This window comes from Pseudochaenichthys georgianus, chromosome 23 (assembly GCF_902827115.2).
Source record: "Pseudochaenichthys georgianus chromosome 23, fPseGeo1.2, whole genome shotgun sequence".
In the NCBI taxonomy this organism is placed as follows: domain Eukaryota; kingdom Metazoa; phylum Chordata; class Actinopteri; order Perciformes; family Channichthyidae; genus Pseudochaenichthys; species Pseudochaenichthys georgianus.
Genome location: NC_047525.1, coordinates 21,134,532 through 21,195,479, shown reverse-complemented (window position 1 = coordinate 21,195,479; position 60,948 = coordinate 21,134,532). Strand labels below are relative to the sequence as shown.

General features: G+C 41.5%; 1 long non-coding RNA gene across 1 annotated transcript; it reads left to right on the top strand.

Moving 5' to 3' along the window:
• The first annotated feature begins 3,755 nt into the window (after nt 1-3,755).
• LOC139433012 (uncharacterized) lies at nt 3,756-36,513 on the top strand. The gene is made up of 3 exons (XR_011642578.1): nt 3,756-3,830; nt 36,252-36,323; nt 36,428-36,513. It is a non-coding gene; the product is annotated as an uncharacterized lncRNA (long non-coding RNA).
• The last annotated feature ends 24,435 nt before the right edge of the window (nt 36,514-60,948 follow it).

The following is a 60,948-nucleotide window of genomic DNA, read 5'->3' as shown; positions in this document are numbered from 1 at the left end:
CCACCACCCCTTAGCGGCCCGCAAGTGCCAGAGGACCTCGGCAAAACAGAGCCTGCCCAGGTATATTTAAAAAAGTACCCAACTCGCCTGTACAGTGGGGTAAGGCGCTCATTTTGCGGTGAGGACCCCCCTAGAGGGTGTTAGGTCCACTCCCCACTTATGCAAAGGTTGGCATGCTAACACGCTACAGTGAGATGTGAGCACTATTAAACATCAGCATGTTGTTAAGTGCATCTTAGCATGCAGGCATTAGCATTTACCTCAAAGCTAGCATCACTGTAGACTTTTGACTGTACTTACTGTTAACCTGCTTTAATTCGATTATTATTTAATAAGGACACGCTGACAAATGGAAATATCCTATTCTGTCATAAATCACCAAAAATATCTCTAAAGGTTTTGTTTGTTTTTTGCACTGAAAGTAATGGGGAGTCGGAGTAATCCATGTTTCTCCTCTCCTCTCCTCTCGTCTTTTGCTAGAGGTCCAGTTTTTGTCAGCTCTTAAACAGGGTGTTCTTTTCTGTCCGACAGGCAGGCAGGCAGCTAAAAGCTCCTTGTGGGTACAGCGAGTCAGAACACATAGAACCTGTGGTAGAAACTGTGAGTGCTCATCTCAGGCTGACAGCAGGCAGTCCCTCCAGCATTACCATGGTTGGCCGTGACTGATTTCTCGGAGGCAGACAGAGCCACAGGAGGCTAAATGTTCTGCTTTGGCTCGTCCGTTTTGATTTGCTCTAGATCTCGCTGTTTGACATTTTTGTCTTTTGGGTGTGCTTTCTCTGCATTCACATGCTTGGCGGCGGTTGTTTACACTCGATAAACACCACTGAAGGACAGGTGGGAGGAAACTAGGAAATTATTTTGAGATGTGTGTTTTTAAATTGCCTTCCTCCTGGCTTTTCACTGTTGTTGAATACATTGTGTGTTTTCTCTTTTGTAAACATGGAGAATACAGCCTGGGAATGATGAAACCTGCATTTAAGTATTAAAGACTTTTAAATATAAATGACTTTTTCAGTCAAGGTCTCCGATGCCTACATTGCTTTCAAAGCCCATGAATTGTTTATCCGCAGATGGTGGACAGAATGATTCATGCAGTGACCGGCTGTACAAATCAGCCAGCATGTAGAAAGATTACTTATTATATTTATACAGCAGACGCCTCGGATAATAATTGGGTGTGTTGTATTGTCAGGCGATCTCTTATGTTGACAGCAGCAGTAAAGGGAATATACTGGACACAGCTTTTGTCATGGCTTCTGTGCACAAAACTAAAAAGAGTGCATGAAGACAAATGAAGCATTTCATTTACTTTATTGTCAGTTTGAGCTACAGGAGGATGTTTACAGTGACAGTCGGTCAATACAAGAATACACATCCAGGCTCAGAGTGAGAATTCCTCGCGCTCAGACCCTTCGGTGTATGAATGCTGCAGAACAGTTGCCAGGCGACGTTATCTCCCATTATCCGTCATCGGGAGCAACAAATCCAGGCTGAGCTATTTCTTCTGTTGTCTTCTCAGAAGCGGAGGGGACAGGTATTGCGATGGTGATGAGAGAGTACATTATTGATCAACACAAGACCAGACTTGTGCCCAATCCCACAGGCCTTCCAGTGAGCAGGGCGCCAGGCTAGGTTGTTTTCCAAGGTGGTTTATGGGGGCTGTGGAGGAGCATGTAGTACAGAGAGAAGCCGAGACACAACAGTCCCCGGGGGGGTGAGATGTGGCGTGTTGGGGTCAGAGGTCGCAGGCTGCGAGTACACCGTCCACAGCTAAGAATCCAGCATGGAAGAAAGAGGGTAGAATTTGTGCAAGCTGTATTGATTGTGGGGGGTATCACAGTCAACATAATTAGAGGATATTAGAAAGAGGATATTAGAGGATACAAAGAAACGGGTATTTGTGTCTGTTTTGGAAGATTTTTTATGTACGTTTGTTGGACCAGCTAACCAATCAGAGCAGACTGGCCTGTGGTTTCAGACAGAGGGTGAAAAGAGGTGCAGCAGCACAGGCAGTATGTGAAAAATAAACAGCTTTTTTAAACATTAAACATGTCACAGTAGAGACAAAAAATACAAACTTAAATATATGCATGCCCGTTTAATATCTTGAAGCTCTTAATAGTTTTCTTGTATTTAACATTAGGTAAAATGGTGCTAGATTTGTTCAGTTCAATAATGTAGGAACAATTTAAGGAAAGTTGGCTTGGTTAACCTTAAGCTTTTATTGTTGTGCAAAACACAGGTAGACATGTTCTAATAATATAGTTTATAATTTATATATAAAATATTCAGTTGCTCATTTAAAATCTAATAACGCGCCGCCGCAAACACACATTTATATTGTCTCTTTACTGTTTGCTAATAACTCCCATTAACTGCTGTTAAATACATATTTTGAGATAAATTGACAAAGTAGATTTTGTTCCTTTATGGTGATTGTGGAAAATAATTATCATAGCTTTTTTTTAAGTCAACATTTAATTTATGAAATAAGATCAGTCCTCCTTCATGTTGTAAATAGAGAGATATCTTCAATTAAATATAAGTTCATAAAGACACCGTATATGAGTTATTTCAGGAAAAAAAACCTTTGTAGGCTATTGAGTTAAAAAGAAAGTTCACAGCACATTTCTCAACAACACCGGAGAAAGTGTGCTATAGTTGCTATATTGTAGCATTAAAGCTAAATTCCCCACATTCAAACCCACCCCCTTAAGATAGAGCAATGCAGCACTCTCTTTCTACGAGTCGTACAAAGATGGCCTTCCTGTTAGGAAAGATATATGAGATGAAATATACAAAGCCAAGGTTCTTCATAAAAATCATCAATTTTTGTCAGAGCTGGCCAGGGGGAAATTTGCAGCCGCATCAATAGACTGCTTCCCCCCCCCCCACTTCTTTATCTCACTCCACCTCCATCTCCTTTTCTAGGCAGATATATTTCTGTCTTTCTTTTTGTCACCTCGGCTGTCGCTGTTATCTCCTACATCATTTTGTCTCTTTCTGAAGGCTGACCTCTCCGCTGCAAATGTTTTGGGCTATCATGTATCACTGAGAGTCCCACTTATCATGCGGTAAGGGATGACTTCCACGCTGCCATTCTTTTCTCCATTACGCCGCGATGGAAGTGTGTAGGTGTGATTTGAATTCTTCCCTCGCTCCATCCTCAAGATCATTTAGGCCCACTCTCTGAGAAGTGAGTCGACTATCCAAAACTGCACCGTGCATTCCTCAAACCGTATTATTGTTATTTCCTCACACCCCAGATGTGGGGTTTATAGTCAATATCTGCCATATGAAGAAAAATGTTGCTGCCAGAGTTCCCGTTAGCCGGTAATTACCACACTACGACCGGTAAAATATGCTGAAGACCGGCAAATCTAAATCTCTCTGGTCAAAGCGTCCGGTCAAAAAAAATATTTCCCCTTAGCGCAACACTGCATCAGTTGCGCAACTTGCGCCACTTATGTGACAGACAAAAGAGTATGTGACAGACAAGAATAGTCAATTATAATGTCTAACACTTAATGTGGAGAAAGAGATATCCTGTATTGGTTGATTGTGCGTTGATCTGTTGGTAATGCCTCTGGGTTCCGGTCGGCATGTAAACAAATGCATAATGCTGCGCAATACTTTGCGGCCTCACCCGGTTGCATAGCGACGCTCATTGTTTAGCTGTCTTTTAAGCAGGTAGTCCTATCATTAGCTAGAACTAGCTGGATCTGATCGATATGGACATAAACGCGAGTGAAGTCTAATCTGACGGGAGAGAGAGATCAGCTGCTGCTGACGAATCGACACGCAGCTCTGCATAACCACCTGCAGCGGTGAGCGGAACAACACACACACTTCAGGTTAGAATATCACACGTAGCTATTTTAATTACCTCTCAAACTACCGTAACTAGCTATAGATATGTTTAGTTTCACTGTCGGGTCACTCATTACTGATCCGCGAGCTGCTTGATATTGACGGGCTGTCAGGAGGGGGAGAGCGCTCCGTTTATTATTCCCGTGTTATTGTAAATTACTGAACACTTTTGAATAATGTAGTTAATCTATTATTAGCTTGTTTAATATCGAATCATATCAATTTGTTTTAAAGCTCAATAAATAACAAAGAAGACCTTTGACCGGCACTTTTCAAATTGTGTCCGGAAGAACTAAACTTTAACGGACATGTTGACCGGCGAAAAAATATTCTAACGGGAACTCTGGTTGCCGCAGCAGTATATCTGCCCCCACGTTTTCAAATAATGCACCACTGTTCTTGACAGTTTGTGAGTCACTTTCCTGTAAATGTTGAGTAGTCTGCACTGATGATACCGAGGGGTAAATATGATAAGAGAATGCGTAAACACATCAGTCATACTGGTGTTGCGGAGGTTGCTTGACACACTGCTGTGCTGTAGGTGGGATTGTCATGCCTGGGGATGATGGTGCGACTCCTCTCCATGAGAGCATGAAACAGGATTACCAGCACATCATCAAACATGCGACAACAACCTCGAATTCGGGGACTGCTTGTCAAAAAAATATTGTTGCTGACTTACTATTTATTTGTGATTTTATTTTCATTGCTCAAACAATAACAAAAATAGATTTATGTGAATTAACTTTCTACAGTAACCAGGATCGAATATATTATGATATTGCAACACACCTCAAGTGCAGCATTCTTCTCACACTATGTGATTTGTGCGATTCCAATAAAGCACTTTTGTTCAAATTTAAAGTCAACATTTAATGTATCAAATAAGATCAGTCCTCCTTCATGTTGAAAATAGAGGGATATCTTCAAATAAAAATAAGTTCATAAAGACACAGTATGAGTTATTTCAGGAAAAAAAACCTTTGTAGGATATTGAGTTAAAAAAAAAAGTTCACAGCACATTTCTCAACAACACCAGAGAAAGTGTGCTATAGTGCTGTGTAGCATTAAAGCTAAATTCCCCACATTCAAACCCACCCCCTTAAAATAAGAGCAGTGCAGCACTCTCTTGCTACAAGTCATAGGCCTACTTAGCCTTCATATTGCGACACACCTCAAGTGCAGCATTCTCTGATTTGTGCGATTCCAATAAAGCACGTCACTTTATCACCGGGATGTCATATGCCATCTTATCACCACAAGAGTATGTGGAAGCGATTCAGAGAGAGCTTGTCATTCGTGTGAAAGTGGTTCCTCGGCATGACTGAAGGATGCTGGGCAAGCGAAACGTTCCGTCCCCTGCTCAGAGGAATCCGATTGGACCTTGGCTTTTGCCCGCTCACAGATACGACTGGCTGCAGTTTCTCTCCCGACGCTCGGTTACCCGCCGCCTGTCAGCCAGCTCCCATCATGCCACACACCTCTGCTGCTGTGTAGCCGTGGGCAACACACACCTTGTCACCAGCAGAAGCATGATAATATGCCCATGAGTTAAGTGCACGGGTCGTCACATCCTGAACACACGCACCTCGTGTCATGAGTAAATACACTTTTTCTCCCTTTACGCTTGTCGGATCACATATCCAAACGGGGCCAACTGTGTCTCACCGTCTGAGCACTTCCTGACTAAATGGCACAAAATCCAATCACTGCTCAGGTTTTGGTGTGAAACGAGAGGCAGCAGACGCACACTAATATGATCTTTCACAGTCTGTTGAAGCAGCACAAGGATGGCTTACCGAGATTAGCCGAGGATCCTGTTTTGAGACAGTTCAAATGTGGATAAACACCACAAAGATGCATCTCCTGCATCCTCCATCGGTGTTGCTTTTTACCCAGACTGCTTTTAAATCAGCCCGTCTCCCCATCTTCACCTCTTGTGTTCTTTCTATGGAAGGCAGTCCAAAGTGGATTGCATGTTAATTTGAATATGGGATCACTGTCCCTCGCAGGAGATGGTGGACAGAAAGCAATTGGTGCCAAGGATAAAGGGCTAGATTTCTCTCCCAGGCGAGCTCTAAATGTGTCTCCTGCCAGCCACTGTGACAGGAAATGCAAATAATTTCCCCGCTTCACTTAGCCTGTGTCTCGACGCTGCTCTCTTGACTTTTAAGCTACAGTACTTTTTAATAACAATATACCTCTGAAAATAGTTGAAAAGCCTCTGATTGTGTTTATAGGTCACTGACTTCGCAAAACACGTTTTTGTTTATCATGCATCGGAGGGAAAAAAAAGTTCTGATTAAAGGTGTAATTAATTTGGGCACACACACAAACTGTACACACTCTCAATGAATGAAAAAGCTCCTTAGCCATGAAATGAATTGACATGCATCGAGGCTGTTTCTTGGTTACAGCCAAATGTATGAATATCTACATCCAATATGTTGCTCCATTGATTCTCCATTATTCCAATTCCCTCGACTATTTCAATGTGGCTTTCCAACGACATGTACACAATTTAGCTTTCTATGAAAACGCCGTCATTAAAAGCATGCTGAACAACAATTTCTAATTAAAATACCGGCACCAGCGAGAGGTAAGACTCATTAGTATTGCTGCCATGTGCTGTTTATTTCCTTGACTGATTTAAATGATTAATCTAGTGCACATTCCCTATGTATTCAAGTGTTTGGAGACAGTGACATTTATTTGAAAAAAATAACTGTTTATTCAATTACAAATAGAAATAGTTAATTAAAGGGTGATGACATGTATGGATGTATTGTTCAGTTTATCACATGTTTCATATTCCCTTTCTAAGACTCCAATATTTCAGTTTAGGAGCACATTTATTAAAATGTTTTAACTAATTCCCATCAGCCTCAACTACTTAATGTCTTCTGCTTGTAAGCAAATATTAGCTAACATACGTAAAGGGATCCTACTCTGCTTTTCTGGGTTTCCTGTAGTGTGTTATATAGGTTTTTGTGCCGGTAAATGATATGCTAATACTTAGTTTATATTTTTGTATTCGCTAATCATCTCAATATGTAAAGCAACTAAAGCTGTGAGATTATTGTGATGGATTTCAAAAGTAGAATATTTGTTTCCAAACTATGTCGTAGCAGGAGTATAAAGTAGCATGACATATGAAATACTCCTCTTAATTACAAGTACCTCACTTATGTACAGTACTTAGTACCACTATCTACTTTCCACTAATGCCTTTCAGGCTAGAATTACATTGATGATTAGCTCTGGCTTGGTGAACCCTGGATTATCGATGCCATTGACAGGTGAAGTTAAATTAGCGCGGCAGTATTTCAGCCGGTTGATGTTCTCCCGCAGCACTCAATAGTTAAAGTATCAGTCTTTTGTCAATATCAGCGCGCAGCGTACAGTGCCACAGACAGATCTATGCGACGATAATGAGACACAATTGATTAGCTTTGCTTCTCAAATGAGCCCTTCACAAGAAAATTGAAATAACACACAGTCGAACCGTACGGACATGATTAATGGTGTTTTGAGATTGGGATCTAGAGGTATTTTCATAATTATGCGAGTACCATTTCTGTGTTGTGTGAAGACAGCAGCCCTACACTTATATCAGTCTGATTGTCTTACAATCTTTACGTATCATAGGCTTTGATGAAGTGTTTGGATAGATAATGAAGAGGTTCTGCATCAGTGCAAATGACTTCGGAAAATATTAGGAATAATCATAGTAAATATATATATATCTTCACCATATACTTCAGGGTAAGCTTTACTGATCCTGGTTAAAAACATAAATATGCGGCTTTGTACTAATGCAACATAAACTTAAAATATATGTGAATAGTTATTTATTCACCTTATATCTTGGTTCAGATTTGATTGACAGAGGCCTGGCAACACTATTACTAAATCATAACTGTGCACATTAATATTTAGAAATATTTTTAAAGTGAGTATCAACAACCAGACACCAGCATGAGGTGTTCCAACACAAGTACAAACACAGGAAGTTCATTTGAAATAATAAACTGTTGTAATCTTGTTAGATTTGTATCGCTTATTATAATAAGAGCCTCACTATAAAATAGGCTTTCAGAACCTTTATTGCGGTCTCAGGGTTAACAATATGAAAATAAACGAAAAATGTTTTTAATGCAATTGGCTTGCGACTTGAGCAATATCATAAAAATAAAGAGCTTAAGATGAGAAGAGTCAAAAGCTGTATTCCTGCATTCCCTAATGGACCTTAAAGCCGTTTATAATCCAATGAATTGATGAAAGTGGGATTTGTAATCATGAGGGCCCGGCACATCTTGGATGGTTAAATAAAGTTAAACATCAACAATGACTCTAATGTGAGGTAATAATACAGAGGTAATGGGAAGTTACTCTAATACAAAAGAGTGAATAATAAAAGGTTTGAAGTGTGCAGGAAAGAGGTAACCAGTAAGTACAATATGAAAAATGTATTGGATATTTAGAGATAAAGACCACATAACACCACTAAATGAAAAAGGTAGTCTCTACATTTCATTACAGGTTGTAAATATACAATACCATAATATACCTTATGTACTGTCACTTTGCTACACAGCATTCAGTGTGACTACAAGTGACAATTCTGGGAAAATACTAACAATAGAATAATGATCAATTCAGCACTGACTTAGTAATGTCTGTCACACATGTGTCTGAGAGAGCATTTGGGGATTTTAGCCTTTGCAGACCAATAGGCGCTTTCACACCGGAGCACTTTTCCCGATTAGTATCCCATTGTATTTGCTGGCATTAGCATTATTAGCATTAGCATTAGGCCAGCGCACCAATGGAGAGAGACTAACTTATGGCAACACAAAAAAAAACATGGGAGCGGTGGAAATGAGGAGGTGTCGGCGTCAACTCCGGGGACTTCCGGCCGGGGACTTCGGGTGGCAGTATACACTGTGAAGTTGTTTGCGGCCTGCCGGTAAACCCAAAGCAGAAGAAGTGATGTCAGCGGCTTCATTTGCGTAAGGGATTTATTCCGGTATATACTGGTGTGCTGGGAACTAAGTACGGCAAAGTACTTGGTGTGAAAGCGGCTATTGACATGCACTAACACCTATATAACACAGTACAGAAAAGGAGAACAAAATGTCTGCAATGTAGCTATGGCTTCATATTTGTGTAGTTTCTTCTGCCACCCAGTTAGTGAATGTTGGATGCTCAAAACAAGGATATGTTATTTTTGGCAGCCTACAATAACATGACATCTTGCATGTCGATGTATGTCAAACTTGTAGCATCAACATAACAACATGCTATCGCATCAATAAACAACAACTTTTTTAAACCCCCGTATTGAAGTCTGTGGTACACACACACACACACACACACACACACACACACACACACACACACACACACACACACACACACACACACACACACACACACACACACACACACACACACACACACACACACACACACACACACACACACACACACACACACACACACACACACACACACACACACACACACACACACACACACACACACACTCGAACGCCGCCTGTCCTCTGCTTGTTGGACCGCAAAAAGGTCACTGCGTGATTTATGCACCTGTTTAGTGAGGTAGATGGGAACTGTTTGTGCTTTGGGGCACCTGACCCCATCCAAACGTGAAATATGAAAATGAAATTCTGTTCCATGGATCGATTTACAAGGTTGAGCGGATAATATACCGAACAATCAGGAACAGCTTGTTTGTGTACATGTGTGTGTAGTTCTGTGCTCACTGCCTGCTTGATGTGTTTTCATGATTTACACACACAATATTCAATATGTATAATTCTGTGCTCAACACTAGAAAAAGTCAAATAAATTGCTTGCATGCATACCCATGTCTTTGTGGCTGTGTGCACACTTTACTCCTTGTCTCCATCAGATGCAAGCATGTGTGCTGACATGACAGAGCGCCGTGTTGGAGACATGTCTTCTTTAACATGGCAGCTCACAGGGGAGAGACACAGAGGGGTTTTGACTCTCTAATGTTTCTGAATGGACATGGTTGATGTTATCCTAGCTGACAAGCCGCTCCATAGTGGCTGTCATTGAATACAACCTGCACACTATTTTTCTTAAAAAAATTAGAATTCTCTTTAAATGAATAATCAGGTTATTAGTGTAGTGGTGGCCTACATTTGGAAAAGGGAGAATTGAGTGGGATTCCCAAAGGATTTGTTGTTTTCTTCTATAGCTTCCAGCTGACTAGAACAAAATGGTAGACGAGTGGAGTACGCTTTAAAAACGTTAATAAAACATGGTGAATGTGCACCGTTTCCTCCCATGTGATCTGCGTGGTATTAAGACCCTTTAAGTTGGTTGGATACATCAAAAACGCTTAAAGTTATCCGGATGGAAATCTACATGCCCATGATTCTGTGTGCTACAAAATCACATAACATGTTTCCCATACATTAATTAAGTAGCTACAATTAATGTATGAATATATTGGATGTTAATGAAAGAGAATTGAATCAAACAAACAACTTGTGCGCTCCCTGAGCTTTTAATTGAGAGCAAGAGGCAGCGCGTTGGAGATACCGCATTCACGCCAGAGGTAAATGGAAAGTGCTTGTGTGCACAAGCTTGTTTAGCATGACAGCTGTGTTGGATACTTTACCGCATTAAATCAAACCCAATTACTGCCAGCTCATTGCCCCCATGCCCCAAGAGGTGTGTGCTGCAAATGCACAAGTACACAATCCCTCAGTGTTACTGTGCTGAGGGGAGGAATCCTATGATAGTTCATGTGTTGGACATGTTAATGTACTGTACACATATTGCTAGACAGATGCTGATATCTAAATGCCACATCTTGAATAGGATCCCAGAAAAATAAACATCAGTCGTCTTCAACCAGTACTGTAACGGCTCCTTTGTTACTGTTTCTCAGTGCTATTTCCAATGTTGACTTTGCTGTGGTGTGCTAAGGAATTGCTCCAGTGTGGCCCAGAGTGCTGACGTTGCTTTTATGTGCTGCTGCTGCTGCTGCTGCCATTGTGCTTTCTGCCACTTTAGGGGGTCAAGCAACACACTCCGATATCCGCTCCAGCACTTAGATTGCGCTGATGGAGGAGGCTTTTTGGGACAGCACTGCTGGGATTTGGTTTGAGTGGTAACCTCTGAAATGGAACGATGCATTTCTGTGTTTAAAAAATGAAAGTGGGGCTGCACTGAATGACAGGTGAACGGACAAGAACAGGACACAAAGGGAATAGGCAATATTTAAAGACTCAAAACTAAAAGAGGGAATGAAAAGAGGCTGCTACAGGCCATCAGACAGACACATGACTGTTCCACACACACTTCAGCTCAGCAGTGCCACCAGTTGTCTCCACTGAGACACACTTGAGGTGTCTGTCAGGTCAATTAGTAGTACTGTGCTTGCATTTTCCACCTGGCTTCTTTCATTAGTGTTTTTGTGTGCAGCTTTTAGCCTCCTCAATGTGTCTGCATGCTCAGTCATACATCAAGCCTTGTCCACACACTCTTGGTGTGAACCATGGCTTATGAAACTTCTGTTGGTTTGCCAAGCACCCGACCTAGAGGAGGTCACAGCTTTAATATTATGGGCTTTAAGCCATGCTAGCTGCTTATGGAGATGGCAATGTCGGCCTGTTTCCCACTTACACATACTGGAAAACGATATCATCGATTTAATATACACTTTTGGTACAGACGTTCATGTTCCTAATATATGTTTATGCTCTGACTTGAACTACCTGAAGGTTAACGTTTGACTTACTTAATCAGCCTTATTTGTGCTTTGCGTTCTAATAAGCAAACGCCAGCAAGCTAACAAACTAAACTGCAAGTTTGAACGTTGTTACATATCCTTACCTCAGCATGACAACATTGTCATTGTGAGTTATTTAGCAAGCTGATGGTAGCTTTTACTTTAAAGCACTCAAGTAGGGCAGCGTTACATGGTGGCATGCTGCACACGCCAGAATGAGTAGTTACTATTTCAAGTATTTCAAGTGTACTATGTATTCATTTATTGAGCTACTTAAATCAGGTTTTAAAATTGTTTGACTGATAGAGATCAGTTATTATTTGTTTATTGATTGTTATGAACCGTCTGAGGACCACAGATGGAAATTAGCTATTAGCTATAATCTGGCATATTGCATCTCTTCTCTTTGCTGAGATTAATGTTTTTGTATGCATGGTCCTTCTATAAATACTACCTTTGTAGCGTCTAATAGGGATCCACACAAATAAATACATGGCGTAAATGGTAATATTATTTGACCCCTAAATAGACCTTGGAGAAGAGTGGAGGAGGGTTTGCAGTTACAAATATACAGCGCTGGGTGTAAATGAAAGATACTTTAAGTGATGATGTGGTGATTACCAAGGGCACAGGTGGTCATTTGATTGGGTCCCCTACTATTTGCAAATGGCTGCTTTTTAATGTATACCAGCTATATTTAATGTTTAAATATAGCTGGTATAAAAGCGTCGTAATGTGATATGTGGCCGCAGCAAGGGTGTAAATAAGCAACAGAGAGAGTGACAGGATCAGTGCGTTCTGAGCAGATCAGCTGTTCAGAGACGATTAGAAGTTGTCTTGTTTTGATAAATGTGACACACACAAACACACACACTTCTGCAATGATTCCTGCATGTCTTATCAGATCAGATGTGCCCTATGATGCGTTCAATGCACACATTAATGGTGAGTTTGCTCCCCCTTTTGGGGACACATACCTATCAATACCACCGTTTCTTTTCTTTAAATGCACATACTGTAGCCTGTGTTGGTGCACTCATACAAAAGGCCACTAGGATTGGAATTACTTGTTTTGTGTGGAAGGATTATCATTTTATAATCAATTCTACCTCTTTGTTTGGGCCGTGTATGGACTACTTAGCTTTTTAGTCAATTCCTTCTCTTTGTTCTAATCTTTTTTAGGCCACTGTGTGCATTATTGTGGCCACTCTGAATCTGGACAGCTCATTATACATTCTGGCATAACACAACACTGGGAAAATAAGAACATGAGGACTAAAGTGGCATATTTAGAAACCTACATAAAGGGCACCCCATGAGGTAATGGCTATATTACATGATATATCGCAGAATGAAGTCAATCTACATATATCTTAAACATCATGCTTTGGGGCTGTTTGTCTGCAAAGGGACCAGGACGACTGATCCGTGTAAAGGAAAGAATGAATGGGGCCATGTATCGTGAGATTTTGAGTGACAACCTCCTTCCATCAGCAAGGGCATTGAAGATGAAACGTGGCTGGGTCTTTCAGCATGACAATGATCCCAAACACACCACCCGGGCAACGAAGGAGTGGCTTCGTAAGAAGCATTTCAAGGTCCTGGAGTGGCCTAGCCAGTCTCCAGATCTCAACCCCATAGAAAATCTTTGGAGGGAGTTGAAAGTCAGTGTTGCCCAGCGACAGCCCCAACACATCACTGCTCTAGAGGAGATCTGCATGGAGGAATGGGCCAAAATACCAGCAACAGTGAAAACCTTGTGAAGACTTACAGAAAACGTTTGACCTCTGTCATTGCCAACAAAGGGTATATAACAAAGTATTGAGATGAACTTTTGTTATTGACCAAATACTTATTTTCCACCATAATGTGCAATTTTTTTTCTCATTTTTTCTCTCATAGTTGAGGTGTACCTAGGATGAAAATTACAGGCCTCTCACATCTTTTTAAGTGGGAGAACTTGCACAATTGGTGGCTGACTAAATACTTTTTTGCCCCACTGTATGCATGATTCAAATTCAACCATTGTCTATCAAAGAGATGTCCTGTCATGTGAGAGGGGGAAGGAGCTGAACATTGAGATGTGGGGAATAAAAACACTTTCCAGTCAGCCTCTGAATAAGCCATTCCACCACAAGAAAACTTTTTATATATCACCAAACAGATGAATACATCTGTCGTCGTGCCTCAACAACAGATGTGTTGACATGTAACAACTCTTCTTCTCTCCAACTCGCAGCCTCTTACAGTTTGTACTTACAAAAATACGTAAAAAGCACAATCGCAGCGTGAGACGCTTAGTCATTTCAGTTCTTTAGAGATTCCTGCAAACGGCCCTGGAGAGGTCCGCTTTTAAACACGTCATTTTGATGTGTCGTCTTTTGAGCGCACACAGAGCAGCTGCCTTTTGGGGCCCGAGAGATAAGAGACAGAGGTTTGTTTGTGTGATAGCGAGGAAGGGCAACGATTCTCTTTCAGGGTTTTTTTTTTTCGGGCCACCTGCTGGGTTCTCCACACAAAGCAGATCAAAGTTACTCCACGCTTTGTTTCTCTGAGGTTTCTTATAATTAGCAATTTGCGCAGGGAACGTGTATTATCCGGTAATTGGCCTTAGCCAGTGACGGGACTCGTATAGAAAAAGACAGCTTCGTATATATTCAGCACCAACTGTCAAACAAAGCTCACCCTTTTCTCTGGCACAGTCTTGGTCACACATTGCACTCACTTGTGTGTGTGAGTTGAAACAGTCCAGGGACGATTGTGGAACTGATGTAACATTCAGCCCCAACACAATGGTTTACCAAGAGCTGTGCTGATGTGTCCTCTGGTTCCAGTGGACTGCTTTAAGGCCTTACCAGCCTTAACTGAGCAGATAAATCGCTGTCACAGTCCTCAAATGGTGTGATCGACTGTCACAGTCCCTTCACATCAGTTTGCATTATTAGATGTGGCTCACGCCTCCAGAAATGTATATATTTTTATTCCACGTACTGCAGTGGCTAACAAAACAAGGACAAGAATCAGTGAGGCAGGAAAGCAAGGGAGGCGGCTAGACAAGTAATGGTGTGGAATACAGAGGAGGGATGTGTGGAGCTTTGGCTGCGGGACTGCCTCTAGATCCATCTTCGCCTGCTTAAAGCCCCGGTGCCTGGATAATGGTCGCACGGCGGGTGCTTTCAGAGGTTACGGCGCAGGAGATGAGGGATCTAGGAGTAGAGAGGCCAAACTGAGAGGTGATTTCCCCAGCAGAGGCCTCTTCATTTCGGGAGGGGAGGAGGTGTCGGCTTTGCCACCGCTGCTGGAGCCTGGAGGGAAAGAAGCAAATTGCTCCCCGCAGGAGCAGGGCCCTGGCAACAAACTGGATCCGACATGACACACATTGTTATCTGCTCCACTGCCTTGCACTGCTTTGTATTTATCTCTGCACACATGGAACGTTTTGTCTGTTGAGCCATTTACATATATCAAATCTTTCTCACGTGACCACCATTCATACATGTATACGTCTCTATATGGTGGAGCGAAAGATTTCCGACTAGAATACACCACAAAAAGATTAATATTCTACAACAAAATCTCCACCTATTCTATTGAGGTCACCGAACTGACCTAGATGTATGGATTCCCAGGCACATGCTAAATTGTGTGTGTGTGTGTGTGTGTGTGTGTGTGTGTGTGTGTGTGTGTGTGTGTGTGTGTGTGTGTGTGTGTGTGTGTGTGTGTGTGTGTGTGTGTGTGTGTGTGTGTGTGTGTGTGTGTGTGTGTGTGTGTGTGTGTGTGTGTGTGTGTGTGTGTGTGTGTGTGTGTGTGTCCACATTAAAGCCAGAGGTATTAAACTGGAAGAAGACGAGGCTCTACATCAAAGCTGTCATGTTGCATTGGAACAAAGGCTGTAAAGCGCGGTCGATCAGTGGAACAAGTGCAAAGCTCCTGCCTCCTCGATAGCAGGAAGGTTGTTGCTGCACACAGCTTGAGCCTCGCAAGCTTCATCCTAATCATTGAGATATGATATATTCAGCTTTTCAGGAGGAAGATACAGTCCTTCTCCTTCCAACCATCCCTTCTAAACACTTCCATCAGTCCATTTACCTGAATCAAACTCTGCCATCTTCAATTTGTTAAAGTGTCCTTGGCACCTCCGAGTTCAGAGGAAGATAATTGAATCGGCCTCATTCTTCCTGCTGATTTCTCATAGTACCTAAAGGGACTTGGGGAGGAAATGCATCTTCCCAAAAAAGGATTTCTCAATTTATCGCAAAGGCTTTTCATGACATTGAAAGTGATATGCACGGCTGAGAGGGAAGAGGGAGAAAAAGAGAGTGGCACTCTAAGCTTTGATATTGCTGAGAGATCTGTGGTGTTGATGAATGTCACGCTGCTTCTCTGAAGAAGTGTCTCCTCACAATACAAGCATCTAGGCATATTGCATTATTCCATGAGAAAAATGTTACCCTGAGAGATTGTGACATATAACAAGTAATACATAGGTAGTTAAAGATGTCAGTTATGCTGCTGGGTGCAGGGTTTAAACAACTGACAATAAATCCTTAATGATGCCAATAAAAGCTTTTTTCGCTGAATTGACCCTCATAAAATCAAGGAGAAATCAAAGCTGTTGGCTTCTTTTATCAAAGAGGCAAAGGTTTTTTTCCGTAGTGCGTAGATGTGTGTGCATGTAAACGGTCTGCAAAGGCTAGAATCCCAAATGTTCCCTTATCATTGCCCCCCCCCCCCCTTGGATAGAGCTTTGACCCCCCCAACCACCCTCCCCAGACAATCCTAGCGCTTACACTGTTGCTCTCAGTTTCACAGTGAGATCTGTACAGCTCACACTTAACCCAACAGAGCGCTGAACTTTCAGACGTATTTAATTGATGTCAATATACCAGAGGGGCATTTAAGGATTAAATTAGTCCACTGAAATCTAGAATTAGAAGTCTACACTCACTATAAGGATCAGCGAACCAGTCCCTATGCCCCCCTTTAATGTGTGAAATTAATATTATATAAAGCTGTCATTATTAGAGCAATGCAACATTGAATTACTAATAGAAACAGTAATGGATTTAAAAAGAAACCATAATCAAAGAGAGATCCATGTTTTCTGTGTGAAATGCAATAGAAATCTTTCATATTAAAGTGACGGCTTCTTCTATCGCAGGAAATAAACTCCCAATAAGAAACGCGCTCGCTGTTCATTTCGAAAACCGTCGCAGCATTTTGACATGCTTCTTAAAAACTGTTGACACATTCTAAATTCAAATCATCTTTCTCTTTTCTTTTCTTGCGCAGTAATACTTCATTAGTTCTGATTGTTCGTCCTCGCCGGGAAGACAAAGCCTTATTTTCTTAGAAATAACAAAGGGCCTGCTTTGCCTCCGAAACCACGGAAGATAAAAGAGCAAAGCCTTTGATGAGTTAATGAATAAGTGTGGATAAAATCAACAGCGGTTGCACAGTACTCGCACAGCTAGAAAAAATTCAATAATGGAAAAATAAGAGACAATATGCAATCATGGGGGACAACAATCAAATGCAAAGTAGGGGTTAAGGGACTTTTTAAAGGCAAGATCGCATCAATTTAGTTTCAGGTTGTGAGTTCCTTGACATTTTATTTTACGAAGGGAAGAAACCACTTTTTTATCAATTTAAATGATAATATATTCTTGTTGTTTGGATATTTTTAGCCATGCTAACATCGCGGCTCCGGGGACGACGTGTCTGTCTGCCGCCACTTCTGTCATAACAATCTACATGCACACTTATTTATGCAGTATCTTCATACTGTATGCACATATGTCTCGGGTATGCATGCATAATGAGTCTGTGTTTTAATATCTGTGGTTGTACATGATACTATTTCCAAGATGTATTCCTTGCTCTACATTTCCCAGGCATGGTTTGACTGGAGGAGGGGAAGATGTTCCCTGTTGAGCGGGATATATATATATCTCCCAGATTGCCATGCTGCTGGGCTGTCAATCAACTACTGTCTTGGACGGCTTCCACACACCCAATCACAGCAGCCGCTATATCCTATTAAGATAGTGGAAGGCTTGATCTATGTCTTTGATAGGAAAGGCCAACGCTGGTGTGAGCCATGTTGACACGGATCTGAAAGGGTCAGGGCGATGTTGTTGTATGTCTTCTGCCAGGAGACTTTTAAGGCTTATATTGAAACAGTAAAAAGGACATATTGACTGCCAGCCGTGACACTATGCACACAGCGATTGCCTATATTTCACCCGACTGAGACATTATAGTCGCTCTGCGGTGGAGCTGGTCGCCACAGCCTTGCTTTGACAGTCTTGAGTGACATTGGCAATGTGTGCTTACACACAGGCCCCGGGCAAATGGACACAGGCAGAGAGACAGAGGGTAGGGAAAAAGAGAGGGAGAGAAAGCGGCCATGGGTATATTCAACACCATGGACAGCTACCACCAGACATCTCTCCAGGCAACGTGTGTTTGCTGTTATCAGGAGATGAATCACTTGTAGCCAGTGCTGGATAAGTTGGTTTTGAAATGCCACTGTAATGGGATTGCTTCTTGGTTCCTTACTTTGCCTTGTGTTACTCAGTCACCCTCGCAATTATGTCCTTTTTGGGCAACATTTGTATTGATTCAAATGTTGCCTTACCAACATTCAGCTGTAGTGCTTTTATTAAATAAACTTCTCACTCCGTGTCCCACAACAACTCACCTCCTTCTGCCTGCTTACGGCTTTTAGGCTAACGACACACCCTGTAATTGCTCTGGCAGCCTTCAAATCTTGTTACGAACTTGCCCTATAATGTGACAAAATGTACCCTTTAACAGCTTGGGTGGTGATGCCCCTCCAGGCTTACCAATGCTCTTCAAAAATGAGCTGTTTCCTTACTACTGGCAAATCACTACAGTGGGTCGAGCTCACATAAAGTTGAAATGGGACACTCCAGATATTGCTCATTTTGCTGTGCTCTTCAATTAAGTTAAATTCCCTTACATAAACTCAATACAGTAAGTGTATTTTAATATCAGTAAACTAATGCTTTTCACAGCATGTCATTTGTGTTGACATAATTTACCCTTAACTGACAATACAAATGTTGACTATGTAATGCTACCTGTTAAACCTTTACAAAAATATACTTTAAAAAAGGTCAAATGCAAGCAAAACTCAAAGGAACACCTTGTTGTTAATAGAAGAACGGCTGGTCCACCTTAAGAAAGCTTGAGCTGGAGTTGTTGCTAGCTTTAGCTTTAGCGCTAACCCACTTCACTTAGCAGGTGGCAGTAAACACACAGGAACATTTATTAGCCCACAAATCACTGTAAACATACTGCACGGCTACGTTTACAGCTAGAACCATACTACTTACTTCATACTCGTTGTCAGACAGACTTTCTTTACTCTCTTTTTTTCAATACTCTAAAATAACTGATGCTATTGAAGCATTCACCTATTTAGGAGCCGCCATTTTGATGTGAACAAACTGCAACCCTCATCACCACATCGCCCTTTCTAAATCTTCTTATACATACTTTGAACTGGGTTGGTGCAACATATGTGGGGGGGGGGGCTCAAGTGGGACCCACGGCTCATCTTTGCCTTAATCCAGCCCTGGATGAGGGGGATGAGGGTGAGTCATAGTTAGTAAAATGCCTGCAGTGTTACAGAGGCTCCTACTTTTGACGTGTGAGGCTGGTTCTCAAATGTTAGGATCTTTCCAGTACCGAATACGTCCATTGAGCAGCTGCCACTAATATCTGTTCCTGTCGTCCACCATTCTTTACTGCTGACCAAAAGCTATTCTACATGGTCTGTTAGTATGTTGCAGTCCTTGAGAAAGAGTGCTACGCTCTCCTCTGCTGCACTCCTTTTCTTGTGTTGCTTCCCCCCCCCCCCCCCTAACATTTGATCCATACGAGCACTCACTTTTTAATCAGAGCTTTCAAATTTGACCTTGACTTAAATCCATCAAGCTGACATTTCTGGTGAAAACGGGGGCGGTGGCAGATTCGAAAAAAATCCAATGATCTGCTCTTTGAATGTGCTCACAGAGGGCACCGGCATTAAAATTACAAGCTAGTTCCATTTGCACACTCCCAGGCATGGAGCCGCTGAAAGCTAGCAAGAGGTAATTATCATAAGAGCGAGTGGAACAGAGCTTCATGCTGAGGAGATTATAGTCTCCTCCATCCTCTCCGGTTTCTCTCCCCCTGTGTGTGCGTCACTTTTAACCCACAGCCCAAACAGCTTTGACAGGGTTTATGAAGTTTAGATGAAACACAGAGGATGGGGGGGGAAAGTGAGTTTGGAGTAATGAAGCAGCAATGTCAAAGGAATGATTTATGAACGGCTCTTTCCTTCACTTACGGCGATGCAGTCAGCTCAAATATCACATTTCACAAACGTTCAATTCTGACCACGCACATCAGTGTATCATTCCGAGAAATTGGATAGCATTGTTTGTTTTAATAAAGCCTCCCAATGATACGTCAGCAGTATTTCCACATGACAGCAGAACAATGCACATTCAGGACTATACTGGAGGAGGATTGTAACGCTTGGCAAGGACGCGTTTAGTAGGATTCACTCCTTTCTCTTTTTACATATCAAGCAGGGGAATAGGGCCGTGTGCAGGTTGTGATTCCTGACTCGCATGCCCAGGGTTACAACATCATGCACTCAAAAATACCAAAACAAGGCATACTAGATACAAGCTAAAATTGCATCTCATAAATATATATTTGTTTTGCATCAACGTTAAGTGTAGGTTGTTGTGAGAACCATTATACTGCGTTTTATTGGATTATGGGCCCTCTTTTCCTCCCACTGCGTATTTAAATGTTAGACAGTAATCTGACATTCCTATCCAGTGCTTCTATGAGTAATCAGGTTCAATGTCTTGCTCCGGGACAACAACAAAGACAGAATACATGATTGCTTTTGGACACACGGTTGTGTAATGTCCCAGTTAGCGGACAGACTTTCAGCAACATTGTATTTCATTGTAAAAGATCCCCTTTAGCAGCAGCTATTCTTTCTAAATTGTTAAGTTGTAGGATTTTGGCAACAACCAATCAATGCTCTAACGATATGTAACCTGAGTTTCAGCCATAAATCGCTTATTTCCTCAAATAATCTCGCCGATTTAATACAGGATACGATGGTTGGCAAATTCGATTTCCTTTTTCCTGAAAACAACAAGAAACATGTCTGGGGAAAAAAACAAACCTTTCAGAAAAATCTGGCAGGAAGTGCGAGTAAATATTTAATTTAATATTTTTAATATATTTTAATATTAATATTTAATTTTTGTAAATAAATAACTCGCAATTCCTCCAAGTTACGTGTAATATTTATCATATTTACACACACACACTCACGCACGCACGCACACACACACACACACACACACACACACACACACACACACGCACGCACGCACACCATGGCCATAGGGAAATATCTGGTTCATAATAATAATAATCCATGATATTTTTATAGAGCTTTTCCTGGTGCTCAAAGACACTTTACCGGCAAATAAAGGAAATAATGACATAATAAAATTTACAAAAAGGCTATAAAAAAGTGAAAGAGGGAGGGGAAGGAGCAGAGGGGATAAAATGTCTCCTTTGCCATTTATACCGACTTTGCCCTTATACGGTCATCGTGCTGCTCCGTGCTAACGGACTCCGTTAGTCTTCATCGCTAACTCCTTGCAAGGACATCACAATGCGCCACTTTGCCCAGAACCATGAGAGACGACTGGGGCTGTTGGACGCCTCGTGTTTCTCTCAGATTATGCGCTTCATCCCTGACAGGCCCTTGATGTTCCTTATGTCTACTAATCAAAATGCATTACCTCATTCGACTGAATATTGTTATGACGGAGCAACGGAGAACTACAAACACACGGCGCTGTAAGTCCCTGACTGACTGGACTATTACCATCTGTCTTTGTGAAGTGACTGGCCCTTGCTCATAGAGGCATTGGACGAGTGTGCTGTGGGAAGGACAGAGGCAGCTTCCGAATGAAGCCTTGATCATCACAAATGCATATCAACAGACATGTGTTGTGGAGGCGCTGCTTTGTATGCAGGAGGCAACTTCTCTGGTAATCAGGAAGAACAAACTTAACCAAGCTTTTAATTATTGTTTGTGTAGCTGTCTGATCCCATTCAAATCACTCGGCGGGATATGCACAACACAAAGGCATATAAGTGGCATATTAAAGGGGATTTTGCACTATATCCTCTCAAAATAGAACTGGAGGACTCCGGAAGAATATAGTTAACAAAGCAATTAAGACCTTATCATCATAAACTCTCTGTAAATGTTTGCCGTTGAGGCAGGATGAAAGTTTTCCCGAGCACAACCAAGGCCAGAATTGGTTCTTCCTTCCCTCAAAAACCACCGCTGAGGAGCCCTTTACAAGTCGCTTAACATCTTCCGAGTATCCCTGACTGCATTATTTTTGGACAACGTAATCATTAGATCTTAAACAAGTGCAATTCTACTTTCAAGATATGTCAGTTCCACTGTGTCACATACTGTGCCCCATTATCCTCTTGTTAACAGCAGAAAATACACACATAGGCCTGACATGTGAATTTAAAGCATCTCTGCCAATCACCACAGCCACTGGCCTTTACGTCGAATGGCAGCCCTCTGTGTAACAGCTGACTTTCACTGGGTGATGTGGCCTCAACCTAATATGATATGATGGCAGAAAGAAGTTGCTAATTTAAAACATCCAGCAGACACACATCATTCATTTGGAGTAGGACTGTGCGATTATGGCAGAAATCATAATCACGAATATTAAATACGATTATTCATTGACTTTGAAAACATCAATTTATTGAAGTTTAAAACAAATCATTTGAACAGTATCTTTTCAACTGTTGATTACCCTCGGCGTATAATTCAACTGAAAAACCAATACAAAAATAAATTAAATAAATGATACATTTATATTGACTTTTAAATAAATAATATCAAAAATAATGAATGCCCATAAACAAGATTAACAAATATTTTGGAGCGTACTTCAACAAGCTACTAAATATATAAATACTAATCAATTAGACCAACAATGAATTGGATCACATATGTCACAACCTAGCAAAGCTAAATAATTGTTTTTTTCGATTATGTTGTTTTCGGAATTGTGGCGGGCCAAAATAGTAATTGCGATTACAATACGATTAATTGCACAGCCCTAATTTAGAGTCATTTGGCCACCTGGTGAATGTCAGTCAACTTACACTTTACTTTTTGCTCGGTTTTGTTTTCCACCAACTCCTGACGGAAATATCCTGCGTTATTAATAATAATATCCTGTTAGTCGCTTATTGAGATGCTCAGTGCTCAGTAGGTACTTAGTAGTGACCCGAAACCATAACGCTTGACACCTAAACCACTGTAAATCACAGGTGTGTTAAAGCTCTGTATGCTCAACAGGTGCTGCAGATTCATGTGATCCTTTTTTCTACCAGCAATTACTTTTTACACTTCCATTTGGCCCAGTATTATTTATCCTCCTTTTAAAGAAAAAACATATTAAACACTGTTTTAGTTGCATCCAATATCTGTATTGCAAACCCCTGCTTTTTGCACTGCTCTGTCACACGTGAAAAAGACATTTGACCACTGTTTCATTTCTGAATTCTGCCTGTGGCTGTGAGGCCTTGGGAAACCTGATGTAAGCTGTACCGTGCATGAAATACAGCTGAAGTCGAACGATTATGGGCCAGAATTCCTTCCAGGCATATGAGTGGCAGATCAACGACTCTTGTTATCCCTGTTAAAGGAGACATCGCCCATTAAGTGAACAAGATATTCTGTGCTATTCCCCTCAAGTGGTGCAGTTGAATCCCTTTTCGCTGACTAAGAGGAAATATAATCTGGCATATTTCAAGTCGATGGACACTTTTGTCTCATATCATTGTCATTTCATATTAGATTATTTTTTTGGAAGTGCAGATCTTCTTCCATTTGAAAGTAACATGTTTGGATGGAAAAGGAAATCTGGGTTTGGCAGTGGGCTCACGTGCGTTCCCCTGAGGCTGTGGATTAATCCAGTATTCTACTTTATGTGCATCTTTTTTGGCTTCCGCTGTTCCTTTTTGAGGATGACATTTACAAGGAGAATTGATTAACAGACGAGTGTGTGATTTAAATTCTTTAGCAGTTCCAGTGTGTCAGAAAAAGCCCTGGTCGAACTGGACTATGGGGACGTTTTAGACACGAATGAGAATACATACACACACACATTGAGATGCACACACACATTCCTACAGACCAAGTCCTGCTGAGAGACCTGCACCACACTGAGCCAAAAAGGCTGGCCACCTTTTTTCAGAAAGACCCCCCCAGCAGACCCACTCTCCTGCCTGCTCGAGTACATGAACATTTGAAAAGATGAATTATACACACCTGCTCATTTGACATGCCAAATATACACGCCTTATGCGGCGGTACAAGAGCTTTCTTGGCGGTACACCTGTTCCCCAATGTGACGAGGCATTTGTGAATCATTCCGCCTGAATGTATTATTGATGCATTTCATCTTTCATGTCGCTCAATGTTTGACCTCTCACGGCAGGCTTCGCAGGCGGGGTGTATCGTAGAATGTACTCTTTGATTAGTCAGTGTTTTAATGGCGTTGGTAGTGATTCAAGAGGGGAAGGGTATTGATTCAAGGTTGAGCGAGGTGTAATTTTGTGCTATTATTGCACTTACAAGACTGTCAGTCACATGAACTCGCAGGTGCTCTCCAATGATCTAAGAGCAACGAATGGATTCGAGACAAGGCAAGAGAGAATCGCATAGGATACATGGAACGGCATAATGGAAGTGTTTCCATCCTTTTAAAGCACTTATTTAAAAGCACAGACGGTCCATTAAACATTGGATATTGGGCAAAACCTCGTCTGTCACACGCTGCACTCTAAAAACGAATTCAGGCGACCTTTCACCTCCACTTAATTAAATGCATGGTTGCAAGATAAAAATGTGAGTTAATTGATTTAGATACACATTATAAGTTGCAAACATTCATTTATAAGTTTGAACTCTGATTTCTGCGTTAATTGACTTAAAACTAAATTCAAGTTGTAGTAAGTAATGCAATTGGCTTGATAACTTAATCGTTCTACACCTTGAGTTAAGGATTTCAAGTCCACTCCCACTTAACATGCCTGGACAAGTTCCGACAGTTAAGACAAATAGAAATATACAAAGGACATTTTAAGGTGAGTGTCATCTTCTGTCATTCAGATACAGATAGCCTTGTAGTTGCACTGTATGGGCAAATTGCTGTTTGACCAAAATTAGAAGCCTTTGAACTGTGAATAGTTCTGTGAGAGGATACAAAGTAGTAGAGGCTACTGTGAGAGTACAAATACTTTGGTTACTATTGTGATATCGCTTTTTATTCAAAATGAATCTCGTGAAGCAGATCAAGGATGCTTCTTGAGGTAGGATCGTTATTTAGAGTTGTCATTGAAATGCAAGTTGTTGGCAGCCACCCATTCAGAATATATTCATTTAGGTCATTTATCTTTTTTTCCTTTTTCAAAAATAGCACAATACAATTGAAGTACGCAGAGAACTATAGCCATCCGCTGCCTTGTCGTGTGCCTTGGAGAAAAGGAAGAGGAGTTTAGCGACGTAATTAAAAATCTTGAAATAAAATAAAATCCATGGCACAGGACAAAAGCACTGCTCTCTGTCAGTTACATTTTGAAGCATATTGCACTTTTGGCCACACCCCAAACAATAATATCTTAGCAACGTTCAGCATGGATAGGTGTTGACAGCAATGGCATGGGAAAAGGATTGTGTACAATTTGAAAAGTGGCTTCTGCTCTTCACTTAACCAGTTCAAGTATTGTATGGAACCTGCAAAAAAGATGAGAAGATACACTAAAACTTGCACGGTTGTGATTGACAACATCTGTCCACATGCATTGAAACACTAGGCAAAGTACTCAAAAGCACCTCTGTGTGCCTTCAGGCCCACATTGCCATGACGACACACACATGCAGACTCAATAGGTGAAAACAATACCAGCGTTGCTTTAGCAGCTGGTAATAATGGCTCTGAATTAGCTAAGAGTGACAGTTTAAAAAGTATGGATTACCTAATTCATTATCTCTTATGCGCTAACCTATTATTTAATGTGCTTCAAAAGGACATGAATATCGCCTTCATCAGTGACCGGTCAACCCAGGATCTGACCATACGATGGCAACCACCGTGGTCGAGGGAAACAAATGAATGAGCAAGCATTCTGCGTTAAATGTGTGTATACTAGGGCTGTCAAACGATTAAAATGTTTAATCAGATTAATCACAGCTTAAACATTTATTAATCATGATTAATCACCATTCGAACTATGTACAAAATATGTATATGCCATTCATTTATGTATATTGTTGTGGGAATGGAAAGAGGGGGGAGTCTCCCTCCGCAGCCGGTTGGCGTAGTTTTGCCACAATCCCGTTGTACAGACCGACGTTAACAGCAGCCCTGTCTGTGCACACGGAGACCGACTCTGTCGTCCGGTGATCTAACCGCCTTCTGGAAAAGCTTCACAAGTACGTCGGTACCCAAATGCGCTTTGTGACACAAGTGACGGTACGCATTTCAGATTATGCACATAACCTACGTACCAGTTATGTGCACCCCTGTACTACAGCAACATTGTTCTCCGTCCGGACTTCCTGCAACAACACCACGCCGTTATCAAAGATGTTCTATTGAGAAGACGATCACTACGTGACAAAGGTTTTCAAAACCGTGGCTACTGAAATCAATCTGACTAACTGCTGTCTGTGCAATTTACTCCGCGCGAGTTGGCAGACTTTATTTTGCTTACTTTAACATCATTTTTCATGGTGGGGCTAAGCCATTTCTTGGTATGGGTGTAGCCTACCCCAGCCATACCCTGGCGCTGCCACTGGTGGCATGTATGGGGCGGGCCATTCTACACATGTGGTAAATGCGTTAAATAATTCAAAAAATTAATTACCGCCGTTAACGCAATAATTTTGACAGAACTAGTTTATACTGTTTTAAATAATGACTGTCGGCAGTGCAAACATCTGTGTTACATATTTTGTAAAATGGATGTGTGTGATCTGCAGACTGGTGGCCATTGAGTTTGTTTCTGTAGTTTTACAACAACTTTACAGATTTGTCATATTTGGCACTGGTTTTAAATATGCAAAGGCCTCTAACTTCGATGTGATGGCAGCATGTATTTGCTGTGTCCCCATGTCCCATGGTAATATGGCTAATGTGTTTATTTATTATTTGTGGGGCAATTTAAATTTGTGTTATTTATCTTTTTTTTCAAGATTGAAATGAAGCTCAGCGCAAGTTCTTTCAGGAAGACTGGGTGTATATACAGTAGATTCACTCCGCAGCTACATATAATCAGCTCATCACAGGCGTTCTCTTTAACTTATTACATTTCACCTCATTCTCCAGCAGCCAATCAACGTGCTGCAGCCAAACTATAAAATGGTTCTCCTCTCTCCTGCAGTCAGCTGTGATTTCAGGTGTTCATGCACCTTATCATATGGCATGTGTTCAAACAAAATGAATTCTCTCCTGATTGAAACATCATGTGTTGAAATAAACAACTGCAGTTCAAAATAAAAAGTGAATTGCCTAATATTTTTGTTGTGGAATCAATTAATTTCTTTCTTTAAAGGCAAAAACATGACAAAAAATGAGAAAAAAAACTATTGAATACAATATATTTGGAGCAACTTAATTTATAAATGGTTGTCAACTTAAAAACGTGTGTTCACAATGATGGCAATTAAGTACATACAACTTAAAATCCCTTTTAAATCATGTGGTAAAACTAGTCGGAACAACTTAATCTTTTGAGTAATCAACTTCAAAACTTGTGTTTATGCTACCAATTATTAAGTAAGTGGTAATTAAAAACACCTCTGATTATAGAGCAGGGGTGTCAAACTCAAGGCCCGGGGGCCAAATCTGGCCCGCGACTTCATTTCATGTGGCCCGCAAGAGCTTGCAAAGAATATAATATGTTTATTATACGGTTACATGCCACTTTACAGAAGCAGGTTGCCCATAAACTACATGTCCCACAATGCATCTGGTTTTGTGACATGTACTGAAGAGACTCACAATTATTTGCTCTGGACTTCTGCTTTCAGGCGTAGTTAATTACTAAGTTATTATCCTATCCGATAATAATCAAATTCAGAGGCAATAATGTAATATATAATACATTATATATATTATATATTTATATATGTATATTTATAGTTACAACCGGCCCTTTGAGTGCAACCATAATGTTAATGTGGCCCGCGATGAAATTGAGTTTGACACCCCTGTTGTAGAGGAAAAGCCTTCTCCCCTAACTCAAATAACTTTGTTGCTTTAAGGCAGGGGTTCTCAAAGTGAGGGCCAATTTAGGTACCCAATATTTGATTGAGGGCCGCCCAAGAAAAAACGGAACACAAAATAATTCCAAAATAAATCCTTTCTTTATTGTACTAACCAATTACCGCAACTCGCGAGATGCCTAGTTGCCATGCAACCAGGAGTCTAGCAAACTTTCCACAAGCTGTCATTCATAATTTAGGAATGACAACCCAGGTGGCGCAGTTTTACCATTCTTAAGCCACTTAACCCTGTTTTCTTAAATCACCTTTTAAATGTATTTCTTCTAACATGGCACCCCATGTGTTAAATATCAAAATGTTCAGGACAATCTCTGGTCTTGCTATATATGCATATTGCTCACCTTAGAGCACTGTTTGATGAGATAAGTAGCTCAAAAGCTTAAAATGTGACATCCGATTTTTGGAAAATCTTCAAAACTCTTGTGAAAACACAAATGTACTCATTTGATCGAATTGTTTTGGTGTTTTAGATTTGGTTACCAAAGTCATAGGATCACAAAAGCAGTGAAATATTTGAATTACACTGTATATAAATGTGTTATTCATGTCTAAAATAAAAAAAAAAAATTCAAATTTTGAGTAAAATAGGTGTTTATCACTCTACTTTCACCACAGCAGGGACTGAGATACATTAGGACTGAATAATGACTTCATATTACATACCAAGGTTCATGTGATGTGTACAAATACAAATTGAGCATTCAACCTTTTTTTTCAACCAACAATTTATTATAAATATGTTTTTTTCAACCAACTATTTATATAAATATAAGAAACTGGAAAATCTCACTATTTACAATATTGAACATCAGAACTTTCAACCAACTATTCATTATAAATGTCAAGACAGTGTCAAGGTCTTTGTCTGTCTTCCAAGACAGTGGGTCTGGCTGCTGTGCAGGTGGGGGTGATGGTGCATGGGCTGCTGTGTAGGTGGGGTGTACAAGTGCTATACGAGACCTCCATGAGACCTCCTTTCTGGCTGGGTTGAAGGTGATGGCTGTGGTGGAGCCTTTGTGCTGAGGTGTATCTTGACCTGGTGGCAGCTGCAGATGGAGGTGGAGGCAGCTGTAGTGATGCTGGTCTGCTGGTCCTTGGTGGTGATGGCTCTGGTAAAGGCCCTTGAGCCACAGTAGATCTTGACCTGGGGGCTGGCACAGATGGATGTTGTGGCTGCTGGATGAACGCCGCCTGTGTAGGACAATAATTACAACTAATTTAATTGAAATAAAGTTCAAGTAAAATGTTGCTCAAGCACAAATAACAATGCACACATACAAATAAAGTTTGGGAGGTTGCAGAAGGAGTGTCTCTCTCTCTCTCTCTCTCTCTCTCTCTCAGACACACACACACACACACACACACACACACACACACACACACACACACACACACACACACACACACACACACACACACACACACACACACACACACACACACACACACACACACAGGTATTTCCAGTTACTTTACATTCAGTATAAAATCACAGACACACATATAGATAGGCTACATCTGATTACAAAGTCTCATCTGTACAGGACGGTAAACTAATAACAGGCACACATATAAATAAATCTATGACAAAGTCTCATCTGTACAGAACAGTATGATAAAATAATCGATGGCAAAAAAATGTCACTGTAAATGTCTCCGTTGTGGGACGAATAAATGATTAATTTAATCATCTACACATGTAATCTCACTTTTACACACCAACATAACGTTAACACAGAGTAAACGTTTGCTAATGGAGAGTCTATTTTGTCCCAATAAAAAGTTCATGACTATCGATACAAAATATATATCAATAAACCTATTGTTCATTTTTGCGGTATTCCCCACACATTGCCAGTACACTATTACTGTAATATTTACACTTACCCATGTCCAAATGGATCCTTGTTGTTGTCTTTGTATTCTTCTTCTTCAGAAGAGTCGAAGACTTCAGGTTCTGAGGCTCTATCCTCACTGCTGCTAGCGAAAAAAATCTCTAGCGAAGTCGGCAACTGTAAAGTTTTTTTTAGCCATTTTCTCTGTCTCTCTCTCTCTCCTCACAGACGTAAACTGATGGGAGACACGTGGTTTATGTTTTTTTTACTTGGTGGGTAGGCCCTTAGTGATTTCTCGATGTCCATTGGTCATTTGAGACCATGATGGCTGCCGGCCGAGATTTCCTTGACGGACACACAAATCCACCAATCCCACACAGTGTAAAGTCAAGCTGTTTGAGCGGCCATATTGGCTGCTGTGCTCTGGTTACAGTCTCACAGGAGATACCGCTGGAAAGCTACTCTTCCAGCGATTCCGCGGATATCTGAATCATATTTCTACTCCTTATAATCGAAAATATATGATTAGTTACGTAAAATTATGCGCACTCCAGAGGGTTAAATTCCATTCTAATTCTTTCTAGATACAACCATGGAGGATTAAAATATAACGCATGCATTTCAGCGTGTCACATTAACTATCGCGGGCCGCCAGAAACATTTCCGAGGGCCGCCATTGGCCCGCGGGCCGCACTTTGAGAACCCCTGCTTTAAGGCAAGGCAGGGCAAGGCAAGGCAAGTTTATTTATATAGCACATTTCAACACAAGGCAATTCAAATTGCTTTACAAAAAATGAAAGACATTAAGCATTAAAAAAGAAAAGCTAATAGCAGCAGCGTTCTGAATCAGAAATATTTAAGACAATTTCATTAATAGTTGTCTTAACTCAATAAACATAGATGCAAACTGTTGCATTGATTTTCTTTGTTGAGCCAAGGCATTTGTTTTTAGAGTGCGTTAGCCATTGTATGAAGAACTGTCTGTCGATAACTTGTAAAGCGGGTAGGAGGCCTTTTAAAACATCACTCGCTGACAGATATATTTAACCAACACATCTTCTGTGTGTACTGTAACTTAATTCCTGCCGCTCCTCTCCCGTCCCCTTTTTCTCATGACTCTGTAATATATTCCCACCGTCTGCCTCTGCCTCCTCACATTCATTTTAAAGTCATTATCACCCTCACAAGGAGGCATGGCACCCACCGAGATGGAGACCGCCAAGGCACACAATTGAAAGGTCACACAGCAGGGGAGATGGAGGGGGGGATGGAGGGGGGTAGACAGGATGTGCAATATTGCATCACGCAGCTGGCATCCAAAAAGCACAATCGGAAGGGGAAAATAGTCTTTATAGGTCAATAGGCATGATTGAAGTTGATAATGAGAAAGTAGCCGGATGGGGAAATGGATCCAGAGGGATGAAGGTGGCAGATGGTCATTAAAACATCTGCCCTGCATATATACTCAGGGATTGAAGATGAGGTGCAGCTGATGAGGTGAGGCGGGATACGTCAACAGTGATGGCTTGTGGACAGGTGAGGAACTGCAGGGGAGGATAATGTAAAAAACAATTGTTGTGTACGATAATAGGAAAGTTCATTTTTTGTACCATAAATGTAACAAATGGGCCGAAAAGCAAGTCGAGGTGATTTTGTTTAGTTGCATTGTTTTCAGATATTTATTAAAGCTTTATGATTTTATAGACGCTTCAGATCAGTCGCCTTTTTTAAACGTACAATTTCTTTTCACCACTCTTTTAATGATAGCATGTATTGTGTCTTGTGGCCTGCTTCATCCTTGAAAATGACTAAAACAAAATAAGTTCTAATTTCCATTTATATGTCACATCCACATTATTTTGTTATGATAGACACCTTGGCATTTATGCGTGCCTTGTCTTATTATACGCACAACCTCAAGTCTATGTTTTTGTTTACAAAAATAAAATAGGATCATGCCATGTGTCTTAATACACATGTGGCATGTTATTTTGTTGTAAACTTAAAGGGCCCATGTCATGGCCATTTCTACTAATCATAATTCCATTGTTGAGGTCTACTAAAATACATTTATATTGTGCAATTTTCCAAACTCACATTGGTTTCTCATACAGCATCTCTGTATAGTATGTGTATTCACTCTCTGTCCTAAACGGCTTGTTGGAGCTCCTGCCCCCCCCCTCCCTGTGAGCCCAGTGTGCTCTGATTGGTCGGGACATTGAGAGGCTCGTTGCTGCGATCTGCTGCGAGGAGCGGACAGGCTTCCGTGTCGGCGATACAGCAAGAAGAAGCGAAACTCATCCTGAGCACACACAAACACTCACAGCCGAAGTAAAAACAATAAGTGTGGCTTGATATTGAGTAAGAAAAAGTGAGCATGGGTCTGCGGAGAGCATTTCTCCGCGATCCCAATGTAGTAGCCCGAAAAACATGTACCCATTTAAATAGTCGTGGTAGATACCTTGTTTGTTTTAAACATCATAAATACACAAACAACTATGAATACTTACAAGTTGTGTACCCGAATCAACCGCTGGTCCAAACAAAGTAGGAACAGCATTGTTCTTCAGTGCCCTACGCTGTACATATCCGGCATGAATCGCTGACAGATTTGGGAAGCTTTGTTTCGTGAAATGCTGGCAGAGGGTGTGGCCTCTGGGTATCCCCACGTCAGAGTAACCAGGAAGTAAACAATGGAAAATGAGAAATCTCCAACGAGGCGTTTTGGGGCAGCATAGACTGTGTTAGAGGTTTTTTTACTCGCTACAGGGTGTACTTTGAGGGTTTTTTACTCTGCAGACCGTTTACATGCATAAAAACCTTCATAACACACAAGGGGACGGGTAATAACCGGAAAAGCATGACATGGGACCTTTAAACATATGCAGACTGTAAAAGGAGCGAAAGGGTTCTCTCTATTGGCCCTACAGTATGCATATCAGATTATGGATACTACTGTAGTACGGATTGTTGCTTTAAGTCACAACCCTTACACCATGAGTTCATTTAGATTTAGAAAGGCAATATAAAGATTACATTTAACACGAAACCTCTGTGTAGTGTAAATATCTGAGAGAACCAGGGGAACTGCCACAAGCCATGCATCTGATATTGAACCATTAGAACAAAGGGCCATCGTTCGAGGGTTGATTAGATTTGAGATTCTATACAGATGAAATTATAGATCATCAAATACAGTTTATGAACAGCAAGCACATCGATTTCCGTTATGGAAAGCACTAATCTAGACTCGTGTGAGTGGGCGTCTGTTGCTCTGCATACAATGCCGCTCTTCGTTGGTGAAAAGTAAAGACATTAGGGAATCATAATGATTTACCTCTCGCTGCTAAATGAATGAAAGTCATGCAGCTAAATAGAAAGTGTCAAAAATGTTGTTGCTAGCTGCTAAATGGCCAGCTCCAGAACGTTTACAGCGCTCCCTAAACGGCCTATGTGGATTGCGGGCGTTTGCTAGTCAATATGATACATGTTAAACTAGCTTAAAGAAAGGAAAATGTTGAAAGCACAAAAAGAGACAGTCTTACAAAGTGACAGACGTGCATTACCGGCACGATTGAATAAAGCGAGAGAGAAAAAATAAGGTTCAATCCATTTACGCTTGTACAGATCTGCTTCCACTTTGCTAAATGCAATTAGACCCATACACTCTGTCCAAGTGACACCCCGAGGCCTTTTAAGAAGTCAGCACAAATAGATCTCTGCACTAAAAGACGAGGGAGGAGGAGGGGGTTAAGGTATAGATGGAGGAGGGCTGAACACTTTTCCTCAGAGGAATCAGCAATGTTTACCCCCACAACGGGAACCAGGGAGAGTGGAAACCGGAGCAAGAGAAGAGGTTATAAATCATACTTTACCTCGCTGCATCTTCGCCCCCTCTCCATTGTTTGAATCAGCCCCTGCATGGTGGTGGGTTTAGGGAAGGGTCCTACTGAGAAGTGTTGTGATGCTATCTCCTCAAGGTCCTCGTGAGATCAAACGCAAAGCCTTGGAGTGGCGAGCAAACATTTCTTAGTTTTTATCCCTTCTAGCCCGGTCTTGTTTTTCTACCTTTCCCCCCACCCCCAATACACTGTGATCTCACTTTGTCACAGACGCTTTTGCTGTCGCCAAGCGCTTCGGTTTGGCTAACCCAACTGAGACTGTAGCAAACTCTCTGTTTCAATGCTTTTTGATGCTTCAAGGCACTGATGTTTACTCACTCCAACACTACATCCAGCACTGCATCATGCACATCAAACGTGTGTGTGTGTGTGTGTGTGTGTGTGTGTGTGTGTGTGTGTCTGTTGCTAAAGCAGCATCCCTCTCCTCATCCTTTTGGACCTGTCTGCTGCTTTCGACACTGTGAAACGACTCACCTCATACCTCAAAGACTATACCTACAGGGTAACTTAGAGAGGGTCCGAGTCCGACCCTTGTCAATTAACTACAGGGGTCCCTCAGGGCTCTGTTCTTGGTCCCCTCCTCTTCTCCTTGTACACAAACTCGCTCGGATCAGTCATTAGCCCGCATGGTTTTTCATACCACTGCTACGCTGATGACACCCAACTAATTCTGTCCTTTCCCCGCTCAGAGACCCAGGTCGTCGCACGCATCTCTGCTTGTCTAGCTGACATCTGTGTGTGTGTGTGTGTTGTGTGTGGTGTGTGTGTGTGTGTGTGTGTGTGTGTGTGTGTGGTGTGTGTGTGTGTGTGTGTGTGTGTGTGTGTGTGTGTGTGTGTGTGTGTGTGTGTGTGTGTGTGTGTGTGTGTGTGTGTGTGTGTGTGTGTGTGTGTGTGTGTGTGTGTGTGTGTGTTGGGTGGGTGGGTGGGTGGGTGGGTGTGTGTGTCTGGCCTAGCACTATACTTGTGGGGACCTAAATCTGTTTACACAGTCACGTGTGGTGACTCGCCACCCTTATGGGGACAAAGTGGAGGTCCCCATAAGGGGAATCATTAATTTTAGGATGAAGACTTGGTTAGGGTTAGGGTAAGGTTAAGGGTAAGGGTTAGGCATGTGTTGGTTATGGTTAAGGTTAGGATAAGTCTCCAGGAAATGCATGTAAGTCAATGTAATATCCCCTGAAGTGAGTGTCTGTCATAGTAGTGAGCGCATGGCGGTGAGAGAAAGGGGGACTCTAGAGAGGAAGTTGCACGACATCTGTAACACCAATGCTGTGATCCAGATCACAAGGTGGACCCGGCTCCAGCTGGAGTCACTGCAAATGTTGTTGGACTGGTATGAAGTCACAGAGAAATGGTGGTTTGAAGGTGTCTTGCTTCTGTATTTGGATATTTTTGCAGATAAAACAGGATGTTTTGGCAGAGCACGGTCTCCACGCTGTGCCAGCACAGCAGGAACGTCTAGCTGGAGCCCCATTTTGTTATAAAGCAATTATGTCAAGTGTGTATGTACTCCTTAATCCAATCACAATTATGAAGGTTGGGGGAGAAATCTGCTAAGCTTACCCGTGCCCTTGCAAAATACCGCCTGGGGAAAGATACTTTACTGGTTTAAGTTGGAGTTTTACTTTTTTTTTATGCAGTTAGATATTTTTGTATGCAAAATAGGATGATTATACTACGGTGGCCGGCAGGTGCAAATGCGGAACAACGGCCCAAAACGCATACATTAGCTGGAACCAGCTGCAAATCCTGAAATTAAAAACAAACAAATCCTGAAAACAAATACAACAGAAACACGCTGCATTTACAGAAATTATGCAAACTAAATACAACACACAAACCCCGAAAACAAACGCAACAAAAAAACTTCCAAAGCACGTACAAATCCCAAAACACATATAAAAAAAAAAAATTCCGGAAGTGCTCCAGGTCTCTAGGGGGCGCGCTACGTGGAACAGATTGATGTGCAGGAGTATGACAAAAGTGCTGTTGCCAGTTTAGAACCCAATGTTTTAAAAAAACAGGAAGAGGATCGACATCCTTTTGTAAATATTAGACCCTCCAGAAAAACGCGGGCTAAAATCCTTGATTATGTGGGCTAAAATCCTTGATTATGCGATCAAACATGCAGGGTTTTGTGATTTTATGCGGTGAAGTTGCGAAATATGTGAAAAGTTGCGAAATATGCGGAGAAAATAAATATTGGGCTGTCTTATTTATTTATTCTCTCTCACACACAACCTGCCACTAACGTTAAACCCCTTTACTATTCAATTAAACACATTCAATGTTTATTTATTGTAAAATAAATTGGGCTATTTTAATCATCTGGAGGGTCTAAAATATGACTGTCATGCATATATTATGTATTTGAAAATAATTATTCAACTGTCTTCTCACTGCAGCAACTACACAAATGTGTATGCACTTATCATTATTGATAGCCAGTCTGAGCCAGAAGACAACATGGAGCAAAGGTATTAATTGTTACTATTACCACTTAATTTGTCTATTCTACACTGTAAATCTTATTACTAGCTTCATCATTTAATATTACAATACATCACTTTGTCTTTCCCAGCACAGAATACCTGACTGCGGCACACATTGTTGCAGAACTCTCTGCAAAAATAACAAATACATCTTGCAGCAGGTTCAATATTAATAGAGCCAGTGTGTGGGATGGAGCAATCCGCGGCTTCAAAGGTGCCTCATTTCGACCCCTCTCATGAGATGTCAGTTAAGTTCACTGATGATGAGGGACAAACTGAGGATGGAGTGGACACTGGTGGTCCCAAGCGTGAGTTCCTGACCCTCCTTATGGAATGCCTGAGAATGCGAAGAAAACATCACGTCAGCAACTGTTTGTGCCCCAATGGCGGTGTGACTTTCCCAGCCGCTCACTGTCTCAAAATCTGATCCTAAATGTATAATGTTCTCTATAAAGATAGAACTAATACACAATTATGAATGTATAATATAAGCTGTTTTGTGTATTTAATCATGCATTGGTCTACAATTTAATGATGGCTTCTACATATTTCACATAAACAGACAATGAAAAAATGTGTCCTTCATGCTGATAACTAGTGCATCTGCCAATTAGTATTCTAAACAGAGTAGTGTGTTCAATCCTTATTTCTTGCATTTGAAACAGATACAATACAAAAAGTGAACTTACTGTTGTGTTCAACTTCTGCCAAAAACTGTACATGTTTTCCACAGGAGCCACAGAACACTTGAACTGTCGCCAGATGTTGGCCACAGAAAGGACAAAACATGGCGGCCTGAAAAGACATACATTGATGAAGTAAATCCATTTAATCAAGTCAATCAAAAACACATAGTCTAAATAGTGGTTAATAAATAGAAAGATACATCATGTTTACCGTTGAATCTGTGTTTTGTCTTTCTCTCTCCTTGAATGTCTTCTATATTTGTTCTTGAGCATGTCTAACTACTCTCCTGTCATTACTTTGTCCCTCTTCACATGTTGTCACTTCTCTTTCTCTCTCAGTTCAATTCAATAGCTTTATTAGCATGAGCATAGTTACAGGCAATTGCTAAAGCTCTGTATAGTTGCAACATCTATACAAAAATATATACATATAAACAAACTGCTAAGAATTCAAATGTCCTTTTTCCGCAGTACTCACTATGGCCCGTGTTATTTGCCTGCACTTGATTTGTCATCTCTTTTAACAATGTTCTTCCCTCACTTTATCTTCTCTTCACGTGAAGCTCTCCTCAGCTGGTGTAGTAGTTAGGCACGCTAACGCTAGCTATATAAATATGAAGCTCTATGTATAAAAACAAAACAAAACTTACCTTCTCCACTTAAATGAACTTTATTTCCTCCCGATTTCCATCACTCTTGTTCGTTCTCTCTGTCTGGTCATACATCAATATGTTCCACGTAGCGCGCCCCCTAGAGCAGGGGTTCCCAACCATAGGCGGAGTTTGACATTTGCGCTTGGGGGGGCAAACCTTTTTTACTGACGTCAGTACACAGTCCCAACTATTGCGTGGGGTGCTACGGATACAGTAGCAATAAAGCCACCGCTCACCACTGAGTATGACTTTTCCATGCCCGCTGTACACACACACTCATATGGAAGGGGCGGTCTCTCCCCCAAACAACAGTGCATTACATAACTGTAAAACGTATCATAACTGTGCACATCTTATACTTATTTGATAACTACTATATCCCTTGGTTACTTGAACACGCTACAATTATGGAGGGTGGAGATTTAGCGTATTTCATCAAAAATAATTGGACTAAACTTCCGCTACAGCAGCAACTAAAAATGGAATCTGCTGACAGGCCAATGCCCAAACTGGAGCTGTGTACAGAGAGGAAAAAAGGAGCGAATCGGACGTAAAACTTTAAATAATAAACAGCGGATTTCTAACATTTGACATTTCATGTGCTGGGGTGGGTCTATTTGATGCGCTGCTGCACACCAGAAACGTGACCAGACATGACGGAGGCACCATCGCAACAATTGGGATATGTTTCAGTCCACACATCTCAAGTCCTTTGTTTATTGCTTCCACAATCCCAGCCGCGTTGCGAGATGCTGAGCAATCAATAAAACACAAAAAACGCTCCTTGATTTCAAGCTGCTTCATATCTTAAACACGCTGATAATTGTTCCGTTTTGCAAGACCTGGCCTCATCTGCAATTATGGAAAAAAATCCAGTATCCTGCACTTTCTCTACAATTGCTGCACGAACTAAGTTAGCGCATACTTCAATGACTTCGTTCTGGAAATCTGGGCTAGTCGCATTGAAATAGTTGGACTGCATGTTTTTAAAAGCAGAATCATACTTGGAGAAGAAGCCACAAACCTCAAGAAAATTCCCACGCGACTCTGATTCGCTTCCCTCCCGATGCCCACGAAAAGGCAATCCGAGTTTGGTCAACAGCCTCACAATATCAACAATTTTTCACAAATAAGATCTGTTCTTCTCAACAGAATCTTCGTGGCTTCGGGAAAGTTTAGCTGCAATAGATCCAGAGGATGCAGTCACTTTATAGTTATCCCACGTAACCATGCAGTTCAGATGGAACTGGGAGTATGCATGTTTCTCCAGTTTGTTGCTTAGTTTTTTCCAGTCACTCAGGCCCTTTCTAAAGGAATCCTCCACACAGCTGTCAGGCGGCATGAAAAACAGAAGACGGCATCCATTCGTACTGAATATTCCAGCCAGGGATAGTTCTTCTAATAGTACGTGGACAATTATCGTTTTGTTTTCCCAAACACTTTTGAGGGGAATTCGGATAAAGTAGGCTGCTTGGGACAGCTGTGTTTTTCCCCAAGATCATCATGACCCACTGACGGCCCGGCACCAGTGGTCTCCCTGCTGTGGGGTTAATGACGTTAGCTGGTCCTGCTAATCCAGAGCTGCTCGTTTGTGTGTCTGCCACTTCACATTCTGACGGCTGCTGGTTGGTAAGGTGAGGCTCAGTCAAATCAAATCAAATGTTATTTCTATAGCACATTTAAAAACGATTTTCGGTCGAGCCAAAGTGCTGCACATGCAGATAATAAATAACACATTACTACCGATGTAAACAGAAGACAATAAATTACAACAGCAAATATAAAAATCAAACACAGGGAAGTGTCATGAGTCGTGCTCTGCTATGATTAGAAGGCCAGGGTGAAGAAGTGAGTTTTTAGTTTTGATTTAAAAACCCCTAGGGTCTGGGCCGACCTCACATGGAGGGGCAGAGTATTCCAGAGCCTAGGGCTAGCCGCCGCAAAGGCTCGGTGCCCTCTGGTTTTTAGCCTGGTTTTAGGCACTACCAGTAGGAGCTGGTCAGCAGAGCCAGTCGGTGGCTCTTCTGTTGTTGAAGCTTTACAAGACGAAATTGGACGCTTTAAAAATCGCCGAACATCCATTACTGCTAATTCTTGTAATACAATAGCTGAATAACTTGTATGCAAAAAAAAGCGAGGGAACTTGTGTCCTTAACCTCACACACACACACACACACACACACACACACACACACACACACACACACACACACACACACACACACACACACACACACACACACACACACACACACACACACACACACACACACACGCACGCACACACGTCACAACATGCGACTGCTCAAAAATGAAATTATTTCAAACAAATCATGATATTATTCAGATTTGTATTGTAACAATCATTTCATTACATCTATTAAAATATTGATATATACGATTTGTATTGGAACAGTTTTAGACTTAGTAATGTAGTAACATATTTCAGCCACCAGGGCCCCCCCCCCCCCACACACACACAAGGGGGGGGGGGGCGTGCAAAAGTCTCAAAAATGCTACAACTACTGTCACAAACTGGATGAATGTGAAGTATTTTGTTAAAGGAGGATGAAAGCGTAATTAAGGAGCACTATTGGAGTGACTTTGATGGTTATTGGACTCAGGATTAATTCATTTGGATTCCCGCTGTTTGAAGAAATTAAAGGACGGCGCAAGTGGAAACAATTCACAAAGGGATTAAACTGTTTAAAAACACATGCTCAAAGTAAGCTGGATTTTGCTGATGTGTTTATGTGGATTCAAAAGTTGTAAATAATCTACAAAATGGAGGAGACCGATTAGATCGGAGCAACTGTGACAAATAATCCAACTGAAACCGGCATGGACAATGACTATGTTTTAAAAATGCGCTTATCCAGACAAGCCTGGTTTGGACACTTTACGGGCAGAAGAAACATTTCTATTAAAGAAACAATTATACATTTCTGTCTTTTTATGCCTTTAATAGCTACTAACTTGAATTTGTATTCTAATTAATCAATATTTTTTTATATTGTAATGTAGAGACAAGGCTTTTAATCTGGCGCCCCCCTGCGACCTTTGGCGCCCCGCGCCCCCCTGCGACCTTTGGCGCCCCGCGCCCCCCTGCGACCTTTGGCGCCACGCGCCCCCCAGGTTGGGAACCACTGCCCTATAGAGGCCTGGAGCACTTCCGGAATGTTTTTTTTTTGTATGTGTTTTGGGATTTGTACGTGCTTTGGACTTTGCATATCGTGCAGCGTTTTTTGTTGCGTTTGTTTTTCGGGGTTTGTGTGTTGTATTTAGTTTGCATCATTTCTGTAAATGTTTTCAGGGTTTGTTTCTTTTTCATTTCATTATTTGCAGGTGTTTCCTGCTAATGTATGTGTTTTGGGCCGTTGTTCCGCATTTGCACCTGCCGGCCACCGTATTCTACATGATGAAGAATCCAGCATCTGCAATATCTTTCACGTTCAGTACATTAGAAAGAGACACTTTCTTAATAAGTCGCAATCCTTCTTCCTTTAATACTGTCAAACTGAAAGTGCTTGAAGTTTATAATCATCATGTCTTTAGGACGTTTTTTTCAGAATTTAGATTCTAGGTCTATCATTTGGTATTTCTTCATCCCTACTTTTCGAATAAAAACAACATCTCTCAAAAAACGTTTAAATTATCAATAAGACTTCTACATTTGTTTTAAACGTTACCAGCTAGTCATCAGCATGTTATCACTGTCATTGTTAGCATGTTATCACTGTCATTGTTTGCATGTTATCACTGTCATTGTTAGCATGTTATCACGGCTGTGATAACGACTCTTTTTTTTTTTTTTTATTCGAAAAGAGTGGTCACCGTACAATTCCATCTGTACATGTCCAATCTGGCTTCAGACAGCAACAGAGCACTGAGACCGCCCTCATCAAGATCACCAACAACCTCCTCATTGCTGCTGACTCTGGCCGCCTCAGCATCCTCATCCTCCTGGACCTCTCTGCAGCGTTTGACACCATCTCTCACAACATCCTCCTCACCCGACCTCTCTCAGACCTCCTGGGTGTCACTGGCACAGCGCTGTCCTGGTTGACATCCTACCTCCACAACAGGAAACAGTTTGTCTCCATCAGTGGCTCAAACTCACCCCCGGCCCCAGTCCACCACGGTGTACCCCAGGGCTCTGTACTTGGCCCCCTCCTGTTCACATGCTCCCCCTCGGCCAGATCATCCGACATCATGGACTCAACTTCCACTGCTACGCTGATGATACCCAACTGTATCTCAGCACCACTCCATCCTCCCAGCTCCCCCCTCAGTCTCTCATCAACTGCCTGCATGACATCAAGACATGGATGTCTTCAAACTATCTGAAGCTGAACAGCGGTAAAACAGAGCTCATGGTTGTGGCACCCAAGGCACTGCTCCAGAAGGTTGGTGACTTCGTCCTTGAGGTCGACGGCTGCTCCATCTCCCCATCTCCTGAAGCCCGCAACCTGGGTGTGATCCTCGACTCCACCCTTTCCTACCATTCCCATGTCAAATCAGTGACCAAATCGGCTTTCTACCACCTGCGGAACATTGCCAGACTCCGACCGTCACTCTCGGAGTCGGTTGCCGAGACCCTGCTGCATGCATTTGTCACCACCCGCTTGGACTACTGCAATGGTGTCCTGTTCGGGGTTCCCAACAAAACCCTGGACAGGCTCCAGTATGTCCAAAACTGTGCAGCTCGGGTCCTCACACACACAAAGCCGTGGCAGCACATCACTCCCACCCTCATCCACCTCCACTGGTTGCCGGTCAAGTTCCGCATAACTTATAAAGTCCTCCTCCTGACCTACAAGTCCCTCCATGCCCTTGCCCCCCAGTACCTATCGGACATCCTCCAGCCACATGCCCCACCCCGGAACCTGCGGTCTTCAGACTCTGGCCTGCTCACCACCCCCTGCACCAAACTGAGAACCTTCGGGGACAGAGCCTTCAGTGTGGCAGCCCCCACCCTCTGGAACGCTCTCCCTGCGGAGATTCGCAACATCCCCACACTGGACGCCTTCAAAAGGGCCCTCAAGTCCCATCTGTTTATCAAGGCTTTCGGCCCTTAAATCGATCTGTTGTTTTGTCTGTCTGACCTTTGTTTTGTTTTGTTTTGTTTGTGCTTGCCCTATTCCTGTAAAGCGACCTTGGGTCCCTTGAAAGGCGCTATAGAAATATCAGTTATTATTATTATTTTAAAATGTACATGTGTGTATATATCATTTTCAAAAAAGTTTTCTCAGAAAAAACACGTGCACAATTTCGCCACATGATCCATGAGCCACTTTGCTGCTTGAATGTATCTTTAAAAAAAATGTGGTCAGTACCTTTTTTGTTATAAAAAACGACATTGCAAATCTTTAATAACATCTGTGTTAGCTGTCCTGTCAGATTTCAACAGTGACAAAGCCCAACCAACGTCCGATATCCTACCCTGTGAATAAGCACTGCTCTGAGACGCTAAACTTCTTTAACTTTAGCTCTATTTCTGCTCAAATGTTACTGCCATGACTGCCTTAAGGGTGGGTCGTGACCCATTAATCCCTCTGTTCGGGGAGACAATAGAGACAGGCACTTAAAAATGGAAGCAACTAGTGTTAATTTCGTTGACTAAAACTATGACGAAATATGTTCGTCAACGACCTTTTTTTCCATGACGAAAAGGAGACGATGACGAGACGGCACAGACAGTAGTAAACAATAACTGTAACGAAATCATCACGCAATATCGTTGACGAAAAGTGACGAGACGAAAATGTAGTTTACTAAATAAAAACTATGACAAAATCTCTCTTTACTTTCGTTGACGAAAAATGAGGAGACGAAATATTATCAAAGATAACGTTACATTTCTGATAGTCAGTTTTTCTCCCAGCAGTTCCATTTCCGGTGCTGCGGCAGAGCAGCAGCTGTTTCTGTGCTGCGAGCGGCGGGAAATTTGAATTACACCGGGCAGCGGCACAATATGAACTGTCAGGAAGACTCGGGTGGTCGAACTCATGGTCTAACTAACCTTATTTAACAGAAAATAAAATGGCAACAACAGGGCTTAGGAGCAGTGGTCGCGTTAACCGAATACCCCCCGTCAGCACGAGTGAGTGATACATTGTCCACTCGACGGATAATAATGGATTATGACGGAAATGTTACGATCCTGTCCGTCAAAATGACTGACAATGAAAAAGTCTAAAGCCACCACTGCTTGGGAGAAAGAAACGATGTGATATTTGGGCCCATTTTCGCTACAATGAGGCGGAGAGAAAAAGCGAACGCATTGTTTCATCAGAAGGGAAGCAATGTGGCCATAACACAGCTGGTACAAACACCACAAACCTGACCAGATACTAGGCTTGTTTGAGACAAGCAAGACCTGCGCAGACCTGCGCAATTGCGATCAACGTCTTGCTAGTGCGTTGCATGATGGTTAGTCATTTTGTCCGACTTGCTCTGGAGACTCGCCCACATGAGACTTTGAAATCTCGCGGGACAAAGACGCCCGCAGCCTTGAGAGCGAGGCGAGGCGAGTTGGCGCACTTGCTCTCCACGAGCTGCGGAAGCGAAATGCTTGATGGGAAACGGCTCGCTGGTATCTCGAGCTGAGCGCTCATTGGTGGTTTTTACCACGTGCTGCTGATGAAACTCTCCAATTGGCTGGCAAAAGTTTGTTGTTGTTTTGTGTCAGTTTTACGTCGTCACATCCATTCCCATTTTTCATCATTGTTCCACAATGTTTATCATCATGAAATTAATATCTATATTTTATACTATACTTGCACTGCTTACCGTTTTCATACTTTATATATCTTAGCATATTCATACACACTGTTCATACTGCTCACAGGCTGATATCTAGTGTATTAATACACACTGTTCATACTGCTCTCAGGCTGATATCTAGTGTATTCATACACACTGTTCATACTGCTCACAGGCTGATATCTAGTGTATTAATACACACTGTTCATACTGCTCACAGGCTGATATCTAGTGTATTCATACACACTGTTCATACTGCTCTCAGGCTGATATCTAGTGTATTCATACACACTGTTCATACTGCTCACAGGCTGATATCTAGTGTATTCATACACACTGTTCATACTGCTCACAGGCTGATATCTAGTGTATTCATACCCCACTGTTTATTCATCATTTCATTCATTCTATATGTTATTCTGTAGATTGTGTACATTACTTTCCACTTCACTGCTTGTTGCACCTGGTTAGAAGCTAAACTGCATTTCGTTTTCTCAGTACCTGTAATATGTGCAATAACAATAAAGTTTCTCTTTAAGTTAAACCAAATCATTAAAATAAAATATATTGTAATGTAATGATTTGGTTTAACCTTATTTATTGAATACATCATTTAAAATGGCAAGATTAAATCAAATTGCATCCATGTTGTACACATCATAAAGCTTAAAGTGGCAGCTAAAGAGTTAACACAGCAGCAGGTCTGTTCAATTCATGCTCATTCAGCTTCATGTGTGCGGATCTGAAGGGACTGATCATTTGTAGCCTGTCCACCTATCAGTTTTGCAAACATTAAGAGGGAGGAGCATTTCTATTACATCCACTTCATCTGCAACGAAAAACGCCAACGCAATTTCCGCCATCGCAAACCCAGCCAGTCAAGCCGACTCCGAGTCCGAGCTGTCCGATTTAAGACGAGCTTTTTGACACCTCCCCCGGCTGCGATCGGCTACTCTCGTCTACTTTCGAGGCGAGCCGCAATGTGTCTCAAACAAGCCTACTCTCTGCAAAGCTGCATTCTTAATCATTCAACCTGTGTTTTTCATCAAATAAGGACAAGATAATCTTATTTATTTATATACTAAAATGACAAATTATTGGTTTTGGCTAGACTAGTTTGACTAAAATGTTCTATATAATCTGATGACTAAAAAAGACTCAACCGTTTTCATTGACAAAAAGTAGACTAAAATAATTAGTTTTCTTTGACTAAAATAAGACTAAAATGCTCAGACTTTTAGTCGACTAAATCTTGACTAAAATGTTTACTGTTTTAGTCGACTAAAATAAGACTAAAATGCTCAGACTTTTAGTCGACTAAAACTTGACTAAATAAAAACAGGATGAAGGTGACTAAATATGACTAAAACTAAAAAGGAAATTTAACACAGGACTAAGACTAAAACTAAATTAAAAAATAGCTGACGAAATTAACACTAGAAGCAACAAGAGCGGAAAAGGACAGCTTATTCCTGCAATGCTTTGAATGTGATTTTGACAGAAATCATCACATGTGGCTTTTAAACTGACAGAATTGTTTAATAATCAATTTAGTTATCAGTCAAAATGAGAATGTGCAAGGTTGATGCGTCAAATTGACCATTTATTGTCTTGTGCCATGTTTTTCCTAAAAAGGAAACATTGTTTTTAGTATAATCCATGAATTTACATTTAAACCGTTGAGACACCCACTTCAATTTAATAATATGATAAATCCATTAGTGTATTTTTATACAATATTTGTGTCTGCAAACAAGCTGATGGATCCAAATGTCTGTGTACATGCTACACATGCAAATGGACATATATGTGCACGTGGGCTCCTCTGTAGAACAGATGCATGCAGACGTGTCTCACATGCCAAACCTGGAGTTGTGAAACGCACTCGCTGCCAGCATAATACATGTAATGGACTCTTGACTAACCTGGGATGAGTTCATCAGGTGGCCTCATTTCACACTGGCATTTTAAAGTCCTCATAATTATGCTAATTCACACAGCAAGGCCAAGAAACACTCGTAAGAAAGCATAAAGAATGAGTTACTTGTGCATTTTTTCAAGATGTGTATTATGAACAAACCAGTTATTGTTTGCGTTATGTTTGAGGTTTAGTTTTTAGTAAAGGTGAACAAGCATCTGTGACCCACTGTCAAGAGCCGCATCTATAATATGACAGAAACATGATATCAGTCTGGCAGCATGCTTTTTACTATCAATATTTAACATTAAAGAACCAAAAAGGTGCAAATGTCAGAGTTTGACACCAAAGGCCACTTTTTCAAAATGTAGCATGACACTCAACTTTCCTCCTTATCGTTTCCTCTCTGAAAGTAGTTTTCTCCCTCACACTGAATGCCTCTTTGTGTTCTGCTCTGTGCGCAGAGGGCCATATTTTTCTCTTGTTCAGAAAATCACAGCTTAACAATAACATCACGTCACAGCCTGCCATTCCCGTGGTTCTCCCTTCTATTGCTTTTCTTTATACTCTTTTCCCTTCAAATGTTACAGTAGAGGCATAAAATACTAATATCACACCTGAAAATGTGCATAATATGTCCTCTTTAAAGGTCACCTATTATTCAACATCCACTTTTCCACATCTTGTGTACATCAACATGTGTCCCCTCTGTGGAAAGAGATTCTGAAAGTTTCAGGAAAAAAGATTCTCTCTCTTTTTGTCCTGATCCATTTCTATCTATCTTTCTGTCTGAAAATGAGCTGATCAGATTTTGGACACTTTGTGATGTCATAACGATTTTTTGTCTTGTGTAACCATTAGCCAATCACCAACCAAGGTAACCCCCCCCTCACCTTATCACCTGAATCTCCTCCTAGAGCACCATTGTGTTATTTTTAACCAAATATCTCTCAGAGGGGAGTGACTCCTTATTTTCATCTAAAGATCGCTACACACTAACCTGAGACCAAAGAACGCGTACCGAAGGCGTTCCGACTTTTACGTCCGCTATGTCGGCTACGTCGCCCGCCGACGAACACACCGCAAAGACTTCAGTCGACGAGTGGCAATAACTGTCCTTACCAGCAAGCAGCGGTAGTGTGTATTCGTCATTCAAAAGAGGCAACAGCCAATCAGAGTGATTTCTTTGGCCGACTTTCTTTGAATCGGCCGCGGGAGGTGGGAAAATGTGCCGTAAAGCAACGACGGTGCGGGACACACCAACCTGAGTAGGGCGCCGCGAATGCCCGACTGCCTCTGACGGCCTCTGACTCCCAAAATCGGGTTGGTGTGTCAGGGCCTTAAAGTAACTGTCAAAGAATATTTTAATCCGATCTGTGTATTTAGAGATTCTCAGTCTTTATTGCATGTGCGCTGTCTGTAACTTGAGGAGGACAAAGGTCAAGAGGCCTTCTGCCTTTCCTGTGGGTGAGGGGTTTTGGGGCACATGAGGAGTTGCAAAACAGAGGTGTCTTTGTTCCAAATGTCTGGTATTAATTAAAAGGACAGGCGGGAATATAGGCCCCTCCTTTTCTAAATGTATAGATGTGATTCCTGTCTCTTTGTCTGCAGAGTTGGCTTGGGATCTCATGATGAAAGTTGTGAATACCTTGTGAACGCTCCGGCCGTTTTGTCTCTCAATAAATAACAGTGTTTGACTAAGGCGAATCCAGCTTCTATTCCTTTCACTGAACATTGGTTCTGCATTGCTAAACAGAAGTTTTCTTCACAGTAACAGACAGAGAATCAGCACTTTGGAAACAGGGCTGAAACAGGGTTGATTATGGGATGCTGCAATGATCTGTTTGGTATTTCAAGCCAAACACTTCAAAGACATGTTTTGTATATATCTGAGACCTATAATATATTGATGAAAAACAGTAAAATAGGGGACCTTTAATATCCATGTAGCATCTTAATCCACCAACAGTCCAATTACCTTTTCCCTCATTCACAAATTAATTCACAGAGGAAAAACAATAAATCAGAACAAATGTAAAGGATATTGTGTGATATAAACACTGCTGCACCATCGGCTCATTGCAGTACACGTCTCCAGTGTAAGGCACAGTGTGTGCTTTAGAATACAGATTTGAGCCCATCACAGGGACACTCGTGATGGAGGGGGAAGCAAGCGTGCAGCTGACTAAAGGGCACAGACGCAGAGACAGATGTTGCTGCTGCTGCTACTGCTGCTGCTGCACACAGACTGTACAGCTGCTGAGACTGCTCTGCCAGGATGATCATACCCCCCCCCCCACACACACACACACACACACACACACACACACACACACACACACACACACACACACACACACACACACACACACACACACACACACACACACACACACACACACACACACACACACACACACACACACACACACACACACACACACACACACACACACACACACACACACACACACACACTCTCATCTTGGCTGTGATGCTGGTTTCTTACCCTGCATATTGCATTTTCATTTGTTTTAAATACATGTTTAGGAGACATATGCTTTGATGCTATAAGCTACTCAACATACATTACATTTAGCTGATGCTTTTATCTAAAGCGACTTACAATAAGTGCATTCGACCAGGAAGATACAAACTTGAAGAAAACAGAATCATATAAGTACATCAGGTTTCATAGAGCCAAACATTTCAAGTGCTACTCAACTGGCTTTAGGTAAGCCAGCCCTTTATTAGTATATAAGTGCTTTGTTAATAGTTCTATCGCTCGAAGTGGAGTCCAAAGAGATGAGTTTTCAGTCTGCGCCGGAAGGTGTGTAAGCTATCTGCTGTCCTGATGTCAATGGGGAGCTCATTCCACCATTTTGGAGCCAGGATAGCAAACACACGTGTTTTTGCTGATGGGAACTTGGGTCCCCTTCGCAGCGAGGGTGCAGCGAGCCGTTTGGTTGATGCAGAGCAGAGTGCACGCGCTGGGGTGTACGGTTTAACCATGTCCTGGATGTAGGAAGGGCCAGATCCATTAGCAGCATGGTACGCAAGTACCAGTGTCTTGAAGTGGATTCTAGCAGTTACCGGAAGCCAGTGAAGGGAGCGGAGGAGCTGAGTGGTGTGGGAACATTTAGGAAGGTTGAAGACCAGATGAGCCGCTGCATTCTGGATGAGCTGCAGAGGTCGGATGGCACATGCAGGTAGACCAGCAAGGAGGGAGTTGCAGTAGTCTAGGCGTGAGATGACGAGAGCCTGGACCAGAAGTTGCGTTGCTTTCTGGGTCAGGACGTATCCTCCTGATGTTGTAAAGCGTGTATCTGCAGCATACATTAAGCTATAGCCAAAAAGACACCTCAGGCACATATTTGCATAAAAATAATTATGTAAAAACCATAATAATAGTACAAAAAAGTAGAAAAATAACCAGCTTGCCACAGAAATATTAGGTATATGACCATTGTTTGAGTCCAAGCTGTTTTCTTGATTCTCCTTCCTCCTTCCTGTCAATTAAAGTAAAAATCCCCCTCGCTACTTGCGTAAAGTTTAGAGCAAGTAAGTAAAAAACATATCTATATCTGTCCGTCTGTGTTCCATCTCTCTTCTCCCCTACCTCACAGTCTTATCTGGAGTTTCTTCCGCCAACAGCTTCATTTCTCTGCAGGATGGATGCTCTCTGCCTGCTGCTGGTTACAAAATAAATTACTCCACAAAAGCCCAAGCAGCCCATGAAAAACCCACCTCTGCCCGACTTAATCAATAGCAAAGCCTCAATTAAACGCTCCTTCAGTTTCATATGCTCCTACACTTCAACCTGTAATATTCTGTTCATTTCATGCGCTCCGGCTAATCCTCGCCTATCTTCAGCGGGTCAAAATATGATTTTTTTTTCCTTTATCCATACCATACCACGGGAGGTGACCCTCCATAAATGTCAGACGCCAGTGTGAGTTTTGCGTTCGCGCGAGCCGATCATAGATTTAGAGCTCGCAATTATGTCAAAGTGCCTGCACAAAAAAAAAAAAGTGATGAAATGCCACGTCTCAAGGGACCCTTACCTTCACCCATCATTTACATGAGTTAATTTCACTCAGTTTATTTTTTATGGACAGGCCCATATTGGCGCGGTCACATTTCATAGATCTTTCACACAAGACTGAACCCCTTGTAAAGCCATCATCGCCGCGCGGAGGATGTTTATTCCCATATGTCACAGTTTCTCATGCCTTTTACAGTGACATCCCTACAAACCACATCGTGCAATCTGTGTGTTCAGCTCAAACAGCCTCGTTGCCATAAATGTGTTCTTTTGTTATGTCTCTGTGCACCACAGAAGTAATTGGCAGTTCTTTGTGTACACTTGGTGGGGAAATAAATGGGATGAATATAACAGAGGTGACAACAAGAGGATGTTTTTAAACGTACAGGGAGAGAGGAGGGACAGTCTCACGGATACGACGTTGTGATTAATAGCGTTACTGAGGGGGTGATGGAGGAGTAGATGACAGCAGACGACATTAGCTCAAAACATCTCCACCACAAACTGCTTGTATTCATGTAGTAGAAACATTCATGTTTTGTAATGGAAAGACCCCTTCATGAACTTCGGCATGCGTGTTAGAAATAATCTCGGAGACTGATTGGTCCACCTTTTCTAATCCGGATTTGTTAGTGCTTTCGTATCTCTGGCCTTTGCAGAGCAGGTAAAACCTGATGAATGTTGGAGTGACTCGTCCAGCCTCAGCTGATTAATAAAGGTTTAATCAGGGTTTAGTCTGCAACAGCTGTGGACATCCTGCTCCTCATTTATTCAGCACGGACACGTCAGTCACTTCCTGCTTGCTTTTCACCCTCGTTGTACAGCCCCCATCCCTTTAACTCACACAATCATAGCCATCTCTTATCCTTTATACTATTAGCTCAATGTGCATACCTTTTTCCAATATGTTACTTATTATTTATCCTTACTTACTATTTAACCTTCTATATAACTAATCTTTCCTGTAGTGTATTAAAGTAAAAGTACTTATCCAATATTTCCCATTTGAGACACTACATTTAATTATTTTATTACAATTATTAATGCATTATTGTTGTACTTCATTGTTATTGTTGCACTTAATTGTCGAATTATGATTTATGCTATATAGCTAAACCTATAATTATATATCATGTATTAGTTGATATTTGTATAGTTGTATTTGTATGCTGTATTTATAATTTAAATCTGCAAAGCTAGTAACTGAAGCTTTAAAATAAATGTATTGGGGTACAAAGTAGGCTACAATATTCGCTTACAAATTGTAGTTGAGTAGAAGTAACATATTTTAGAATACTCAAGTTAAGTACAACTTACAAGTAGGCCTAACCACAAATTTGACTAAAGTACAGTCCTTGAGTTAATGTATTTGGTCACTTTCAACCACTGGAATGTTCTATTAACAATACCCTTAATATAGGAGAACATGGGAATAGATAGTTATGCAAAATACTCCTCTGTGACAGATAGGAGTAGAACTATTTGTTTCACACAACAAATGAGCAACATAAACAGACACGTGCTGTGCTACTTAAGTCGGTTTCACCTGTGACATAGCTTCTACTCATGACTCTCGTGGGACAAGTCAGCCAGACAAAGCACCTCCATGCCAGTGGTCCAGAATGAGACAGTGGTGCGGAGGTGTCGTGATGGATGGAACTGGCGCTGCTCGCAGAGCTCTGAGCCTCGGGGCACGGAGAGATGGCTGGAGGTGTGAAACCAGAGCCATAGCCGAGCCGTGTGGGCTTTTGCTTCATGGCTAATTACCGCTGACTCTTTGCTCTCATCCCCCCTCTTGCTTTCTCTCCCCTCCATCACCCCTCCGCCAGCGGAAAAGGTATTACTAATGACAGAAGAAGGTTACCCAATTTATCTTCGGGCGAAACCTCTCCGAGCTAGCTCTCCTCGCGTCCCTGCAGAGCGCAGATTGGCACGGGGAGAAAAAAAACAATAACAGCTGCAACCAGGGATTTAGCTGATCCCAATCTCAATCTGGTATTAAATGACTCAAATCATATTTTCTTTCTGCAAACAGCTGCGAACTTAAGACCATCTGACTTTTATATTCTTTGTCGGGATGTTAAGACGCTCTGGGCAAATAAACTTAAAGGGATCTTCTTCAAGGTGGCTTCAAATTCCAGGTGGTGTGCTTGCGATGCAGATGGTGTGATTTATAGCAGAGGATGAGAAGAAAGACTGGGGGGGAAAGGGCAGCTTGAAGAGAGCTTTGGTGGTTTTGACCCTTTGATGCAGTTTGATTTGAGAAAGGCCTTTTGGCATTGGGAGAAATCAGCAGTTGGATATAGAAACATCTTGCTGCATGCAGCTTTAGACGACGCTTGGAGTCCCAGCCCATCATGGCAGTGGCTAAGTGAAAAGTGGCTCTTTTCTCAGGTGGTGCTACCCTTGAGTGTGTAGCTCGACCCCACCTGTTTAACGGCCCTTTAACTGGCTGTAAAGGCACAGATGGGACTCCAATGAGCCAATGCTTTGGAGATAAGGGACAAGTCCTGTTTTTACACGGTTGATAAGGTGAATCAAGGTTAAAGCAATCACTCCTAAATGTTCCTTTTGTGTCACTTGCTGTTCCTTGTTTGCTATTCATAGAGTTCTGCAGTGATGACTATTTTTTAGGTTAACCCAGAAGTAAGCATCGCAAGGGTTCCCTTCTTGATTTCGTGGTTTTAGGACTCATTCCTGCACCACTCTTGTTACTGGCCCTCTGAAATCATAATGCATACAAATATTTGTTATCTTTTTTTTCATTTGTATTTCTACATTTAACACTTGTAAAAACAAACAGTCAAGTTATTAAAAAAGGGATTTGTTTTTGGGAGGCGATGCTATTTCATTTGTTTAACGTTTATGTATTTAATATACAAAAGCAATGTTAATAGGAAATGAAATGCGCTGCCCAATTCTGCAGTAAAAATATTCATGAAGTTATATAATATTTGGGAGTATAGCATTTCAAAGCAATAATTGTGACTAAGTCTATTTGCACTTTTGGGATTGCTGTGCTTTGCCTGTCGACAACCGACAGAAGTAACAACATACGGTGATATATGAAAGAAGAACTGTCTAGTCTTGTGCTGGATTCTGCAGCTGAAGATGTAAGTGCATAAAGCTGGAGCTGCTCACTGTTTCATTAACTTTTGAGGTAATAGAATTCGCACCATCTGAACAACCAGCAGCAGTTAAATCAGTATTGAACTGCCTCTCTGTGTTATGTCACAGCCGGGGAGAAGAATGATATTTCCTTGTGTAACTATTAAAATGTTGATTCTGAGAGCGGTTTGAAATCTGCTACATACAAAGCCGAACAAATACAACATTTTAGCTTGCTGCCTTCATAGCTTCAAACCATAAAAGATTGCAATACATGTGGACTTTTATCTGCTCCGAGCGACTACTACTGCAGCCTTTGTGTCAAAATAGTTTAGTAACAAACATTTATGATAAGAAAATAGCCATACATTATGACAAGTGTTACATTCCAAGGAAAATCGCCTCTCCTCTCTGTAATAACATGAATCATGTCTGGTAGTAAGTTAGCTATACCCCCACTGATCCATGATTCAAGGCTGTTGTCATTTGTGAATAGCTGCAGTGTAGACATGACAATCTTAGGTCACAGGCTGAGTCGTATTAGAATATGCATTTCCAGGTGTGCACCGAGAATATGTCAAATCACAGGTGTTAACAAATGCAGTTGCACTGTGTCCGCTTTCCTCTTGGAGATCAGATCAGAGTGGGGGGGCTCAGCAGAGGCAGAGTCTCCCCCCCCCCCCCTCACCTCCGTGACTGCACTGTTTTCGGGAAAGGCCTGGTGTTGACAGGCCCTTCATTAGAGTCTTTGTCCTGGAAGAGCCTAGTACATAATTAATGTCTCCGTGATGGATTACATGGGAGGATTGCAAACAGCGAAGAAGTCTGCAGAAAACGGGAGAATTGATGCAGGGCTATTTCCCCCATCCAACACGCCCACTGTGTGCCCCTTCTGCACTGTCACCGAAATTGCTGATTAGAAAGTCACAATATTTACGACAGTGGTGGCTTTAGTACAGGTGCGAGGGGAAATTAACCCCCTGTGCATTTCTTTTTCTTCTTTTTCCGCTAATGCGCAGGAATGAAAGTTGGCTGCGGCCCGACAAATGATCATCTTTATTGCCATTCTCACAGGTGGGACTTTGGGTGGATGTAAAGCATTAATCAAAGCCATCGTTAATGATGCAGAAAGCACTGTGGAAATGAAACACCGTCTGTTCCCCTCTCTATAATGTCGTGGTGCTCAGTTTTCAAGCTGGTGTGATGAAGAGTAAGATGTCTTTTTCTTCATTCTTCAGCAGGGAAAGTGCACGTACGAATGTCAGTTGTGTACCAGCGCAGTATTGATTGGTAACGATGTGGAGACGTAGCGTCCTCTTATGTCAGATCGCAGCTCAGGGGTTCAGTTTAATGATTTTAACATTGGACTTCCAGAAGTCAGCGAGAATACCAATGCTCGGACTCTCCACACAACCTCCGGGCTATGTTTTAATAAAACAAACTAAATCCAAACTAATTGCAACACATGGCATTCTACATCGGAGATCAAGTGGGCTCAAGTGGAATGCCATCTAATTGAAAGAGTAGGGAAGGTTTGATCTCAGTGTTTTTATTTCATTCCCTCCTCAGGGAAGTAAAGTTTTCAGGATTTTTGGAAATATAATTTAAATCAGACAAGAACTGCTTATTCCCTTTTAAGTTTAAAAAAAAACTTCTGCATGCCTTATGGTTAGAAGCATCCCAGAATCCGGGGCTGTCCTGTCACTCATCTCACTTTGACGAGATTTCAGTTGAAATACATGTGTCTGTCTTCTCGGCACAGTCTAGTGCACCAGGGGAGGAAGTGACTCGCTCAATTATACATTTACTTAGACAAGTAATAACGTGCTGCCAAAGCTGGGGCTCATTATAGCGGCTGCACAAGCTGTTTTCCCAGCCTCCTGGTCCTCCCCCTTTTTCTGATCACGACAGTCATCCCGACGCACTTATGGAAGCGACTCCCAGCACCGCACTCATGCACTTGTCAAACCCCCATGGTAAATGCATGTTCCTCTTCTCACATGGGGTTTTAATCTTCAGATAATGTAAGCGTGCTTTTCCAGCATCTTCATACGATGACAGTATCAGTCCAAGCTGTGAGCGTGCCTCATGTTAACAGATAAGCTTTATCAGGACTGTATGCTTTGCTATATGCTCGCCACTACCAAGGTTATAAACAATACATCTGGCCATAATTCTTCCAGAGAGCACGCTGGAATTTTTATTTTATTTTACCATGATCCTCATCAAAATAAGTTCAAGAGAAATGGCGCAATCTTGTTTTCAGGGAGGACAAACAACCCCTTTGTGCATTGTTTATGTCTGCTCTTTGATGAAAGCCTGCTGAAGCTGACATGCAGTCAGGGTGTTTGATGCTGTTAAAACCTGCTGCTTAGAAATCGAATTTGTTTTCGTAGGCTAGCCGCATAAAAGAGCATTTATTATGAGGTTCAACCCCGAATGCATGATGCTGATACACCAGATATCCAAAGCTTGAATAACATGACTGTTTGATATATTTGTTGTTTTATCAAGAGGGAAGAAGCTGTTCATACTGACTGGATCTGAACCTGCACATACTGTACGTCCATCATATATTTACTAAGCCTACTTTCTTTCCAAGCACTGTAAAACTACTTAGCACCGTAGTGTAAAAGTCCCCCGGGGCTGCTGTTTCTCTTTCCTTACAGCTAGCGTGTGACGCTCTGACAGATAGCTTCTGATTGAGTTGACAGCTCACGACTTGTGCTCGGTTTCCACATTTAGAAAACGGCAAGAGGATGAGATTCTATCCCCAAGTTAACGCTCCACTAATTCAACCTGTGTGCATATGAGAGACGGCTTCATTTAAAACCAATTAGCAAACTTGATAGTCTTAAATTAACCAGTTAGACTCAAGCTATGCTAACGTTCATTTCCTGTAACCTCAATTTCTCTCACTGTGACACATGCTCTGCCTCGTAGCTAACAATTACGCACATGATGGTGTACAGTCTGTGAAACGGTATCGACACGTTTGTGTTCTTGCGGCAGAGTTATGACTCGAGGATAGCAACAGCTCTTCCAATTAACACTGCAGCGCCTTTGGGTGCCAATGATTGTTCATCACTCCAACATAATGTGTCTTTATGGAAATGGATACCTGGAAAGAGCGCACATGCTGTGACAGTCATCTGCATAGCCGTGCCAAGAGAAGTTAACATCTGTGGAAGCACTCTTATCATACATTCAGTAATCATAAAATAAAGCACTCAAGCTGTTTGGAAGGAACTATTTATTTTTAAGTCATACAAGAGTTTATTCTTTTTAATACTTTCACAAATATCGAATTCGCTTTCTGAGTTAATCTCTTAAACCCTAGCCCTCGGAGGAAAAACCAACTCTATAATTGTGGAGGAAACTTCTGTGTAGCAATGCAGTGGGAGTCACCGACTCATGAAGGAGACACGGGACGAGCAGGAGCTCTGATGTCAAACACTGAGATTTAATACAAGCATCGACCGGAGAAATTCACATCACAAGTCACACAGTCAAAGGTTCCGACTGCACGGGTGGGTTGCCATGTCAATTCTGATCAGCCTCGCATCTTGGTAGACCTTTTAACTAGTTTACAGAGAGTCAAATCCACATATTGGGGATGGGCGTAAACACATCTGCAGACACAGGAGATGTCTCTCCCATCTCTGGAGCTTAGAAGCTAGCGTTCTCACACTCGTAAAACCTCCCTATGCCCTGTAGGTCAAGCTGTAAAACCTAGTATCAACATACGACTGCATCAACACATTCCTTACGGGAGATTAGAAGCAGGGATGGTCGTAAATGTCAACACACAAAATAAAGTTAAATGTCTAAGGAGTAAAGACAAAATTAATCACTAACAATAATAATATACCAAATATGAATCAGGGATAGATCTTTAATCATAAGGCTCATAAGCATATCTTCAATATTCATGGTAGGTAAAGCTAATGCTATTACCATTACAGAGTTAATGGAGAGAAGATATGCAACACTATAAGAGCCCTTTGTATAATGCTGCAACTAAATATGTTCCTACTCTTGACTACAACTAGAGTTTTACTTCAAACACTTCTTTTTTCGTGTAACCATGTAACAAATACATAAATGACCCAAGAACATTGAACAAATAATAAATGCAATGGATGTATTGATTAACTGTATACATGACTGAAGCGCCCCACGCTATACAGGGAGATCAATTCAGAAAGCAACGCCCAACATTGTTTTACGAGGTGATGTGAAAAATGTTCAAACTTAAAGAGATGACTTGCTAGCTTATCCCTAAGGCTAAGTCTGACTTGCGCTGTGTACTTCAAGTTGAGATGGATTTAGATGCTTTACAAAGCTCTATCCCCCCTTTCATCACTGTCACTCTGTGTTGGCGCAAAGATCTTTGAAAAAAACACTTCGTAATAAGACATTATTTTGTCAACATGTTTTTTTTTGTACATATTGAAAGCTGAACACCCACTGTTTTCCACTGAGTAGACTATAACATACATATCTTCTTAAATTGGCAATTTAAATGCAGATTTTGGTAACTCCCCCTCAGGCTGTGGCCCGGTATCAGGTCCGTCGTTGTTTTTGATAAAAGGATCAATTCCTGAAGCAGGGAGATTCAATTTGTGGTCAAATAGTCATACACACAAAAACACTGTCGCTCAATACAAGTCCTTTCCTGGCCTCTGGTTACCAGGGAAACCTCTCAGCCGTGTGTGTGTTTCTCTGAGTGTGTTTGTCTGTTTAAAAGGCAGCTGCAGCTGGCAGCATCTGTGTGAGAGGGTCTCTTATGTAACCCCCGATATATGGCTGCATTCATACACCTGCTACCCAATTTTATGTCGTAGTAGTTATAGGCAGGGCTGATTGGAATGTGCCTCCAGTAAAGCAGAATATAAAGCAGACCTACAGTAATATGACCACTAACTGCACTGTTTCTGTGTTGAAGCAAATAGAAAAATGCTTAATATAAATATAACTAAATAAGACCAAACGTATATGAAGACACATTTCTATTTTTATTCAATAGTGTCACAGAAGCAAAAGTGTAAATTATAAAATAAATGTAGGCTAAATGTCATTTCACTGCTTGGGTTTCAGGGGGCTGATATTGCATTTTCATCTTTGACAAGTCAAAATGTCTGCTGTGAAAACTGCGTATCAGGTGTAGTGGTCTCATTTTGTTTATATTAACTCAAAGGATTTAAAATTAGCTAAACATAATTCTGTTTTCTCTTTTCTTTAGGGACTGAAAATGAAAAGGAGAAATGCTTCCTGTTTTTCGTCTGGAACGAGGTTGACTCATCCATGGTTAGTTTCAACAGAACATATCAATTCATTTTTTGCACTTTATTTTTACTAATCCGTCTTGTTTCTTTTCTACAAAAGGCTCTCTTTCAACATAAAACATGTTCTTCCTGTCGCAGTCCATAATGTCTTAAGCCTCCTCATTATGAGCAAGGAGCTTTGGTGTGTTTAGTTTCTCCAGAATAAAAGCTTTGCTAAGAACTTAATGAATTCCTTCCGTTGAATGTTTTACAATTGAGGGTGAAAAATAAGGGTTTAAGTGCCAGGATACATTTAATAACCCATTTAGCAAGGCTTATGTCCTCTTTCTGTGTATGCTATATGAATATTAGTCTGACCCAAATCTCATAGTTTGAGGTTTTATCTGTATTTGATTAAGAAATATTAAAGGGGCCCTATTATGCTTTTTCGACTGTTCCCTTTACTTTAGTGTGATATATGTTTTTGTGCATGTAATGGTCTGCAAAGGCTAAAATCATTACCATTAAAGCATGTACATTTGAACAGTAGAAGCACAAAATACAAATATGATCCTGAAAATGGGAAAAATGTTGCATCTTAAAGGAACGTTTTTATTTAAACATGGTTGCCTTTTTAAAAAAAATACTTTTTGCCAGTATTTCTGTCATAACAATGTGTCCACAAAGCACAATAAAGTACTAACATGTTGGAACTTATGGATATTGAAAAGTCTAATGTTGCAAGAAAGGAGAGCATAACAGGAGGACAATTATAACAACACTGTAATATTTCTCTGTAAGGTCTTGCAAAGTCTGTACATACAAAACCTCACCGGAAGATATTATGCAGGTTTTTATATTTCCATGCTATGAACAGGATAATCTTATCCCTCAGGCAGTTATATTCATATTGCAAATTTGGAGGAACAACAAGGACAAGACAAAGGTCGACAGCATATAAAGATTCGGAGCGGAAACAGTTGTCACCCAGAGGAAAATCACTTAATGATCATTTTCGTTTTTCCGAAAAACAACACTTGGCCAGACTTCAGACTGCTTTATCTCCTGTGTTCACACTAGGTGATGCTGACGTGCGTGGCCAATCGGATTAAGCGGATGCACTGATTTTGTCTTGAGGGAAGAGCTACAGTTACTCATGCGGACGTGCTGATGCCACACTGAGAGAGGCGACTGGTAGGTAGGATATGAGTTACTCTGTCAGCGGCACAGGAGGGGGGGGGCGGTGTAATGAGGAGAGATGTTTCTGATTGACCCTCTCCTTCCTTTAGAGTCATATCAAAGGATTGAGAGCCCTGATGAATCCTCATGTTGCATACAGTACAGGCTTGAGCAGTTCCAAGGGATGATTGCAACAAAAATGTTATGCCAATATTAAGATGATTCTACTCAGAACAAAACATCTCTCAAATCTGCGGACTACTGTGCATTTAGAGGCACATCTGGTGGAGTGGCATGTCTTCTCCCTGGGCCCGGTTAATCAGCACGAGCACATTTTTAATATTTAATCAGAAAATAGTTTCCTGTCTCTCTTTTTCTATGGATCTGACATCGTACATCATTATGGATATAGAAAGGAAGCCATCGCTACATTGCCCCTATGCTATCTGGTATCATGATATCCCTTAATTCAAGATGTACATGTTACTTTATGTTCAAATTAGTTATTATTTAAGCCAAAATGAAGTCTGTATTCTTTTCCCAGCAACTCAAAATCAAAAATAAATTGTAATCTCCAATGTCAATGATGTGGGATATCTTTGGGGACACATGAATGTGTTTTGCACTTCCTGTGAATACTATTCTCTGGGTGTTTCTCAATCGCGAGTACGCTTGCTTGGTAGCACATGTCTTCCGAGCGTCTTGCTTCAGAAGCGAGGCAAGAATACTTCCTGGCCGTTTAAATGTAAGTATGTATATGTGGCGTAGAACATGTAAATATGTTACTTTGTTACATTTGTTTGTTATCATCAAAAATGTGTTCCGTGAAAGTAAAGCAAGTTCATAATTAGATAGACATCGTGAGGTATTTATTTTCGGTACAGTTTATGTTGAAACCGTTAGAGAGAGTGGCACACTTGTTAGCCTGTTCCATTCTTCTTCGTTCCGAAGCTGTGGCTTGGAAGAATACTTGCTTCGTTTCTGAAGGA